We start from the raw sequence: 72089 nt of genomic DNA, 5'->3' as shown, positions 1-72089 counted from the left end.
AACTACAAATAATATTTAAGCTATGTTTTCATAAATCAAAATAATCATTTTATATAATAAATCCTTATATAATATTATATTATTATAATAATTACTTATTAATGATTATCGAGTTGTTGTAATCAATCTTAAATCTTACTTAAGTGTATTAGTTACTCTCGTTTTCTCATAGGCTTTAACGTTCGTGTGTGATTCCATTCCTCATTCTCGTTATCTTAAATCACCCTTGTTCGTCTATCGGGGTGAGTATCACATTCCCCTATTTTACTTGTTTTTCTCACGTTTTGTGGAAATATGCGTAAATTGTATTTCTCATATATACTTATACTCAAAACTGCAACTTTGTCTTATGTGTTAACAACTTATACCTCTCCGTATTCGGAGAGTTCCAACATAATCTCAGTCTAGTATGATCATACGCCAGTCTTGATAGCTTTGTGCTTCTCGACATCTCAGTTATACTTGCTCATTTGGTTAATTTGTTATATTCATATGACTTGTTCTAAATACTTATTTTCTATATGAACATTTAAAATGGTGTGTTGCTCACTCAACCTTGTGTTGACAAAATCATTCTATTTTCAACGCATATGCAGGTTATCGTTTGATATTCAAGCTGGTTTGGAAGAAAAAACTTATGTTTGCACGCTAGAGAGAATAAACAAGATTATAGACTGTAATATATTTGTATTGTCTTAGTTATTTGAAACATGGAATTTGTATTTGATGTTTTTGATTATTTAATTAACTTAATAGATATTGTCACATTTATTATTGCATAATAGTAACATTTGAAAAGCTGTGAGCAATCAGTTCGCCCTGGCATTTCCGCCGTAGGTTGGGGTGTGATAACCTGCGTGCATATTTAAAGTCAGCTACGCTGAATATGTTCTAGTTAATCAAGCAACATACAATACATTCAGATACTTATACGTATCCGAAGATACATATTACTTATTTAAGTTGTTCGTCTTTCTTTTGGACATACATAAGTATATACCTTCTTTCTTTCTTTCTTTCGTACTTTCATATTTTAATCTTACTTTACATACATACTTATACGTTTTAAATAGCCTTTCGCCCTATAACCTCACAGATATTATTAGGGTATGCCACCCTTAAAGAGCCTTTTGCCCTATAACCTCACAGATATTATTAGGGTCTGCCACCCTCCTTCACAGATATTATTAGGGGCTGCCACCCTTTTACCATCAGTTCATACGTACATTCATTTTCTTTTATATTATTATTATTATATACTTTCATACATACTCTTAATCTTTTCTACATCATACATACATCATTCGTATACATTCATAAATCATACATAAACATTCACATAGCATACACTTACCACTTAAGGTAAGTGTATTAACTAATCATATCGAGTATGCACACAACTTCGAAAACATAACAAGGAAATGATGATAGAAATTCACATGGGTCTTGTTTCTTTCTGAGTTTATAGTAATACCCCTTTTTAGATGTGCACGACTAACTGTATAATAATTACAAGTATCAGTTAACTAACCCTATCTATATCATTTTTCTAGATTAATAAAACCCTCAAAGAACGGGGGTCCGGGGGCAGTGCCCTTGGTAACGGGATCTAGGGGAAGCAGCCCCTAGCAGGGTCCAAGGGGCAAAGCCCCCTGGTTAGGGTCGAGCTGCCAGGTCAGCTTGGAAAACTGAAGTTATTTTCATTAACCGTTCTTTACTAAGACGTTAACCAGAAAACTGAAGTTTAAACTAATCGAATGTAATTTTAATCGAATGAAATTCTAATAGAATGACAATTTTAATCGAATGACAGTTCTAATCGAATGACAGTTCTGATCAAATGGCAGTTCTAATCGAATGGAAATTCTAATCGAATGAAAATTCTAATCGAATGGAAATTCTAGTCGAATCAAATCGAATCACCCATTGGATTCGATCACTTTTTATTTACATTCTATTCGGTTACATTTCTCATGCGATTTGATTACTTTTTCTGGCCATTCGATTCGATTATTTTTTCTGGCCATTCGATTCGATTACTTTTTCTGATCATTCGATTCAATTACATTTACTGGCCATTCGATTCGATTACATTTTCTGGCCATTCGGTTCGATTACATTTCTGTCCATTCAATTCGATTACATTTTCCTTGAATCAGGTTTCATAAGGACCCGATTGAAATAAGGGTTACATTTTCATCACTTTCCAGCCTTTCCTTTTGACTCTTTTTGCTCATTTTGCATAAGGAATGAGCCTTGGTCAATACGAAATCATTTCCTTGCGTTAACATGGTCCAAACGTCACCCGTTTGTCCCGTTTCATTCCAAAACACCTCATTTACGTCAAAGTTTATAACTTTCCTACTTAATAAGGCCCGATTTGCCTTTGTATCGAATCTTAGGGAAAACCGTCTTCAAAAACTAAACCTTTATAAAAAAGGTACCTTTTTGGCATATTTTTTCTACGGGTTAGCTTCAACGTGAGACCATGGACGTTTTACTTGTTTGTGTGATGAAGATTGTGATACCCGACAGAATAAAAAGTATTATTATATTCCATAAACGAGATTGAGACATATTTAAGCCGGATTAAGTGAAGATTAAGACCCATAAGTTAAATATAGTATTTTAAGTTAAGAATGAAGGGAATATATACAATAAAACATTTGAGAAGTGAGACGGAATAAAGAAATTCTGGTGATAAATGACATAGAAACAAACGTTTTTGGTTAAATGTGTGAGAATTCAACCTGTCATTCGAGAAAGTGTCCAGGGGTGAATACATTTGAATATTTTAGAGGATCGAAAACCGAGAACGCAGGCGAAAACGTGGCTCAATTCTGAGTTACAACGAAGCGGGAAAATGCAAATTAATAGTTTTGAACACGATCCTTAAAGCACAAGTACCGATGAGCTTGTAAAAGTTGATATTATCTCCGTATTTGAGGTTTATTATTTAGATAAAGTAAGTCAAATAGACACCATAAGTTTGGATGAGTTGTTTTTGGGAAAAACAACACTAGTTTTATTAAGTTCAGAATAATACGAAACCAACATTAGGTAACAATCGTCAATAACTTATTAACGGAAATAATAAGTTAACGAGACAAATTTAAGTCAAGAACGGAATAAGAATAAGTATTTTTGACGAAATGTATTTGGAAAATACAACGTCACTCGAAGTAGCTGGTTCGTTGGAGCGAGAAACCGAAACGCGATCGAAAAACTCGTTTAAAACCGGCACCTATATAAGGAGGGTTACCCCCACTTTCCACTCATAATTAACACATATTTCTGCATTTTAGAGAGACAAAGTTAGAGAGAAGCTAGAGGATTCCGGCAAGGTGGTCGGCGGCCGATGGTGGTCCGGCGGTGGTTCGCGGTGGCTGGTGGTGGTCCGACGCGGTGGTCCGATGGCGGCCGAAGCCCGTCTTCTACCCGGAACCATTTTTCAACGTCCCGAACGCGACGGTAAGCTGCGTTTGTCCTAAATCTGAGTTTAAGTTCGTTTAAAACTCGTTTTAAAATCTGGACAGATTGTAATAATTTTGCATGTCCGCAAAGAGCGGTCTATAACTAAAGATCTAATGGTTCGATCATCTTGATATTTTTTCATAGGGTTTATAACCCATATATATTCATTTTGAACGGTGGAGATGAAGATCTGAGTTGCTTAAGCTGGGTTTCTAAACCCGTTTTTAGTATTCAGCTCGCTGGGAGGATTCTGATAACATAGCTCTGAAGAAATGTAGATCCCCGGAGATCTGACAATCGGATCGAGTTGAAACTTTTGGTGAACTTTCCTAACATATAGATCTTGGATTTCACTGAAGGGATCGATGATCAGATGGTTAGATGGTGAGTTATAAGCTTCGTAAGTTACTGGTCAGATTATAGAACAAAAATAGTTTCTTAAAACGAGTTGCATGTAGGTTTTGAGGTGTCGTATGGACGATCCGAGACTGGAGAAACGTTCGTGACGCAAAAACGAACGCGTTGACATATCCGGATCGCATTGCATGCGGGTTTTGGGCAGATTTATAGACTCGAACCGGACGCGAGGAGGTATATCTTTAAGTGTTGAAAAAGATAGATAACAAGAGATTAATATAAATATTTTTATCGAAAATAACTTGGACAAAATGTTGTTAATAATTATTTGGACAATCTCTTGATAATATCGAGTGATAAAAATGGTACAACTGAGACTTGGACGATTTCGTGCATTTGTATATATTTATACACACGATATTTGGACTGAAATAGTTTATCTGGATGGTGACCACAATTAATATTAAAAATAAATATATACTTTTAAAAAATGTAAACTTTTATATAAAATATGATAACAAAGTTTTAATATTAAGAATATTAATATAACACGTTTCGGCATAAATAATAATAATAAGGATTATATTAATTTTTTTTAAAATAGAGGTATATAATATATTTGTAAGAATTCAAACACACGTATATTAATAAAAGAATATTATATATTAAAATAAATATATATACTTTTATTAAATAACGTCCAAGTGTAGTTTCGAAATCATATATTAGTTTTACAACGATTATTTGAAACTATGGTGTTCCAATATATTTATAAGATATTTTAAAACATTCGATTTAGTTACGATTTTTCCTAAACAATAAAAGTTTGTAATTTAGTTATTAAAATTATAATAAATAAGACACGTGAGGATGAATAAATTAAATTATGATAGGATTCCATTTGTATCTATGTTTATGTGTTAATATACTTGGTATTAAACATAGCAATCCGGTTATCATTTGGATGACTATTAATAAGATCTTGACGTTGACTGGCATATTATCACACATAAATGTTATTTGAGCTGAGGCAAATGTGAGTTTTGTCGTGAATCCTCACTTTTAAATGTTTTAATGATTTATAAATGTTTTTGGGGGAAAAGTATGTAAAGAAAGGGCTATATATTTTACAAATCGTGTTAAATGGGATGAGTCATTATGAAAGGAAAAATCGTTAACCTAGAGAGAAAGGGCCTAAAAATATTGGTCGATCTATCGGGGCGACGCCCCCCAATCTTCCAGTCGCTCTGGTTGAAAAGGTGGGAATATTTTGATTTTGGTATGTATCAGGTTTATCATATTGATAGTCAGTCATACATGTGTTGTACTCTTTGCTCGTTTACAACTAACACGTTTTGTTTAAGAAATATATAGCTATGTTTGGAAAAGTGGAAAATTAAATTCCCATTGTTAAGAATGGTGAATAATGAAAATTATCATTGAAAAGAATGATTAATAAATGGGTGTAAAAGTCGAGAACTGTTACACCCCGGTTTTAAATTGAGAAACTCACCAACATTCGTGTTGATAAAATTATTTTAACATACTTTTCAGGTAAATGAGAAAGATGAAAGCATCGCGAGGGCTGAATGGGATGGAACCGAGAACGTGTGTGTTTTGATGATGTGGAACTGTAGGCTTGTAATAATAATAAATTATGTAAAATATGACACGTGCACTCTGATGAATAAACAAGCCTTTTTATATATTTAAGCGTTCTGTTTCGTGATTTGGCTATCGACATCTGTCATAACCCGAAATTAACTTAGTTAAGTCTTCCGCTGCTAAGATAAGATTTTCGGGGTGTGACACCGCGCTTCCGCCGAGTTGCGAAAACTTCGTGGTAGGGCGGAGCGCACTGAGCAGGAAAGGCAATACTTCCTCAATCGTGGCCTTGACTCCGTAAGTTTTTCTCGTATACTGTTCATTTGTTGTGTTTTTAATTCCATGATGTTGACGAATCTTGTTCATAGGTCATCCGTCATATCAAGAGGAGCACGGAGCTTACTGATTGCTTCGTTAACTTGATAACGGCTTCGGAAGGCGTTGGCCGGTTGAAGGGTTTCAATGAAGGGTTGGCGTTTGCTCAATCCGGACAGTCTATTGAGAGCCACCCGCTTCATGGCCTTGAAGCGAAGCAAGAGTTAGACATGCGGGTCCAAGAGTATGATGACCTTGTCTTTCCGCTGCAGAATATGCTTTCGGAGTTCGCCTCTTCTGAAGATGGCGTGAAGCAGTTGCGGGTCTACAGAGATGATGAATCAGAGGATGATGATGATACTCACCATTGGTCTAACATGGTCACCACATGCGTATTGACATCGCCATTCGGATGGACAACTAGCCTATTTCCAGTACATACAATATAAAATCCCGATTAGATCGGGTAAACCAGGCACCCGTGAGTGCACCTCGTAAATCCTTTCTAGGTTGTTCCAATTGGGTGCTCTAAGATAACATAGAACATATAGCTTTATTATTCTATATTAAATAAATAGTATAAAAAATTTAAAAAAATAAATGATATAAATTTTTAAAGAAATAAAGTATACCGTAGAAAAAAATGCTCCAAGGTGTTTCGAGTTGTCTTTTTCGTCCATCTTTAGGTACTCTTCGACGTCTTTGTTGATGTCTGTTGTGTTTCTGTAGGCAAGCATGCATATCGCTAAAGTAAAATTTTGAATTGCAACGAATCCTAGCGTCCCTCAAACTTCCAGTTTTGATTAAAGTATTCAAACTCACGTTCCAAGTCTTCAGTAATGCACAAAAATAATCGTTTAGAAATCCGAAAGCGATGCCTAAAAGCAGGGCTGGCCAAAGAGGTGTGTGAGCCGCACCCTTGGCGGGGCACCTTTTCTTTAAGGGCACAAATTTTTTTATATATGTATATTTTAAAAAATAAATCTTATGTAATATAATTGATTTTGATCATTAAAAACTATGAGCCCAAAAGTTTTTTTAATTCATGGTCCATTTGGTAAATTTTAGGATATAAGGTCCAAACTATTGATCCAAAATCAATAATTAACAGAATAATAAACACTTAAAAAAAGGCCAATTAGATGTCCAGTGGCTTCTACGCTTAGTCTGGTCATCACCCCTTCAAATTCCAACCATGCAAGTAGGAATCCTTCTTGGCTTCTTTAGTCCACCGACCACCAAGCACTTAAACAATAGTCCACCACCGACCACACAAAGGTATTGGATATTTAAGTTTAACTATTGGATATCAAATTATTAATTGAGTTAATAGTTACATTAGTATAACTATTAGTCATTTAGTCTATTTTTCTTGCAGTGATATCCCGATACATATTCTTTATCAGTATTAAGGATTTAGGTTAATGTAAGGCACCGTTCCCGGTGCCCTACTTTGGATGTTGGATTTACTCATAAAAACAGTTCTAAATATCAGAGTTAATTAAAACTTTACGCGGAATATAAAAACTTCAAACCAACATATTACATAACCATCATTTCTTGTCTTTAACGAGCATTCAAATCATTAAACATAAAATATTGTCTTTTAAATAACATAACATTTCCTTGAGATGGCAGTGTATTCAATTCCATGCCATGCGTTTCCCCTCAAGCGAGCTGCCTCTTTCTACTCACCTGTATGCATACTAAAAGTCAGCTACGCTGAGTGAGTTCTAGTTAATCATACAACATACAATCAGTTCACATACTTGCACACATGGCCGAAGGTGTGTTTACTTTACATGCATAACTATCCATACTATTTAAAGAGCCTTCCGCCCTATAACCTCACATATTATAAGGGTCTGGTCCCCAACATCACAGATATTATTAGGGTCTGGTCCCTATCCTCACAGATATTATTAGGGTCTGGTCCCTATCCTCACAGATATTATTAGGGTCTGGTCCCTATCCTCACAGATATTATTAAGGTCTGGTCCCTATCCTCAGAGATATTATTAGGGTCTGGTCCCTTTGTTTCGTGCAGTTGTATGATACCTATCTTTACGTGCAATATCTGAAGATCGTTCACGCACTATCAACATAACATACATACATCATTCATATATCATATATATCAATTATATCTTTAACTACCACCTGGAGGTACATGCAATATCCGAAGATCATTCACGCACCGTTAAGCAATCATCATACATAAATTATACAAGGCATACACTTACCACTTAAGGTAAGTGTATTAACTATCACATCGAGTATGTACACAGCCCCGAAAACATAACAAGGAAGTGGGGCTAGAAACTCACCTGAACTCGGTTACGTTCACCGTTAATTGTTATTCCTTTCTTGAGCTGTGCACGACTAACTGTATAATCATTACATATATTAAATACGGTTCTAGCTCTTCTTATCATATACTTAATTAATATTAAGCGTCTAAGCCGGTTTTACTTCATTGACCCGTTACCGGTTAGTTAATCGTTACTCGTTAACCTTTAAAGGTATCTTTCATAAATTATCAAAGTCCAAGGGCTATTATGTAACTATATCATACTTTTCTAAGTCCAGGGACTATTCTGTCATTTTGTTAAACTTCTAGTTCGTCACTGGGTTCTTAACGAATGGGTTCATAACGAATGACCCATTCGTTACTTTATAACGAATTGACTATAATAACGAACTGGTCCTTTGACGAATTGGACTTCATAACGAACTGGTCCTTTTGACGAAGTGAACTTCATAGCGAATGACCCCTCAGTAACGAATTGAACCCTCTAGTTCGTTATCTCTATTTTAATGAATGGGCATAACGAATCGGGGTTAATTCGTTATCTTTTCCTTAACGAATTTGGATACGAACTAAGGTTAGTTCGTTAAGCTTCTGTTAACGAATCACTTGAGAATTACCTCTAGTTCGTTAACTCTCCGTTAACGAATTAGGGTTAAGTCAGAGAATGTCAGAAACATTCTCTGACACCTTAACCTCGTACCTGCCTTTTCCGGCGCTGTCATCGCCGGAAAACCTGGATCTCGCCGGAAAAACGAGATCTCAGTTATTTTCCACCGTTCTTCAACGTTTTTCATCCTATTCGATCCTTAAGCTCATATTTTGATCGGTTTATACCCGATTCTATTCGGATCTCATGACTTTAACAGCTTAAGGTGTCGGCTCGTCGTTTCGCGACTAGATTTCACGGGTTTGGATCTCTATAATATCATACTATCATTACCTTGGGTCGGAAATCGATTCTTCTTCTTGGTTTCGGCTAGAGAGAGAGAATTATGAGAGAGAGCTTAGGTGTGTGTTTTGGGTGGTGTATGGATATGTGAAAATGAAAGGATCAATGGGTGGATTATTGTTTATATATAATGGGTAATGGGCTTGAGCCTATGGTCCATCTTCCTTCCTTTCTAATCCAAGTCCATTACCCATATTACTTAACCCAACACAAACTCGACTCATGATAACTCCTACTTTATTTTATTATTTCTTCACTAGCCCGAGTAAACTTTCCCACCAATATTAAATAATATAATTAATATTATTTTTAGAAATTTTAGGATGTTACAGTTAATTGTGAAAAAAAATGTTAGTCTATTATATGGATATATTGACATATTGTATTTGATTTTTAGGCTTTTAGCAATCGATTCATCAATTATGCATCATAAACAACTATCCGGTGCTCAACAACGTAAATAGAGAAAACGAGATGATGCAATGAAAAAATCTTAATCTGGTGCTCTGTATAAGTGTACGCATAAACCGTTAGACATTATTGTATTTTGTTTTATTATTATATTTTCACTACTTTTTTTCTTATAACATTTACTAAATATAGATTATATGTTATATTTAGTCAGGTCCTTTTTTTTCCGGCTCGGCCGAGGCATATAAATTCTCGGAGAAAGCCTTGCCTAAAAGTCATTGGGTTCTTGCACCTCGTAGGGTCATTGAAGTAATCTGCTATCTAACAAGCGTTCACGCGCAAAACAGTCTCGTTTAATATATTCTCTTTACAAGACAACGCGTGGAGGAGAAGAAAAACATTTAATATAATTTTCCGCGAGCACAGACGCACTAGAGACGACCGCGTCGTCTTCGGCCATTGCATCGAACCTAAAAAATGGTTGTTGTCACACCCCAACCTAAGACGAAAATGTTGAGGCGTGAGCTTTGGTTCACAGCTCACAAGGTACTCTCATGCAATTTAAATGTGACAATATATAATCAATTAATTTAAAATACAAGTACAACAATTCAAGGAAACTATAAGAAATCAAATAATCTCGTATAAGTTTTAATCCTAAAGGTCATCTCTACGTGAGCTTCATCTTGATAAAACAATCCAATTAATAACCTGTAAATGATTACAAAATAGATATTTTTGTTAACAACACATGTCGAGTGAGTAGATCACCAGTTTTTTGATTTACAATATAATAATATATAAACAAAGAGCAAAACTGTTATCTGTGAGCATAAACAATCAAATCATTGAGCAAATAATGAGTGTCGGTAAAACCATTATCATGCGAATCGGACGTTGCATAATACGACATGATTAAATGAGGGTGTCGGTGTAACATGGGGTTTTTGAGATTAAGATATTGCGTGTGATGTTTTCAATAATATTTTCGGGTTTTATGATGTGTTTTGGTTAATTAAAACATCCCAAATCATTTATTAGGTAATTGCTTGTTTAAGGAAACCGAATAAGCTTATTATAACAAAACCGAACCAATTAATAGTCAAAATTCGTTTTTAATATTAGAGGTAAGAATATGGACATGTTATAATATAATTTAACATATATTGGGACATAAGTTTAGGGATTTGGTTCAAAAACAGTCTCTGTACTTTTATAAATGCGATTTTTAGCCGTTTTAAGTGATTTTAAGATTTTATAAGACGAGTTTGAAAGTTAAGAAAATATAAATTATGTTTTACCAAGTTAAATACTAATAAATAAATAATTTAAATAATCCGAAAGATCCGAATTACATTCCGAGTTGGGTTAAACATAAACGAAATCAAATACGAAAAACCATAGATGTTACACTCTCCCCTACTTTTGTGAATTTCGTCCCAATATTAAAGAAAAATAAAAACAAAAAAATAATGTTAATAAAATAATTGAATTTCAAGGAATAACTTTTTAAATAAAATTTAAAATTTAATCACAACATGGAACTTCGAGTAGTCGGAGTAATTCTCCAAACGAAAATTGGATAAGGGCACTTATATATAGGATGTACCAACGGCGTATCCGCCATGTCGTTATCATCTCCACTTTTATACTGTTACAAAAACCACTTTTAGTTCTAGTTTATGACACACAACTGTGTGTATTACGATTTTCATGCGAGAACTTGGATAATTACGTATGCATCCATAGTTACTTAGATCGTTAGATAGTCCACATCATTTGTTACATCGGTTACAAAAACATTTTATAGATATAACTTTGTGAGAAAAGTTTTAATACATTTTGATTGTAAACCAGTATATCATAGTTGTATAAAATATTGCTAAAAATGAATTGAACTCTTAAGTTGTTTTAATAAAATATTAAAGTTTCTAAAACATCTTTTAATAATAAGACATAAATCTTGAAATTTGAAAAGGAAAAGATTTCTTATAGTTGATATTGAGATGGGTTAGGATGAACGAGAATAAACGAATTAAACGAGAAGTACGGTATCGTAAACGATTGTCTTTGGAAAAGTAAGATTAATTTTATTGTATGAGATAAAACACTGAAAATTGATAGGTTATTTAAATTGTAAATGTTCCAAAACCAAAATCAAATAAAGGGTTGCTATAGTGTATGATTCAAAAAGACAAAATATGTTTGGATGAAAATGACGAAAACAATAAAAAAATCTTCTTTGAGAAACTTAATTACGATTGATTTGATTCATCTGATTTAAAGCACCTTGATTAATTGAATTTATAAAAACTTGAATAATTGAGGTTAATTGATTTGAGATTGCTTGACAAGGTTGAACTTGAACGGGTTACAAAAACAAAGTCTAATTGGAGTAGGTTTGGTAAACTTGAGCTTGTGAATATGGGATTTGATAAATTCGAGTTGAGTGAGATTGATCTAGACTAACTTAAAGTAGCTTGAAATATATAAGGTTGGTAGGTTTGAATCTCAATGAGCATGAATGTGTGATAAGGTGCAGGTGTAACAACTCGAATTTTTCATATTTATATCCTTTACATTTACCCGACCCGTTTTTAGGTCCGGAAAATTTTATCAATAAAATATCGAGTTAATTAGTTATTTTAATATTATTATTTAATCAAAAACCGACACCGTAACTAGTTTCTTTTCAAACCTTGGTTAAACCATATACATGTGTATACTTATACATGTGTGTGTGTGTGTGTGTGTGTGATTATTAAATTTGATCAAGGGTTTTAAATTAAAATATAGATTTAATACTTATTGTTAATAAATATAGTCAAATATAGTTCAAGTATTTTATAAATTGATAAAGATCTAAATAATAAGACTTTGAAACAAATAAAAGTATTTATAAACACACTAAATTTATTTTATTTAAAATAAAATAAATGGTTGAAACAATCTCTTTATATATTCTATCAAAAATTAGAAGTATTTATTTAATAATGTTACATAATTAAAATATATTTTAACATATAATTTATAAACAAATGTCTTTTTATATATTATTATTACTCACTCACAATTTTTAATTAAAGATAATCATTCTAAACAAATAATAATACTTAATTAAGTTGTTATTTCAAATACCCGTTCATATTTTAAATTTCTATTAGTTCATCTATTGATTCTTTGTGTTCTCCGATTATTATTATTACTTAGGATTCGTTCATTGATACATCTCGATGAGCGCAATGTTTATTCTCTTACCATTCTTAAAGCATTTATTCATTTGTTTATTGTAAGTTGAGTAATCACTCCCATTCTTTTAGTTGTTTTCAATGTTTAGGGACATATGCGTATTTACAATACTTTATTATTATTATTATTATTATTATTATTATTATTATTATTATTATTATTATTATCGACATTAACAACTGTTATCCTTGTGTGTATATCAGTCTATGCCTAACTTGCTATTTGCTTACTTGCTTTATTTTTACCGCATTCGGAGAGGTCCATCATAATAGTATGATCATACGACCGTCGTAGTGGCCGACGTCCAATTGCATGAAAATGGTTTCACCAACAACTCATTTTTTGTTAACCGAGAATCACATGGCAACGCTTTAGCCCTTTCTTTATATATGTTTGAATTGTATACATGGTATGGCTTAAATATTATCTCACAGGAACAGTTTGCGTTTTCCTTTAAATATTATATTGTATCTCAATTAACTAGTGTTTTACTCACTCAACCTTGTGTTGACAAAATTGTTTTTATTTTGTAGGCATATGCAGGTTACCGTTTGAACTGATTTATCAAGATTTATTGAAGAACATAGGAATTGATATGCTAGAGAAAGATTATCAAGACTTAAATTTAATTTGGACTATTTTTTTTTCTTGTTTGTTTTATTTATGAATGACGTACTTGCTTTATTTGGATTTTGTTGAATATATAAATTAAACAAATAGATATTGACATTTTAAATATTCCATGATAGTACCTTGAGAGCTATGAGCAATCAGCTCACGCCTCGACATTTTCGCCTTAGGTTGGGGTGTGACAGATTGGTATCATGTGACATCCCACATCGGTTGGGAATGAGAACTAAGCCTTCTTTATAAGGAGGTGGATACCTTCCCTATCATAACGCGTTTTGGGCGCTTAATGGTAGCGGATGAGAGGAGAATTCCACAGTTAAATGTGCTTAGGTGGGAGTCGTATGAGGATGGGTGACCACCAGGGCAACCAAAAGCAAATCTGTGAGGCGATGGTGGTACGTCCCGGCCAAAGCGGACAATATTATGGTGCCGTGGTAGATGAGCTGTTACAGATGATATCAGAGCCAGGGACGGACCGGTGGTACCAGGTCTCGCGAGGACGCTGGACTCCTATGGGGGGGGGGGTGGATTGTGACATCCCACATCGGTTGGGAAAGAGAACTAAGCCTTCTTTATAAGGAGGTGGATACCTTCCCCATCATAACGCGTTTCAGGCGCTTAATGGTAGTGGATGAGATGAGAATCCTACAGTTAAGCGTGCTCAGGTGGGAGTAGTATGGGGATGGGTGACCACCTGGGCAACCAAAAGCAAATCCATGAGGCGATAGTGGTACGTCCCGGCCAAAACGGACAATATTATGGTGCGGTGGTAGCTGGGCTGTTACATATCAGAGCCGAAGGTTTAAGATATGTCGTTTAAATTAATTGATAGATATTGTCACATTTAAATTGCATGATAGTACCTTGTGAGCTGTGAACCTAAGCTCACGCCCCAACATTTCTGTCTTAGGTTGGGGTGCGACGCATAAGGTAAACAAATAAGCAATTATGAGGCCCTAACCATGCTTCTACCACCACGTCATCTTCGGCCATTGCATCGACCCTAAAAAAATGGTTGTTGTCACACCCTAACCTAAGGCTGAAATGCCGGGGTGTGAGCTTTGGTTCATAACTCACAAGGTACTATCATGCAATTTAAATGTGACAATATCTAATCAATTAATTTACAATTCAAGTACAACAATTCATGGAAATTATATAACAAAATCAAATAATCTAGTATAGGTTTTAATCCGAAATGTCATCTCTATATGTTCTTCATCTTGATAAATAATCCAATTAATAACTTGTACATGCGTAAAAAATAAATATTTTTGTTAACAACACATGTCGAGTGAGTAGATCACCAGTTTTTTGATTACAATATAATATTATCTAAATAAAGAGCAAAACTGTTATCTGTGAGCATAAACAATCAAATAATTGAGAAAATAATGAGTGTCGATAAAACCATTGTCATGTGAACCGAACGTTGCCTATTACGACATGATGTGATAGATGAGGGTGTCTGTATAACCATTGGCATGTGAATCTGGCTTTGGCCATTACGACAATCGTATGATCATACTATAATTAATGTGATTATGATGGACCTCTCCGAATGCGATAAAATAAACAAATAAACATGTTAACAAATAGCAAATAGTCATTCAATTGATACATACACAAAGATCACATTTTGCTAATGAGTATATGGTAAAGTATGTAAGTGATTAACATGTACGCATAAGTCCCTAAAACGTTTGAAAATAAGTAAAATAGGGGAGTGATTACTCACCTTAATATTCAGGCAAGTTAAACGATAAAATAAAGATATTAAACGAGTCCCGAGCCTTAAGCAAGCTGGCTGATTGGACACGAATATACCTAGAACCGGAAAGATTACGGAACAATGAGAATACACGAGTCAAACGGTCTTGAAGTTTGAAAGTCAATCCGTACAATAAAGATTTTTGGTTAATACACCATGAAAACAATATGCACGATTTTTTTAAGAGATAGGGGCTGATTATGCAGAGGTATTTAGGGTTTCTTGATAGGTTGGTTATAATAATGAGACTCATAATTGATTTAATCGGTAAACGAGCTCGAATAGGAAATGATATAATCAATAAATGACAAAATCAGGTAAAATAACATGAGGATTTCGAGATTAAGAGATGGTGGCTGATGTTTTCAATAATGTTTTAGGGTTTTATGATGTGTTTGGTTAATTAAAACATCCAAAAATCGTTTATTAGATAATTGTTTGTTTAAGGAAACCGAATAAGCTTATTATAACAAAATCGAACCAAATAATAGTCAAAATTCGTTTTTAATATTAGAGGTAAGAATATGGACATGTTATAATATTATTTAACTTATCTTGGGGCCTAAGTTTAGGGATTTGGGTTAAAAATAGTCCTTGTAGATTTATAAATGCAATTTTTAGCTGTTTTAAGCGATTTTAAGGGTTTTTAAGAGTTGTTTGACGAGTTTGAAAGTTAAAAAAATATAAATTAAGTTTAACAAAGTTGAATACTAATAAATACCCAATTTAAAAAACTCAAAAGATCCGAATTATTTTCCGAGTCAGGTTAAACATAAACGAATTCAAATACGAAAAACCCAAGATGTTAAAGTTGTATATAGACTTGAGAGAATCCATTTATAATTTTTATAGAGTGTAGGTTGTATATATATTTAGAGTAGATTTTTATAAAAGTATTTGTTTAATTTGGGAGTGAATGAGTTGTATAGAAAAAATTGAGTTTTTTTTTAAATACAGTAGCCGTTGTAACGGCTAGATTGACCAAAATAGCTGATTTCCAATCTTGTGTATACAAATTTATGCTCAAAATGCCGCCAAAAGTGCGCTGGGATGGGGGGGGGTTTCGACATTTTGGCTTCAAACGCAACACAACATTACCCGTTACCGACAGTCTAAGGCTTTACTATAAGTAGGGATGAAACAATCACCACTAGGCACTGATTAATCATTGATTAATCCTAATAAATTGTTGATTAATCCTGATTAATCCCGATTAGTCCATATAAATTCCGATTAATCCTTGATCAATCGCTAGTTCTCACCCCACCGCCAGACTAGCGACTACCGATTTTTACAATACTTACTATAAGAGTGAGAGGGGGGGGGGCATGGTCGAAGTCATAGTAAAGTATAAGTTTCAAAATGTATCCCTAACAACCTTAAGCAGTAAGGTAAGTGGTGTCGGACACACATGAACTAGTAGTTAATTTTAGGGACGACAGTGGAGAATGAAACCAAGCAACAACTTTAGGCCCATACTTAATTTAGACATTCAAATAAATAAAACATTAAATACAGATATATTATAATTGGCAAAGTAAACTAAAAAACTATCTATTGGTTTGGTTGTAAACTTTTGTGTTGCTTACCTGTAGGCCATGAGTTCAAAACCAATTCTAAGTAGGGTTTCTTTATTCACAGTTATCATGAAAGGGCCAGGAAATCTCATTTTAGTTTAGTCCTTCAAATTCGTTAGGCCGACCCTGGTTAATATTGCAAGTTTTATTAGTTTGTTAAAAAACACATATGAACTTATGAAGCTTGCTGTGATTTTACTTTGTTTGAATACAATGGTTGTTTGATATAAACAATTAATAAAAAGGATCGTTCCTTCGGTTTTAGATTTGGATATTAGTTGTATAATTAAATGACATAATTATAGAACTTGTTCATTACGTGTGTAGCAAATATCATTGCTTGTCCATTGTCTTTTAAATTGATCTATTATATCCTTTATGTTTATAAACCCAACAAAGTTTGTGTAACATCCCGTTTTCTGTTTCGGTTAATTGAATAATAATATTAAATGTTATGAGATGGCCTTGTGTTGGGTTAAGTAAATATGGGTAATGGGCTTCGGTTAATAAGGAAGGAAGAAAGACTATGGGCTTAAGCCCATGACCCATAATATATAAACCATAATTATTCATTAATCCATCCATTTCCACTCATTCCTTACACCACCCAAAACACACACTTAATCTCTCTCTCATCTTTCTTTCTCTCCCTAACCGAAACCAAGAAGAAAGACCGATCCTGATATGAGGTAATGATAGTATGATATTATATGGATCCAAACCCGCTAGATCTAGTCGCGAAACGACGAGCCGAAACCCTCAACCGTTAAAGTAACAAGATCCGGATGGAATCGGATATAAACCGATCAAAATACGAGCTTAGGGGTTACCCGGATCGATCTGGGCGAAAAACGGTGAAAACGGTGTAAAAACACGTTTTTTCGGCCACCGCCGTTTTTCCGGCACGGCGGCGCTGGAAAGGCGGCGTACTAGGTTAAGGATGCCAGAGAATGTTTATGACATTCTCTAACCTAACCCGAAAAAGAATGACGAATTGTAATGCAATTCGTTATGGATGGATGACGAATTAACCCTATTCATTATGCCATTCGTTATAGAGAATTGACGAATGAGCTCTCATTCATTAGGCTGGTTCGTTATGCCAATTTGTTAAGGAGAAAGTAACGAATGAGCTACATTCGTTAGCCCATTCGTTACGGGGAAATGACGAATGAACCCTCAATTCGTTATAAGGGTCAAATCGTTATAAAAGGTCAACTCGTCATACAGGTTAATTCGTTATGAAGGTCAATTCATTATAAAGGTCCATTCATTACGAGCCCCCATTCATTAAAGAACTGAATAACAAATTAGACTTTGAAAGAATGACAGAAAGGTCCCTGGACTTAGAATAAAATGGATTAATTACAAAGAAGCCCTCGAACTTTTGAGTTAGCAAATAAAATAATAATTAACAATTCTAATGCAAAATGTGTTAAGACAATTAATGGAAATAAAATATTTCCAAGCTGACCTAGCAGCTCGACCCCAGCCAGGGGCTGCCGCCCCTGGAACCTTGCTGCCAGGGCGCTGCCCCCAGACCCCCGTTCGTTAAGGGTTATAATTAAACTAGAAACAGGATATGGGTAGTGATAGTTAATTGATACGTATAATTGTTATACAGTTAGTCGTGCACATCTAAAGAAAGGAATAACCATTAACGGTGAATGTAACATGACTCAGGTGAGTTTTTAGCCCCACTTCCTTGTTATGTTTTCGGGGCTGTGTGCATACTCAATGTGAATGTTAATACACTTACCTTAAATGTGAATGTTAATACACTTACCTTAAATGTTAATTCACTTACCTTAAATGGTAATTGTATGCTATAATGATTTATGTGATAGTATGTATGAATGAAAGCTCGTCGCTGCATGAATGGTCTTCGTATATTGCACGTATCGACATGGAAAGTAATATTTAGTATGCCTTGTATGAAATATGTATGTATGAAAGTACGTCATGAAGTGAGTATGTACGAAAGCATGATTATGTAAAGAAAGGTATGTATGATTATAGCACGAATGGAAGGTATGGCTTAAGTAGGGAACAATCCCTGATAATATTTGCGAATGTAGGGAACAACCCCTAATAATATCTGCGAATGTAGGGAACATACCCTAATAATATTCGCGAATGCGGGGAACAGACCCTAACAATATATCCGAAGGTTATAGGGCAGAATGCTCTTTAAAACGTATATGTATGAATGAAAGAATGTATGTATGTAAGTATGAAAGAAAGAATGAATGTATGTATCTTCGGATACGTATTTACGTAAGTATTTTAATGCAATGTATGTTGTCTGATTAACTAGAACTCACTTAGCGTAGCTGACTTTTAGTATGCATGCATGTTAATAAGCCAAGACAACTGGTTTGAGAGGGACACATGATAAGATTGAAGAGGCTGGCATATGAAGATTTGTCATGATGTTTTGAATGCTATAATTTATGTTATGTTTCAAAAGACAAGTTATGGATGTTTATACTGAATGGTTGACTTTTATATTATTCCGTGAAGGTTTTAATTAACTCTGATATTTAGAACTGTGTTTATGAGTAAGTCCAATGCCAATGTAGGGCACCAGGATCGGGGCCTTACAAGTTGGTATCGGAGCATAAGTTCGAGAGAATTAATCATCCTACATGCTTAGACTCGAACAAAGAATGGGACATAAGTAAGAAAATAAAGAAGATGTCAGTTCAAGAAAGCCATGTGTCGCTCAAGAAAAGTATAGGTAAAGTGTGTGATTAATTTCACATGTAGTGTAAGAATGTGTGAGGAAGTTAGCTTAAATGCTAGGGATAAAAGTATATGATTATATGAACTATTTGAATGCCTAACTGTTAAAAGTAGAATTAGCACAAGTGGACTCACAAAGGGAAGTGTATAGGACACGGAGAGTAACATGAGAAGCTAATCACAGTTGGCCACTGTTATTACTTGTTAGCCTTTCTATCCATGTACTAAATAGTTCCTTAAGTGATGACATTTGTGTTTCCTTACAGAATACGAATGGCTGGGGCAAGAAAGGTCGTCGGATCAGGAGGTCGCACGGGACGTCGTAGTAGGCCACGTATGGTCCGAGAACCTTCTGAAGAATCAGCTATTAACACAAGAGAAGAAGGAAGTGCAGCTGGACAGAATCCGAGCAACAATGAAGGGTATCAGTTTGACCCTGCAGTTCAGGCCGCCATTGCTCAAGCTATAGCTGCTGTAGTGAAGAAATTCCAACCTGAAAAATCTACTGGATGCCATGTGAGGATCGCTGAGACGGTAGAAGCCTTATGGAAAGATGCAACCATGGGAGATGCCAGAATGGAAATGGGAACACATCACCACGGATCATAACTAAGATACCTCGTACAACTAAGCATCATGATACCATCTGGGTGATTGTGGACCGTTTGACCAAAAGTGCTCACTTTCTGCCCATACGAGAGGCTATCTCGTCAGAAACGTTAGCAAGTTTGTTCATCAAAGAGGTTGTATCTAAGCATGGGGTACCGTTATCGATCTTGTCTGATAGAGATACTCGGTTTATTTCGAGATTCTGGAAGGAGTTTCATGAAGCTAGGGGAACGAGGATTGAACATCAGTACAGCGTATCATCCTCAAACAGATGGACAGTCTGAAAGGACGATCCAAACCCTTGAGGATATGTTACGTGCTTGTGTTTAAGACTTTGCAGGAAGTTGGGATGATCATCTACATCTGGCAGAGTTCTCTTATAACAACAGCTACCATTCAAGTATTGTTATGCCACCGTTCGAGATGCTTTACGGTAGACGGTGTAGAACCCCGGTATGTTGGGGAGAGATTGGTCAGAAAAGAGATGGGAAGTTTAGAAGTTGTGCAAGAAACTTCTTCAAAGTTTGATCAAATTAAAGCAAGGATGAAGGCTGCTCAAGACCGACAGAAGTCGTATGCTGATAAGCGGCGACGAGCGATTGAGTTTAACAATGGTGACAATGTGATCCTCAAGGTCTCACCTTGGAAGGGAATTATTCGTTTTAGGAAGAGAGGAAAGCTGAGTCTGAGGTACATTGGACCGTTTGAGATTTTAGATCGAGTAGGTGAAGTGGCTTAAATGCTAGACTTGCCAGAGGAGTTGGAAGGAATTCATTCTACTTTTCATGTCTCTCATCTGAGGAAATGTCTAGCTGATGACACGTCTCATGTGCCGTTAATGGACATTGAGGTTGATGAACAGTTGAACTACATTGAGCAACCAATCGAGAAAGTTGACCGTAAGGAAAAGCAACTTCATCGTAAAGTTATCCCATTAGTGAAAGTGATATGGAAGCATCGCAAAGGATCGGACGCTACATGGGAAGCTGAGGATGAGATGCGCAAATTTTATCCAAAATTGTTTATGTAATAGTTAGGTTTCGTGGACGAAACCTCTTTAAGGAGGGAAGACTTGTAACATCCCGTTTTTCGAGTTTTGGTATATAAATGAAATACGAGTTATTATGAGTCGGGCTAGTGTTGGGTTAAATGGATATGAGTTAAGGACTTGGGTTATGAAGGAAGGAAAGACCATGGGCTTAAGCCCATGATCCATAATTATATAAGCATTAATTACCAAGTAATTCTCATTATACACACATTCCATACACCTCCCAAAACACACACTTAGCTCTCTCTAATATTGCTCTCTCTCTCTCTAGCTGAAATCACCAAGTAAAACCGATCCCGATCCAAGGTAATGATAGTATGATGTTGTTTGAGCTTAAACCCGTTAGATATGGTCACGAAATGACGAGCCAACACTGTTAAACCGTTTAAGTCGTGAGATCCGGGTGGAATCGGGTAGAAACCGAGCCTAAGATGAGCTTAGGGATAACCCTAGTTCATATCTGGATTGAACAGGGCGAAAAACGGTGAAAAACGAGTCAGAACTCGTTTTTCCGGCGAAGCCGCGTTTTTCCGGCGACGGCGCCGGAAAGGCGGCGCTGGAAGTATGTACGAGGTAAAAGGGAATGTCAGAGAATGTTCCTGACATTCTCTGACCTAACCCTAATTCTTTAACGAGGAGTTAACGAATTAGGGGTGATTCCCCAAGCAGTTCGTTAAAGTTAACCTAATGAACTAGACTCAGTTCGTGTTCAAGTTCGCTAAGCATGAGATAACGAACTAGCTTCTGATTCGCTATGACCATTCGTTAAAGGAGATAACGAATTAGAAGATCCAATTCGTTACGCGGACTGATTCGTTATATGAACTAATTTGTCAAAAAGACTGGTTCGTTAAAAGATCCAATTCGTCTAATAACCAGTTCGTTAAAGGGTTCAATTCGTTACAAGAACTAGTTCGTTATGGTAACCCAATTCGTTAAGGATAAGTAACGAAATAGGAGTTTAACATAATGACAGAACAATACTGGACTTAGAAAAGAATGAGATAATTACACAATAACCCTTGGACTTTGATAATTTATTAAAGATACCTTTAAAGTTTAACGAGCAACGATTAACTAATCGGTAATGATCCAATGAAGTAAAACCGACTTAGATACGTGAGACTAATTAAGTAGATAATAAGAAGAGCTAGAGCTGTATTTAATATATGTATGATTATACAGTTAGTCGTGCTCAGCTCAGGAAAGGATTAACTATAACCAATGAACGTAATCGCGTTGAGGTGAGTTTCTAGCCCCACTTCCTTGTTATGTTTTCGAGGCTATGTTCAGCCCCACTTCCGATTCGCTATGACAGTTCGTTAAAGGAGATAACGAATTAGAAGATCCAATTCTTTACGCGGACTGATTCGTTATATGAACTAATTCGTCAAAAGGACCGGTTCGTTAAAAGGTCCAATTCGTCTGATAACCAGTTCGTTAAAGGGTCCAATTCGTTACAAGAACCAGTTCGTTATGGTAACCCAATTCGTTAAGGATAAGTAACGAACTAGGAGTTTAACATAATGACAGTGCAGTCGCTGGACTTAGAAAAGAATGAGATAATTACACAATAACCCTTGGACTTTGATAATTTATGAAAGATATCTTTAAAGGTTAACGAGTAACGATTAACTAATGGGTAATGATCCAATGAAGTAAAACCGACTAAGATACGTGAGACTAATTAGGTAGATAATAAGAAGAGCTAGAGCCGTATTTAATATATTTATGATTATACAGTTAGTCGTGCTCAACTCTGGAAAGGATTAACTATAACTGGTGAACGTAATCGCGTTGAGGTGAGTTTCTAGCCCCACTACCCTGTTATGTTTTCGGGGTTGTGTGCACACTCGATGTGATAGTTAATACACTTACCTTAAGTGGTAAGTGTATGCCTTGTATGATTATGTATGATGATTGTTTGACGATGCATGAACGATCTTGGGATATTGCATGTACCGTCAAGTTATAGTTAAAGGCATGGTTGATGTGTGTATATGATAAGTGAAAGATGTATGTATGTTATGATGGTAGTGCATGAACGATCTTCGGATATTGCATGTGCTGCCAGGTGATAGTCAAAGATTTGACTATAGATATATATGATATATATATATGATGTATGTATGTTATGATGATGGTACGTGAATGATCTTCGGATATCGCACGTAATATTAGGAAATGTATGTAAAGACAGGTATGGTACAATGTACTAAATATAGGGAACCGACCCTAAGGATGTCGACGAATGTAGGGAACCGACCCTAATAATGTTGGTGAATGTAGGGAACCGACCCTAATAATGTCGGCGAATGTAGGGAACCGACCCTAATAATGTCGGCGAATTCAGGGAACCGAATCTAATAATATCGGCGAAGGTTATAGGGCGAAATGCTCTTCAAACGTATGTGTATGAATGAAAGTATGTATGTAAGTATGAAAGAGAGAATGAAAGTATGTGTGTATGTAAGTATGTAAGTAAATATGGCGGTATGTACCTTCGAGTGCATATGTAAGTATGTGAACGTATCGTATGTCGTCTGATTAACTACAACTCACTCAGCGTAGCTGACTTTTAGTATGCACGTAGGTTAACAAATTGAGACAGCTGGTTTGAGCAGGACACATGGCAAGATTTAAGAGACTGGCATCTGAATATTTGTCATGATGTTTGATACTATGTTTTAATTATGTTTTAAAAAGGCAAGTTACGAATATTTGTAATGAATGGTTGACTTTTATATTATTTTGCGAAAGTTTTAATTAACTCTGATATTTAGAACTTTGTTTATGAGTAAATCCGACGTCCAATGTAGGGCACCGGGATCGGGTCTTTACAGAAAAGGAGCATTTATCAGATCACTCAAATCAACCTTTGTCCATGAACCAAAGTCTTTCATCTTCTTACAATGCTCTGTGTTTCCTGACTTCCTCTTGACCCACCACATTTCTTTATCAATATCATAACCCCACGAGACAACCCCCGAGCGATCACCATACTTATCAGAGAAAATGGATGATCGGAAGACACGACATTCTGATTGGAGTTCTTTATTATCAGCATCTTTCTTTGTATCCTTTCTATTTGCTCAGCTGTCTTTGGAGGAGCGGCCAACTATTGTTCCAGTGGCACAGAGATATCAATGTTTGAAGCAGGGCTCATACTTGAACCGCTATATGTAGTAGTACCTTCATTATCACCAACTATCTTCTCACCACTGTCATCACCACTTTTAAATCCATCCCCAAACCATTTAATAACATTTTGTTGGAGGTCCAAGTATAATGTAGTAAGGTCACCCATGTTTGCCTGAAGCTCCTGAATCTTTGTCAGTATTACTAGCTTCAAGTTCTTGAATTCGTACATCCTTCACCACTAAGTCTTGTTCGAGCTCAAAAACTTTGTGTTGTAAGGCTTGTACGTCAACTGGTTCAGCTTCTAGAGCAATCCCATTCCTCTTATCTTGTAAGAATTTTTCTTGCATGGCAAGGATATGAGCAATCTTGTCAGCTGTACTTGAACTCTCGTTACCAATCAGGTCAGACGATCCAGATCGTTCAGTGATGGACTGAATATAGCCTTGAACTCAAACTCTTGTGTAATCTCATCAAAAATCTGATCTTGTGTTTGTTGATCGGAAACAGACGGGCCTTGATCTGTTTGAGTTTCAACGGTAACAGGCTCAGTAATTGTTGGTTGATTGGTTGGTGTAAGATCACTAGCCAGCACACCCGGTCTTGGATCTTTTTTTCTTCGTTTACGAGGAATAAGATCGGTGGCTGGCTCTTCTTTAGTATCATCTTCATTATGTGTCACAGCGACTGATTGAGGAGGCTTCAATGCAGTCGACTGGAGCTTCTCTTTCAAAGTTTCAAAATCTTTAACTTGTTTAGCGTTAGGTACAGATTGTTGTACCAGGTGTCTAGTCTCCATATGTTGTGGTGGAGAACTATCAGACTCATCATCATCAGATGTTGTTTCAAAAGCAGTTACGGGCATTTGAACTGGAACCGCATGTTCCTCAGCAACAGAAGCACTAGCAGCAGTAACAATAGCCTCTGTTTCAGCAAATCTTCCAAACTTAACCAGTTGATGAAGTCCCTGATAAACTACTTTGGCCCCTTTTCTCAATTGTTTCATCAACCCAAAAGTATTGGGACCCATAGCCTTCAACTCGAGCGTCTCTACAGATTTAATCAAGCCAGGGTATTGAGAGTAGAAAATCATCTGTAGAAACCTCAGGTACATTAAGAACATCTACTTCTTCCATTTGAGATTGCTTATCATTTCATCGAACACGAACTTGGAATATTTGTAGTTCCAATCCATGATCAAAGCAACTACTGCAGACATTTGAGTATGGCTAATCTCATCAGAACCTCCTTTTCGTCCTGAGATACACCTGAAGAAAGTGTGAATCAAGAACCTCTAGTAAGGATAAAACAGCATCTTAATGGCTGGAGGGTAGGTTCTCTCTTATCCCATTCTTTGCACAATCCCTGCTACGGCTTCAGTAGAATACTCTATAGAGTAATCAGGTTGATCACTAAACAACAACACCTCACGAATGATAGCCTCAGAGATAATAATAGGTTTCTTTTGGACCTTTGAGTCAATAGTAACAGCTCCTCCAGCACGTCTTTGATTAATCGAAGCATGATTCTAGAAATCAGTCACCATCTTCTTACATATAACAGGAGTTTCTTGTAAAGTGTGAGAAATCCTGCACGTGTTTAGCCCAACTATCATTTATTTGAACTCCTTGTGAGCTAGAGGATGATCAAAGAGGCATTTAGCAATATTATGAGCGTCTACAAACTTTATAGGTGCTTGATCAGCCATGACTACAACAAACGAGTCAAGTTAGTGACATATTCACTTAAATATATAATCAATTAACTTTGACATTTATGTCTTGTAGAATGAATAACATAATTATAGTGTAGGGAGCAAATACATAAATATTGAAAGTATAAACCCCTTTTTGTAAATTAGTCCAAATAATATTATTGATAATCTGACTAAAAGACGATTTCGGTCCAAGAATTGAGTTTCTATCCAGATATGGGAGTTTTTGGTCCACATAAAGAGTTTTCGGTCAATTCTAAACAATTTTGGTCAACAATTATAGTTTTGGTCAAAGACTGTTCATAAATGACCCTTGACAACCGAGAATACGAGTTCTCGGGTAATCACATGGGTTCTCGGTCAAAGTTTGACCGAGAACCCTTGAGATCTCTGTTGATCACAAAGGTTCTCGGGTTGACCAAGGGTATTCGGTCAACCAGCACCAAAAACCCTTGGGCTCCTTCTAGAATTCCGTGTCATCTTCCCGATCAAGCCAAACCACCATGGATAAACCTATAACTTCAATAAAGGTCATAATATGATTCAACAATCTAAAATCATTCACCACAATCACATATTACAATGTTCAAACACAATTCAAGCTCAAAACATTCATCTATTCCATAGATTGTCTCAACAGTGACCCGAGAACAATATACCTTTAGCGATTTTTAAAGATCAACCTAGATGATTAGATGTAATTGGTGAAGGTGATATGAACTTTGGAAGGTAAAAGGAAGTTTAACTAGCATATTAGAATTTGGAAAATCAATAATTCACATAGTGAGTTAAACATTGCCTTTTAAACTTCAAAAAAATGGGCCGAGAACCTTGATGGGCCGAAAACCATATCATTACAAAGAGTTTGGGCCAAGCTGACTGGGCCGAAAACACATATTGAGACACACAAGGCTTTATGGGCTAAGAACATGAGAGAATATAGGCCTGATCCATGATAAAAACGATTTCTGAACACATTTGTTTCAAAGAGAGTAAACATGAGGTAAACTTAAAAAAATTAATGAAAATAAAATGAAATCACAGCACAAAATATATATATATATATATATATATACCACCCGGCCTTCAGTAGTTCTAACATATTGTGGGATCAAATTTTAGTTTTGTTAGACTAGCAAACTTTTATGAAAAGATCCGAACATGGAATCATATTGATTAAGATGCTTTCACAATGATTCATTTTCAGCATTATTATGACATAGAGAACATGTTGATAACAAGTATTTAGATACTTAGCATGATTTTCATTGTATCAGTTATATGCTTAGGTTCAATTAGGAATAAAGCTTAGATGGACATCACATATGGACCTATGATGTCTCTTATCTCTTCTCAAAGCGTATTTGGCTTTCCCCAGATCACCCCAATTTGACTCAAACCCCCTAGTTCTTGATCAAAAGATTTTCTCTATACAAATAAAATTTTTAAGCTTTAAGGTTGAACGTTGGACTTACATGCCTTTCGGACTTACAGGCCTTGCATTCAGGGTGTTTAGGACTTATTTGAATGCCCCACCTTGTAGTTCTAGTTTGACCCTTTAAGCTTTAAAAACGAATTTTTATGACACAATATTATATAATATATAATATTTTAAAAAAAATAATAATAGCAATAACTAAGAAACATAATATTTTTGGTGATCAAGACAAGACACTAGCGGGCTCGTGTATGACTGGGTAATTGATTTTTTGCCTATCATTCGGAAAGATGTATCTAGAGACACGCATAGATATTCAAAATGACTCTCCACAGTAAGTTTAGAAGATTTAGTTTATATCACTTCAAACTTTTAAGCATCATGGAAAGCTACTATACAAATCAATGACTGATCAAAAGCCATTTTAGCCTAGTAACTTCACATGTTAGGCACACAAAAACAATTTATCTATCATTTTCCAAAGGTTTGACCAATTTTTCATTTGAAAACATTTTGAGCTTCTATAAAGCTTGTAACTGAATAATCATATCACTCCCCATGCAGAAAAGGAATCGAAGGCCAAAAACAATATTTTTTAATTTTTTTAATTTTATAAAAACATACGCACACTCTTTTTGTATTTATTTAATTTTTTCCCCCTAAATTCGTGCAAAAATTTTAACAGAAAGAAAAACTTTTATATACAAATTTAACCACAAAAAGACTCAATCATCGAAATGTAGCATTTTAAGAAATCCTACAAGCACAATAAATCTGGTTGTTCCGAACTGTTTTGCAAATAAGTCCGCCACATTATTATCAGTGTGAACTTGTTCAAAATGAATCAATTTTCAGTCGTAACAGTCACGAATAAAATGAATTTTGATGTCAATGTGCTTGGTTTTAGAGTGTTGAACTGGATTTTTAATAATAGCACTAACAGCATTATTATCACAAAAGATTGGAGTGTTTAGAAATTCCAAACTGTAATCCAGCAATTGGTGTTGCATCTAGATAACATGCGAATAGCAGGCAGAAGCAGCAATGTACTTAGCCTTAGTAGTGGATGTGGACACCGTTTGTTGTTTCTTGCATTGCCATGAAATGAGTCGATCACCCAAGAATTGACATCCAGAAGACATGGATTTCCTTTCAATATCATCACCTCCATAATTGTTGTCAGCAAAAGCATATAAATCAAATTCTTAGTTTTTGGGTTACCAAAGACCTTGCTCCGGTTGCCCTTTCAGATATCTAAAAATACATTTAACAGCAATTAACTGAGAAAGTTTAGGATTAGCCTAGAAACGCGCGCATTGACAGACTGCGAACATGATGTCAGGGCAAATGGCGGTGAGATACATCAGGGATCCGATCATTGATCGATATTATGTTTGATCTACGGATTTCCCTTCAGGATCAGATGAAAGAAATGGTCTTTTCGCCATAGGATTCGACGCACTCTTAGAATATTGGAATTCAAATTTTACCATTATGTCCTCGACGCATTTCAGTTGATGTAGCAAAATTTGTGTCGAACTCTGACGAACCTGTAATCCCAGAAATGTCGTCATCTCCCCCAATGAACTCATCTTGAATCTCTTCTTCATTACTTCTTCAAATTCAGAACATAGATCAGCACTGGTGGAGCCAAATATGATATCATCCATATAAATTTGAACCAAGATTAACTCTTTCCCAATAGTTTTAAGGAACAAGGTCTGATCGATGGTCCCTCTCTTGTATCCATGCCCAGTAGATGAGTCGTCAAAGTTGCATACCATGCCCGATGAGCTTGATGAAGACCATAGAGAGCTTTGTCTAACTTGTATACATGGGTAGGATGCTTTGAATCAACAAAACCCGGTGGCTGGTCCACATAAATCTCCCCCTTTACTTCTCCATACGGAAACATTGTCTTAACATCCATTTGATAAACCGTGAACCCCATGTAAGAAGCATATGCCAAGAAAATCAGAATGGCCTCAAGACCAGCCACTGGAGCATACAATTCTGTGTAATCTAAACCTTTAACCTAACGAAAACCACGAACCACAAGCCGCACTTTGTTTTGAACAATAATCCCAGTGTCATCTTGTTTGTTACGAAAAACCCATCTTGTATCTAAAGCCTTCTTCCTGACAGGAAACTCAACTAATCTCTAAACCTTGAGTTTCTCGAACTGATTCAATTCCTCATTCATGGCATCTACCCAGCTTGGTTCTTGCAAAGCCATTTCAACGAACTTAGGCTCAATCTGAGAGATGAAACAGAAAATAAACAACTGTTGACGTGTCATGTCTAACTTCTGGTTGAGACATCGGTTTCGAGGAGACCTATGACGTTCTCGATTGGATGATCCCGTTGAATTCTTGTCAGAATAGAATGATCGGGAACGGAACTTTGGAGTCTATTCGAGATTTAGTAGAGTACACAAACATCCAAAGCTCGAAAGTGTGCTACAATAGGCTTGTGACCATAAACATTTACATAGGAGTCTTCATCTATGAATTGTTGATCAACACCCAATTTTGAACGTAACAAGCGTTATTGACCGCTTCTGCCCAGAAGAACAGAGGTAGCTTCGAATCACACAACATAGTTCTTGCTGCTTTGATTAGAGTGATGTTCCTTCTCTCAGCAACACCATTTTGTTGTGGTGCGTGAGCTGAGCTGTATTTTCCCTTTTCGGCACAAAATTAATTCAACGTTAAGTTCTTGAACTCCGTGCCTTTGTCACAGCGAATTCCTTTTAGGCTATGCGTAGTGGAGGGGCTATAAATTGGGCGAATTGCGACACGTGGCGACCAGTCAGCAAAGGGTATGAATTTTTTTTGGGGTGTAATGGTGTTGTAGCCCCTCCGGTGCCATGTCACCATTTTAATTATTTTCTTTTAATAATTAGACTAAACAAATAAAAACCCATTAAATTAAATAATTAAATAAAAATACATTAAAATTAAAAAAGAAACATTAAAAAATCCATAAAAAAAACTAATATCCATAATATTCGCGCATTCTTTCAATTAGTCGTCGTTGTAATAATGCGGCTTCTTCGTGTAACCCGACCGCTTTGAGGGATTCGTATTCTTTACTCATTTCCCGCAATTTCAACATTGCGGCAATCTTTTCGTGTTGTTTGTTGGTTTCTCTCATGGTAGCGGTGAGTTCCACGGTAATGTTTTCGTGTTGTTTGATGGTTTCTCTCATGGTAGCGGTGAGTTCAACGGCATGGGTTTTGAAAGGAGGGAATGGGTGTTTCGGTTGGTTCTGGTTGTTTCTAGGATATATTTTGGCTCTATATTTGAAGAATTTGGTTATGTGAAGTGTATGAAATGGATATGGGTTTGGAGAAGAAGGGTATATGTATATATATATATATATATATATATATATTGTTAAAATTAACTTTTTTTTACATTTGACCGTTCCCAACGGTCATATTGTTATTTTATTATTGTTTTCATACAACAAACGGAGACAAAAGGTTCTCCCCCCCCCCCCATTTCACCCCAAATTTCGCCGGGGGCGGTGTTCTTGCCCAATTCGCCGCCTTCTCGCCACATTCTATCGCCCACTACAGGTAGTCTTAGCTTCTGATTGAGTTGATTCTCCATAAGCACCACAAAGCGCTTTATCAATTCTGCAATTTCACTTGTATTTGACAAGAAAAACACCCAAGTAAAACGTGAGTAATCATGAGTATTAACCAGACAATAAGAACTGCGAGAAAGACTCAATACATGAACCGGACCAAACAAATTCATATGAAGCAATTGAAAAACCGAGGAAATAGTATTGACTAGTTTTGGTTTGTGAGATTTACAGTGATGTTTTCCTAATGCACAAGCTACACATTTTTCAATTGTTACAAAATCTTTAACAGGCAAACCACGGACTATGTCATTTTTAGCAAGACGGTTTAAAGTTTTGACATTAGCATGACCAAGACGACGATGCCATAGCATGGCATTATGTTCCAACACTTTTGAAAATTGACAGGTAATTTCATCGGGAACATTTTTGATCATGTCGATCACGTAGGCATTATCTTTTCTTTGTGATCGAACAAGAACCCAATCTTTTGGTATGATAATACCAGGTTTAAAGATAAGACGCTCTTTGTTAGTGAAATGAGTTGAAAAACCTTTATCACATTTCTGCGAGACACTGAGCAGACTGTGTTTCAATTCCGGAACAAAATTAGCATTCTCAAATTTAAGAACACCATTACTTACGGTACCCTCCTGTGTGATCTTTCCCTTTTCTCCTCCCACAAAGGAAACATACCCTCCATTAAATATTTGAATTTCGTGAAGTTGAGAGATGTCTCCTATCATGTGCCTGGAACAGCCACTATCAACATACCAAGGTCTGATGATATTCCGCCATAGTTGTTTCTGCACGATGTTCGAGATTAATTAGTTTTTGGTACCCAGTCTATACTAGTGTCGGGTAAGCCTGATTCATCTAAGCGTGTTACGGGTCGTCATGGCATGTCTTCTTGATTATCTAAGATCGAGCAGGAAGATTTTGATGACTTGGACACCGAAGATTTGGGCAACCATTTATACTCGGGTTTTAAAATTTTGTTATTAACATAAATGGTTGACTTTTTCTCTGGTTTGTAGACGGAAGACACATTGGACTTTGACTTCCAGAACGATCCAGATACCGACTTGTGTCTCGGGACCGAAACCGAGTTTCCATCACGTTTTTGAAACATGGTAGGCTTGGTTTGATGGGAGTTTAACCTGTCAGCCTTGTTTCTTTTCCAATCATTGTCAGAGGGATTTACCTTGTAATATCTTGATTCATTAGAATTAAATTTATGGATGGTATCCCGAGGCATATTCCTCTGATGATATCCATAGTATAGGACATAAGGACGGTGTGGACAATTTCTAGCAATGTGACCAGGAATGACACAATTAAAACACGTTTGCCTTTTAATATAAAACTTATTGTGAGCAACTCTTGGTCTTGATCTGTTGTGTGAGCCCGTTTGTCCGGCTTTGGACTTAACACTTGATTTATCACAATTATGAATACACGAACTTCCTTCTTTAACAAACTTAGGTGATAAAGGTTTATGCAAACTTTTATTTTTATCAAATTTATTTGAAACCACACCATCAGTTTAAGAAGTTTTAGAAAAATAAACCCCACAATTGTCTTTGCTCTTAAAAACAGAGCCCACACAAACATTTGTAGCAACTCCTCATCAAAACAGACAAATTTAACGAAACGTTAGAATTAATGTCTTTATTATTCAAAACATATAAAGCAACCTCCTCATCAGTCCAATCCTTAACAATTACTTCATCTGCACGTGAAGCAAACTCATTAGTATCATTCACCCTTGAGGTTGATTCAGTAGCATTGACAGAACCAAGAGCACTTTTACCATTAGCAGTCGGCTTACCATACTGAATGAACTTTTCCATTTCTTCCTCTTCTTTGGTAAGAGGAAGTCCAGTGTAGTTTCATTATATGGAGGCGGAACCACACTGTACCCAATACCCTCACCCTTTTTTTCATTCCAATTTAATTGCTTTTCAATTATTCACTCAACAACAACACTAGAGACATCGAATTTTTTAAAAATAAATTCAACATTTTCAAATTTATTAGTTAACTTAGCAATCTCCAACTTAGAGGCTTCTAACTCAGTTGTTAGCTCGGCAATGTCCTGTTTAGCATCTAAGTGGTGACAGCATTTTATGCTAAAATCAGATTAAAGTTTTGAGAAATCCTTTTGGTGTGCCTCTAGTTATTCTTTTAATGCTTTTTCGAGTTTCTTAATGGTGAAATTTTCATGTTTTACTCCCTCCATTTCTCTTATCAGATTACTATTGTGAGATTTATATAAACCTACCTTATTAATGCAAGATTGAAAACATAATTTAGAACTTACCTCGGGTGAGCTAGAAGAGGTGAAGGCAATGAAGGCAAACTGAAGATCCTTAACTTGTTCCTCTGCATCGTTTCTTCTTCAGTGACATCCATCTGGTCAAAACTAGCAGTATGATTACTGATGTTGAGAGCTGTCATCTGGTCATTCCAAGAAAACCTGTTGAGCCACCAATCCCCGCTCACCTTCATTTGAACCAGTTGCATCCTCTCCTCTTGCACTACTCACCGAAACTAATACCCTTTCCCTATTTCCCTCCTTGGCTGGATTCGTGCATTCACGAGTGAAGTGACCCGGCTCGTGACAGTTATAGCACCTCAGAGTGTATTTGTTATATCCCACCTTCTAGTTAGCTGGCACTATTCTAGTTGTTTCTTCCTGTTCTCTTGGTAAATTTCTTCGCTGTAAACACTGTCATGGCTATTTGTCAACAGATATCCATTTCCTCCACATCATCAGGATGAGTTTGATCTAGCTCAGCAACTAGAACTGGTTGAACCAGATTTCCAGCAAGAAAGGCATTATAGAAGTTCATGAAACCTGCCATCAAGGCAATGTTTTCTTGAGTCTCCTTTGACATAGTAGGAACCTGATTGGGAGACAGACTGGAAGATCCAACAGTTGATTGAGGTTTAGTTGCAGGAGCAGGTTGTTGAAAGAACACAAAAGTAGGCTGTGGTGGTGGCTGAGTGAATTGACCTTGAGAAGACTTAAACATTGAGAGGTTGTTCTAAAATTGTTGTGGCTGAGCATACTGACCCTGAGAGGATTTGAACATAGAGAAGTTATCTTGTGAAATAAGGGCATTATTAGAAGCGACAATGTAGCCAACCGCATTGGAGGAATTAGGATAATTTATGGCACGCTGCTTATCATCCATGTCAAAGGATTTAATGATATTCATCACCTCCGACAAAGTTAGTTTGGCCAGATCCTTTGTTTTCTTGATCACTGCAAAATTCATGTCCCAGTTTTGTGGCAGCAAGTTGACCAGCTTGTTATTTGTTTCAACAGAGGTCAGATTTATGTTTGCAGATCACATTTCAGTGACCAAAGTTATAAATATTTGAAGTTGTGTCTCCAAAGAGTCTCCCAGCACATGATTGAACATGTTAAACTTTTGTCGTAACAAATCGTGTCGACTTCTTCTCATATCCTTATTTCTTTCATACACCTCAATAAGGGCTTCCTATAATGCCTTTGCAGACTGTAGATCTCCAAAATCTAAGGCAATTTCAAGTGAAAGTGTCATTGTTAAGGTAGCAAGATCCTTCTCATCCTCCTCAATATTTTCAAAAGTTGCGTCGACGTATATTTCGACAGGCTTTATGGCCACCTCATCAGTATTCTCTCTTTGATAAGTGATAATTTGAGGACCCTGAGTGATGCTTCTCCAAATCTTTGCATCTTTCATCGTCACATACTTCTCGAATCTAAGCTTTCACTCGGCAAACCCCTCATGAGACAGTAAACGAGGTACACGAGTAGCAGTTCCCATTATGGAATCCAACTCTTGATGTAAAGCAGCATTTGATGATATATTAGTTAGTTGGTCCATTTTAATCTATAGTCCAAGTAAACAGTCCAAAGATGATCTGGCCCAAAAACCAGGCACAATAACAGAAAACTTAACAGAGAACCCAAGAGCCCTAAACTATCCAGTAGAGAACTCTATGGCCCAACAAGATTAGTCCCAATAGCAATCACAACCCGAGAACCCTGAGTACTGGCCGAGAACACTTGAATAGAGACCGAGAACACCTAAATCTTCTCGAGAACAAGGAATGTTGATTGAGAACTTATAATAGTTGCCCGAGAACACACAAAACTCACTGAGAATAATCAAAACTGTCCGACAACACACAAAAGTTACCGAGAACGATCAAAACCGCCCGAGAACCCACAAAAGTCACCAAGAACGATCAAGAATGCTTGAGAACACACAAAACTGGCTGGAAACGATCAAAGATGCCCGAGAACTCACAATGCTGGCCATAAACAATCAAAGATGCCTGAGAACACACAAACCTTGACTTTGTAAGCTTGGTGATTAAGTTAAATCCCGAGAATGTTGGGATTTGAATTTAAACCAAAGATCAAGTTAAAACTTTTCCAAAATTATCTCAACTACCCGATGAACACGTTGAATGGCTGGTCTTTATTTCTAGAAATCTTCAAATGATCATCAACGAAAATCACCCTTGAATCAATTATATCACTAACAACGAGCCTAGAATAGGTCTATAGGCTCTGATACCAAATGTAAATCTCGTATAAGGATCTTTTAATGCGATATTTAGTAAATCCGTTATTAAGCAGAATCTAACAGTGGATTGATTCAAATTAAAACAAATAAACACAATAAACACACAGTAATGCTTCAAATATTCAACGTCGGGTGCTTAAGCCCTTTGACAATTATTACAATACTATAACCTTCTATCTCTCTCTCTCTCTCTCTCTCTCTCTCTCTCTCTCGTCTCTCACACTTTTTTTGTCTCACCAACACCAAAACAACCTATATATATATAGGGTGAGGTTAGAATAAGAAGTGAGTTATTTGTAAGAAGTTTGAGAAGTAATATCCGGCGTTGGATTTGATCATCTGATGGTGGATATTGTTAGTGTGTCTTTTGTTCGGTGTGTTTTATTTTGTTAGTTCGGCGTGTTTTTTGTTTGGTGTGTTTTATTTTTTTAAGGGTAAAAACCACTTCTTACACTTCTTAGGATAGTTTTACTTCTTATTTTAACCTTGCTCTATATATATATATATATATATATATATATATATATATATATATATATAGCATATGCTAACCCTAAGCCCAAGCATACACTAAGCCCACCGAAATCTTTGATTTCGGTTTACATTGAATAACCCAAACTAAGCCCATATACATAAACATAAACCATTAAATATAGTCCAACACTTCTTGATAGGTGTGTAATTAACTTCAGCTTCTTGCAGTGCTCTGCTGATGAAGTAGATTGGAATTTGAGCTTTGTCGTGTTCTACTATAAGCACTGAGATGATAGCTTCCCTTTCTGCAAAAAGGTAAACTGTGATTATTTCTCCTGCTTGAGGAGCTGCCGGAGCAGTTAAGGAAGCTAGATGTTGCTTCAAGGCAAGCAAGGCAGCTTCTGCCTCACTAGTCCATTGAAAATATTTCTTGTCATTGCAATTCTTTTAAGTTTTAAAGAAGGGTAAAAACCTTTCTGCTGATTTTGAAAGAAATCGTTTGAGTGCAGCAATCTTACCATTTAGACTTTGAACCTCCTTCTTTGTTTTTGGAGAATGTAAATTAAGGACAACTTGTATCTTACTTGAGTTTGCTTTTTAGGCTTTGTTTATCCATTAACTGACCCAAGAATTTACCTTCTTTGAATCTAAATGAACATTTGACTGGATTGAGCTTCATGTTGATACTTCTAAGATTTTGGAATGTTTCTTCAATGTCATTAAGCATGTCTTTCTCACTTTTGCTTTTTATGACTAAGTCCTCTACATAAGCTTCCATGTTCTTCCTACTTTTGTTTAAAAAGGTGTTATCGATCAAACGTTGGTATGTAGCTCCAGCATTCTTCAATCCAAAGGGAATCTTCTTGTAACAGAAGATTCCCTTATCAGTGTGGAATGCGGTCTTTTCCACATCTTCAACCTTCATCAAGATCTGGTGGTAGTCCTTCTAAGCATCCAAGAAACACTTGTGTTGTAAGCTTGTAAAGGATTCTACCTTCCAATCAATCTCTGGTAAGGGGTAGCTATCTTTGGGACAAGTTTTGTAAATATCCTTGAAATCAACACACATTCACCAAGATCTATCAAATTTGTTAACCATAACGGGGTTAGCAATCCAAGAATGATATCTTACCTCTCGGAGTATATTGACTTTGATAAGCTTGTCCACCTCGTTCCAGGCAGCTAAGCTTCTTTTGAGAAAATGGTTTATGTGTGGGTGAGATGTAAGGAATGTTTAGCATATTCCCTGGGAACCCCTGTCATGTCATTTGGACACCATGCAAAAACATCTTTACATTTTTGTAATAAAGTTATTAGGTAACTCATAGTCTGAGTGGAAAGTTTATTGTTGACTTTGATGGTTTGTTCAGGATAAGCTAGACTGATGCTTATTTTCTGAACAAGGTCATCTTCCATGTCTTCATTGAGCTCCACTGATTCTTTTGCGGCAGCTTTGAGTAAAGCTTCTTGTGTTGGTACCATCGTGGCTATTCCTCCCGTGGTGGGGAATTTTCATTATGCCATGGGTTGTGGATACTACTGCATCAAAAGTTGCGATTCCAGTTCTTCCAATGAGTATATTACAGTTGGATGGGTACCTCACCACTATGAAGGTAAGCTTCTCAACTTGAGAGAGGCTTTCGTCTCTCAATCGAACATTCAAGGTGAGTTTCCCCAAGGGAACTACCTTCTCTCTAGTAAAACTTTTAAGAGAGTTGTTGGTTTGTTGGAGTTGATTCTTGATTTATTGCGTGAGCTTTAGGAAACATCCTTCATACATAACCCTGTTTCCGCCCCCACAGTCCATGTAAGCTCGGTCAATGGGGAAGCCATTAAGCTCAGCTTCTACAATGACTGGAGTTGTGACTTTGTTGTGGAGATTTGTCGGAGGGAAGCATATGCTCTGTTGGTTCCATGAGAGCGTTCGTTGCCTTTTGAAAATATGAATCATTTTTACCCCGAACACCTTCTTTTCGCCCCTTTACCTTCTTTTGGATCCTTGAGTTGGTGAGCTAACTCACCATTTTGAACAGCATCTTCAATTCGCTTCTTTAATTGGAAACAATCATTGGTGTGGTGACCAATGTCATTGTGAAAGGCACAAAACTTTCCCGCATCGTGTTTGCTTGTTGGTTTAGACAACATACGGGGAGGGCGAAAGTTGTGTTTTATCTCCTCGGAAGCCAATATTTCTTGTGGAGTTTTAGTTAGCATGGAAAAGATCAACCTGTCCTTCTCTTGTGGCTTTTGGTTTCGAGAAGGATGGCTTCTGTCATTTGACCTTCTATGCTCATGGTACTTCTGAGGATGCTTCTCAACGAAGGACTGGAAACGAGACTTCTTCCTTTCTAATGGATAGATTCTCCAGTTTCTTTGGTCACGTTTCCTAGTTTCTTGGTTGTCTAAGCCCCCCCCCCCCCCCCCCCTGAATGTAAGCTTATGTCCTTTCAAAAGCTTCTTTCATGGTTTGAGGAATGTTCTCGTGGAACCTTCTTACCAGCTTCTTGGCCTTTATGGCGTTCATGTAGCCAGACAAACACACCTTTTCTGAAGCACCACTATAATTCAAGCATTACTTATTGTATCTATCCATGAAGACTCTGAGATCTTCATGTTCTTTTTGTCTGATTTAGCGTAGGACAGTTGCGTCTTTGGTGCACCTTATTTGTTTAGTAAAGTTGACCAGAGCTTTGATATAGGTCATCAAAGGAAGCTACGCTTCTTGGCAGAAGGTTGTAAAACAAAAGTCTAGAAGGTCCCATCAATGTTTGCATGAACATAGGACAACACTTCGCGTTGTTCCATCTTTCTACGGTAGCTTCTCCCGTGAATATCTGAAGATGATATTCGGGATCTTTCGCTCCATCATAGGTCCTAACATTATCTGGCATCTTGATTTTCGTTTGGAACACAAAGTTTGCTATTTGTTCCAAGAAGCACGAAAAGGTTGATGGCTTGTAAGGTTGGTGAGGTTCCAAGTGTGTCAAGTCGCATGTATTAGTGGAGATGATGTTTGGATCTTGGGTTACCATGGGATGGCTTATGGCTGGGAAGCCTTGAGAAGCTTGTCATTGTAAGCTTCCGGACCATGGTTGTCCATATTGGGACATCATCAAGGCGGCCATCTGAGCGTATGCCATACCAGGAAACATAAGGCCTGGTGGTAGGTAAGCTTGAGGCATGTAGCTTCTACCATAGGTGTTTTTATCATGCTTCTTGCCAGAGGTAATGACATTAAAGCTTCTGCCAGGGAGCTGTTTGTTGGGGGAGATACCACAGCATGTGAGCTTTGAAAAAACTGTTTCATGGTGAATTCTCCCATTCCATTAGGGGTTATGTGTGACGATGTGAGGCTTACCATTTATCTAGGAGAGCTTGTATTTTCATATTCTCATATCTGCGAGTTGCTAGGTCCTTGAGCGTTTCTTCTTTATGGAGAAGGTATGTTTCTATTTAAGGAACGAGGCATGGGGGAGAGTGTGTACTTAAGTTATTCACTATAATCTAACCTTATCCCTTAGCTCGCTCTTCCTGAACATAATTGTTCATCAGCTTCCTGAGCTAAAGGAAGTTCCGTTTAACACCCTCCAACGTCATATCTATTCTTTCCACCGGAAGGAGAAAATCACTCCTTGGGGAGAAAGTTACACTTCTAGACTAGGGTGGTGTTTGGAACTCAAAAGGATTGTGATGACATGACCAAGGGTCTGCTCATTTCCGGCGAACTACGGCCAAAGTTTTCCTCCGGCGAGGAGTCGTTTTCCGGCCGATCATTGTTCGTAGGAATGCTTTGATTAAGATCATTCTTTTCAACCATAGAAAGATAATACTTGAGAACAATGGAGCTAAGACTCCGGAATTGTTGTTCTAAGAAGCGCTAGACCCACGGTGGGCGCCACTTGTTCCTACGACGGGTATAGCACACAAAGAGAGTATGGCGGTTCGAGAGTATAATCCTATGAAAGCTTCATAACCTGCTAAGAATCAAAGAAAACACAACCGGTTAGTCTCACCGTAGGAGGGGGCCTCCTATGATCAACTTTCGATGTGAGAATCAGTGATATGATACAAGAGATATATTAGGAGTATGTAGAGAGAGTTTATTGAGAATAGGGTGAATGAGAATGAGAAAATACCTTTGGTGAAATGTCTTATTTATAGATAGTTTAGAAGCGAGCTGAAGCTTCTTAACTAGAAAAGGTCAGCTCCCCTTTCAGCTGGTGCAGAATGGGAGATGCCTTTTCCGTGTAACCTGCACTCAGCTTTTGTTTTGTCTTGTAGTTACTTTTCACTTTATGGCAGGTGACAGCTTTTGAAAAGTGATGGCTTTTTCTGAAGTTACTGTAGCATAAGCTTCCTTATCTTGCAGCTTCCCTATCTTGCAGCAAGTGTAAACTTGGGAGACTTGTTGCGCAAGTTTCAAGCTTCCCTATCTTGCAGCTTCTGCTTGCTGCTCTTTAGTTCATAAGTTTCCCTACTTGTGAGCTGCTTTTCTATTATTAAGCTTGTAGGTGGGTGAGGGTACCCACATCTTCAGCTACTAAAGTCTGAAACTAATACATCTCCCCACTCCAACAAAAAATGCTACATTTAATTGGAATCCATGTGTTGTGTTCCATTTCATACAAAAATGATTGCGGGAATCCTCCATGAAATTTAACTTTGTGATAAATCTAACCAAAACTGGAATGAGGCATGAGCTATCTCCCAATCACGACCGACTGTCTTTTTCACCTAATACTTGCATGTGCTTGAGAATATTGCTACATTGCTGCAATTTAGTGGTCCCGTTCAACGACTATGGGATTTGCTACCATCTCTACTTCCAAACTATATTCTGATCTTGCAATGTATAACATTCATTTGCTCTATGTTTTTATTACATTCCAAGGAGAAGAAGCTCGGGATACATCTTTGAAAGGATCATTTGAAGCGCAAGGGTGGTCAATCCAGATATATACGCTATCTTCGTTTCCCATACGACCCCTAATCAATTTTTTATTATTTTTTATTTAATTTTTTTTTAGTAATTTCAACCTTACAATGTTTTTCCAAACCCTACGCCTTTCAATTTTGACGAAGCATCAATCAACTTTTATTGTTACAATATCTAGAAATCCATAATCATATCCTTCAAAGAGTTGTCCTAAGGGGGGTGGTTCATTGTGATGGTATTTCCATCACTTTGACCACCCAATGGTATGGTGACACCTGACCCCAACCAAATCCATCACTAGTAATGGAATTTAGTGGGGGTTGTGGTGTGGTGTGGTGTGGTGTGAAGGTTTAATTTTATCTTTTTACAACTTAAAAAATAAAAATAATATTTTAATAGAACATATTACAACTTAAAAATTATAATTAAAAAAAGAAAGTTACAATAAACAATCTACTCCTCGTCTCAATCCGGAAATTCCAAACCTAAAGAACATATAACTTCAACTAGATCATATCTCCACCGATGGTGAATATCCTCATCCCGCAAGTCTAATTGCACATTCTCAGGAACGGGAACTTGAGTAGGAGGATCGGCACCCAATCTGGAAAATTGCACGTCCATCTTCTTTTATTAACATATTGCGTAATATGATGCATGTATATACTAAGCTAGAGATCGTGGGTTTTTTCATTGCATGAACCGGTCGACTAAGTATGCACCATCTACCCTTTAAGACACCGAAAGCTCTCTCGACATCTTTTCTTGCCGATTCTTGCAACTTCTTGAACGCCTTTTCATTGGTCTAGACGGGAAACGAAAAGGCTTTCACAAAAACAGACCATTGCGGGTAGATACCATCGACAAGATAGTAGCCACGTTTGTAATATCTCCCGTTGACAAAATACGGACAGAAAGGTGCGGTACCATCTGTTACGCTTTGAAACAACGGTTTTTTTGGATAATAATCTACTAAGGATAATGTATCCAAATCCGTAAAAGTGAGGTATAGTGTTATGCTAATAATAACAATTATATGAATGAAAATGGAATGAACACAGTGATTTGTTGAGAGGAAAAACCTTTTGACCTTGTTCAGATCAAAAGAAAAAAACCCCGGGTGATGACAACTCGTCGATCACCACTTTATTAATATAGAAAAAGGTTACAATGGTTTAGAGATTGTGATCGATATTACAAAGTAAGCTAGTCTGTAGAGAGAATTATTGAATCTGCTCTAGTGTGTGAGAGAGTACAAATGTTTCTTAACCGAACATATCTCGATGTTTATATAAAAACAATACATTCAACAAACTAACTATCCGCCACTATTCCACTATTCCTCCAACGTTCATTGACCACGTGCTGGTAGCTTCAAGTAGCGAAATTTAAGGTAGACCAAGTCACAAAGCCGTTACTTCTGTTGAACAATAACCTGCACACGTGAAACAATTGTTAACAATACCAACCTGTGAGGATCCTCAATCCTTAACACGGCTCTGGAACTCTTTAGAAGGATAATTGATCCAGACGCATCTTCAAAGATAATATATCCTCAGCAGAGAAAATATCAGTCCTAACAATTGCCCCCAAAATGGTGGGTGATAGTGGAACACGGCTGTCATTTTGAAATTCAAACCTTCTGCGAAAACTGGATGATGGGACGGTTTGCCAGAAATATTTACCATTTAGCCCTCGAGATAATCATAACCGCCTATATATGTCATCCTATAGTTCTTTTATTATCACATATTCAGGCGACGTAGCAGGTATCCTTCTTCCCTTTATTCTTATTCTTTGATAATTATGTCCATTACTTCATCTTCTTTACATCCTTCTAATCCTTCCGAACAATCCTCCGATGACTCTGACTTATCGGAGATGGAGCCACAAAACCTCATAGCAAACCCTTCTATCGAGATCTGCAAACTCACGGACCCAGAAGTTGAAGAGTTTCGTTCTTTTTTTTCCGCCAAAAACCCTTTTTCGACCATACGATTCCAGCATCCGTTGCGACGTATTCTCAAAAACATGGGTGTGTTTTCCGGCTTGCCCTTTCCTTATCGGCTACAGTTACCCATTTCCTCCCTTCACACAAAGCTTCTTCGATTCCACAGGCATGTCTTATATCCAGGCTATGCCAATGCTTTGGAGAGTGTTGGGAACTATCGAATGGATTATAGAAGATGAAAAGATTGAATTCGGCCTTCCCGAGCTATCTTATCTGTACACCCTTACTACCCACGGTCCAGCCCGATTCCTTTTTAAATCCAAGCCTCGACAACCTCATCTTCTGCTAAAGGTTACTTTGAATGACTCCTTTTGGAGAAATCAGTTTTTCTTTGTGAGACGAGACTCCATACCCGGTGGGACAGATCTTCCTTCAAAGTGGGTTAGAAAGGGTAGGATCCTGGATCCTTAGTAACGATAGGATCCTTGATGATTAATCTAAATTTTTGTCTTCTTTTGCAGTTGAGAACTTTGCTTCATTGGCTAAGTTACTTGCTACAGAAGAGAAAACAAAGCGGTTCCTTGCACTGGATACCTAAGTCAGAACTTTTCAAGCCCGATTCATCGAAGCTTTTTGTGAGATTTCCTCATATTCCGACATGTCAAGTAAGTTTCAATTTAACAATTTTAAAAGTAAGTAAAATTAGAGGAAATACTTATCCGTTTACTTAACCTTTGTAGGCGCCAAGAAGTCTCAGAAGTCTGCTAGCAAGTTTTCCTTGGAAGACATTGACAGCATGATCACTCCCCAAGATATCAAGAAAGAAGCGTTGAAGGTAGCCACTAGTTCCGAGCCCAAGACTGCAACTACTAGAGCTAAATCCTCGGCTTCTAAAATAAAGAGGTCCTCCGATCCCGAAACCCATTATGACACAGTCCTCTATGTAAGTATCCTGTATCCTGCTGTGTTGAATTTAAGGATCCAATATCCTTCTAATCCTGAATAAATGGTTAATTACAGGTAATGAATGCTTTCAATGAGCATTATGAAAAGATTGTAGGCCATATGAGTGGCAACCTATCTGGGTTAGGGAACGTGGTGGTCAACAAGGACAAAGCTTTAGCCCAGCTCAAGAGACAGCTTGAGGATCAGGTATCCACAGTAGATGCCCAGCGTCAAGAGGAGGTCAAGCAAGCAACGGAGGAGGCCAAGATGTGGGCGGCTAAGTCAGTTCTGCAAGCGACGATCAAGATGGCGATGGAGGCCGGTGATCCCGCTTTTGATAAGGCAACCTGGAACGTGCAGAAATGGAAGACTACCTTGGCAGCTCTCGGTGGTGAGGAAGATGTGGAGATGTCTGAGGGGAATGTAGCTGGTACGAGCGGAGCTAAGGATGTGGCTGAAGCTGGTGAAGGAGCAGGTGCTGCGGAGGGTGAGGATGCAGCTTAAGTGGGCGATGAGGGATAAAGAAGAAAAGGCGCGAGCCCACTTTTTTTTATGTTGATGTTTTTATGGATAATTTGGTTTGTAATAAACAATAGTAAGTAGGGTTTAAGGATCATTGATCCTCTAGACAATTTTCAGGGGTATAGAAGGTGGATGGATCCTCTGTTTGTGGGGATGAAACCTTTGGTGCCACTGTTCTTTATTTTCCTGCACTTATGAACAATTAGTACTACTCACTTAACCCAGGTGGATGGTCCATCTTTTGCATGGTGAAATCCGGGTTAAGGATTTTGGATAAGTCTAAGCGACTTATATTAATGATAATCTAAATCATTGACAATTTGATTTCTAATTTGCTATTTTGAAAAATTATTAGATATAATCTTAGTCTTATTAAGAATTTTAAGGAATAATACTGAGTAAAAATTTTAGGATAGAATCTCCTTAAGAAAAAGTGATTATGGAAATTTCTAGATATAATATCCTTAGAAAAATAATTAAAATTATTAGGATAGAATATCCTAATTGAAATAATTCAAAGATGTTAAATCTTTAAACCAAAAGATTTATAAGGATTCTAGCCAAACCAATATTAATGTTAAATCATACCATAAGGTCTAAGTAGACCCAAGTTACTGTAAGTATTGAACCTTCTGTGATCCTTGTAGGAGCAATTTAAGGATTTTGAATCCATAACTTTTGATCCTCACAATGAACTTAGAAAATCTGTTGCAAACAACTCAAAATGTTAACTGGGATTAAACCCATTAAGATGGTGACAAGCCCATAAATAAACTGGGGACAAGCCCGTTGACTGGGGACAAGCCCAAACTGGTGTTAAACTAGGGACAAGCCCAAATACTGAGGACAAGCCCAAACTAGGGACTGGCCCAATATACGGATGTTAACTGGGGACTCGCCCAAACCGGGATTTAACCCAAACGTGAGTGACGTGAAAACGCCAAAACCTTAGTGTTTTGGATAAAAATCTGAAAATGATCAAGTATCCAAATCTGTTAAGTGAGGTAAGGTGCTAACTCGATAATGACAAGTGTGTAATCGTAATATTGGTGAACACAAAGGTTTGATTACGAGGGAAAAAGCCCTTAACCAAGATAGTCTTACTTCGGTCAAAAATTATCAAGGCAATCCTTGGTAAAATAACTTCGGTCAAGGATTAATAAGATAATCTTTGGTCGAATTACTTTAGTCAATGATCAACAAGGTAACCTTTGGTCGATGAGTATATGATTATCGTGATCTCCGTCACAAAAAACCCCCGGACGGTGAAAACTATCACCGTTGATTCTATTAATAAACAAAAGGTGGTTACAAATGTGGTGGAGTCTATGATCGAGATTACAAAGTATGCTAGTGTAGAGAGAATGTTTGTTTCAGCTCTAGTGTGTGTGATATTACATGTGTTTTTTCTACTGGATCATAGCTCGTTTAATTAAGATAATAACATTAACAATATCTCCTAATTATCCGGAAGTCTACCACTTAGCTGCTCCACGACCTTTGACCATGTGCCAATAGCCATCCAGCAGCGATATAAGCGGTAGACCAAGTCTAAATACCGTTGTTGTTATATAAGCATCATTCTTCTAGAGAATTCATCCATAATCAGCTATGTTGGGGTAGGATCCTGGAACCATGCTCCAGCTAGAGGTTACCCTATGAAGATAGTTGATACAAATACGTCTTAAAGCTGCCACACCTGTCTAACACATCACCATACTAAACGCAATCATTAGTAAAGAAGTAATACCGATGATCGTCGATCCTTTATATCCTGATACATATTTCAAGGATAACCTATCCATAAGACAGTTAAGGATAAAGGATCCTCAGTATAAAATTCATGGCCTTACAATTTCCCCCAAAATGGCGGGTGACAGTGGAACACAGCTGTCATTTTGAAATTCAAAATCCTGCAAAACGAAAGGTGATTAGATGTGTCATGCGGTTTAATATCCACAAACCATAATTACGCGCCGCCTATATATATATATGATAACTATAATATTCTTATAATCCCATATCCAAGCGTCTTTCAGGCATCTTTCTTTCTTTTTGTCAATCTTCCTTCAACATGTCAACTGCTTCTACATCTTCCTCCTCTTCTCTTTTCCATCCTGATGACCTTTATTCACAAAATCTCCTTCAATCACCCTCTTCCGAAACCTGTAAATTCACAGATTCAGATATCGATGAAATCCGATCATATTTTCCAGCCGACACAGTTTTTCGACCCTTCGATCCTGCAGCTCGTAATGACAGCATTTCGAAAAACTGGGTTTGCTTTCCGACCCAACCGTTTCTCATTGGTTATAAGTATCCTTTCACCAGTTTCACTCAAAGGTTCTTCAATTTAGCGGGAATTTTTTATATCCAGGCCACGCCAATGTTGTGGAGAGTCCTTCATACCATAGAAAGGATAATCGTAGAGGAAGGAATCGAGTTCGGCTTAGCAGAATTAGCATATCAATACAATCTTGTTACCCACGGTTCCCAACGCTTTATTTTTAAATTGAAACCTCACCAAGAAAATCCAATTTCTAAAGTCACCCTTAATAGTACCCTTTGGAAAAACCAATTTTTCTTTGTAAGACGAGATTCTATTCAGGGTGGAACTAATCTTCCCAAAAAGTGGATACCAAAGGGTAGGATCCAGGATCCTTATTTTACCAAGACAGGATATTCTATTCTTCTGCTAATAACTTTTATCACTTGTGCAGTTAAAATTTTTGAATTGTTGGCTGATCTTCCGGGAGTTGAAGATAGAGTGAAGAGGTTTCTGTTACTGGATCCTACAATTAGGACCTTTCAGGCAAAGTTTGTTGAAGCTTTTCAAAGACCAAACTTAGAATCAATCATGTCAAGTAAAAATAATAACTCTTAGTACAAAAAATATTAATAATTTGAAAACTTATCTGTTAATTGCTGTTTATAGGTACTCCGAAATCAGGAAAATCTGCTTCCAAATTTTCCCTCAAGGATATTGATTGCATGCTTACCAAGAAAAAGACCCCGAAATCAACCCCTGCGTCCGAGCCTCGCCTGATCACAACTCGAACAAAGTCCGGATCCAAGAGGAAGAGGAGTTCAGATACGGAGAACCCCTTTGATGCCGAAAAGCGGATTCTGGACTTGCTTTCTACTGTAAGGATCCTTTATCTTTGTCAATTCCTATTATTCCAAGCATCTTCCTAAGCTTATTCCGCTTTCTCCAATAGGCCATTAATTCTGCCCAACACCACTATGAGAAGACTGTCGCAGAACATGAAAGACCCTCGCTGTGCTGAGATCAACGGCTGCTGCTAAGGAAAAAGCCCTCTCGAAGATGACCAAATAAAAAAGAGAGATAGAGGCACATGCTGCTGCCTTGGCCGACCAGACGCAGGATGAGATCAACCGAGTTGCCGAAGAAGCGAAATTATGGGCAGCCAAGTCGGTCCTCGAGGCCAAAATCAAAATGTTTACCGAAGCCAATGATCCATCTTTCGATAAGTCTTCCTCGGAAATCAAAGAACGGAAGCAAGCCTTGAACGACTTGGATAGAGGCGAGGATGAGACTGAAGCTACAATGGTTGAAGCGAGCGAAGCAGGAACAAGCGGTGTGAAGGATCTGGATGAAGCTGAGGGTGTAACCGAGGCACCGGTGGGGGTGAAGACAATCTTATGAACGGGCGATGAAGGATACGAAAGATAAGGCCCAAGCCCGTTCTATTTTGCTTTTATGGTGTTTTTAGAGAAAAATTCCATGGTTTGTAATAAATAATAGTATTTAGGATAAAGGATCCATGATCCTTAAGACAATCGGCGGGGGTAGAGGTGCACAAACCGGTTTTTTTAAAAAACCGGTTCGGTTATTAACCGGACCGGTTTTTTTTTGCCCGGAAAAAAACCGGTTCGGTTAATAACCGGACCGGTTAATAACCGGTTTTTTTCTGTCAAAACCCTAACCGGTCTAACCGGTTAGGACCGGTTTAGAAACCGGTTAGAACCGGTTAATAAACCGGTTTTTTTATTAACCGGTTTTTTAATAACCGGTTTTTAGGTTAACCGGTTTTTTTTTTTTTTTTTTTTTAAATTTCGCGGTTTCAAATACGAATATTTGTTTTTTATATTTTGTACTTAATGAAGACCATTATTTTTTCACTGTATAAACAAACTAAAGATTAAAAACACATAACTTTCATTTATAGTTTTTACATTAAAAATACAAACATTAAATCGTTATCGCATATTCGTAACTCAAAAATACAAACATAAAATCATTAACACTGAAGAAATCTCTGCCAAGAACTGTTGTTCATGATTTAACTCAAAAATACAAACATTAAATCGTGAACTAGCAGATGCTCCTGTTGTTCCCAATCGCAGTTTGTTCATGATTTGCCTCCATGTTTGCTGTTTCTTTAACTAAATTAGAAAAATCCAAATCAACAAGTAAATAAGAGCACATATTAGGAAAAAGAATGCTTAGACACGATTACATGAACAACTTGCTGTTTCTTACTCATGATTTGCCTCCATGTTTGCTGTTTCTTTAACTAATTTTCTTCGCTACCCGATCCCGAGCTATTTCTTAGGTAATCGTCGTACGCGGCTTCTTCATCGGTCATTGGTTGAGTGTGTCCTTCATTGACCTCGTCTTCATACAAGCCCGCTTCATACTCCATTTCCCCCTCGAGTGAGCGTTGATGTTGTGCCCTATCTAAAGAGTCCAAGTAATCCTTGTAGCAAATCGACATCTCTATAGCTGGTGCAGTGAGTCGAGTCCTCCTAATCGATATAACCCTGCCAGAAACAGAAAAAGCAGACTCCGAAGCTACCGTGGAAGCTTGGACCGTTAGTAAATCTTTGGCCATGGCGGCGAGGATCGGAAACTCATCCTCCTTACCTCTCCACCAAGCCAGCAAATCAAGACTTCTAAATTCATCCGGAGTCATGTGTTTCACAAAGTTGGTACCACCATACCTTCCAAGTTCACTGCTTGGGGTGTTTACCTTTTGACGTTTACCGGCGTCTTCCCAAATCATGTAGTACATCCCCATTTCAAGGTCGGTTTGGGATTGGGATTGGGCAACAGCTCTTAACGAGTCATGAATTTGGGAAGACGACCCGTATTTTGTAAGGTAGACATCATACATGTTTGACAAGGTGGTGTTGAAAGCATTCTTTAAAGTTTGGCTATAATAGGGGTTTTGATCGTCGTTTAACCCTAGCTCATCACAAATTTTTTCTATTAAAGCTTCAACACCACCAACATTGATGCAAGGGTTTAACGCAGCAGCACATGTCAAAACAGCGGGTAGTTCTTGAAAATATTTTATAAATTTTTCTTTCATTTTTACACCCATATCAAAATAAGGTGCACCCCTACAATGAAGTTCACTCAACTTTGTGCACATGACAGCAATTTTTGGTAAAGCAATGGGGCTTGTTGGATAGTAAACCCCGGATAAACTAGTTGTGCAAGATTTAAAAATTTGAAGGACCTCCGTAACGATCTCAATCAATAACCAGTTTCTAGGATCGTACGGTGCACATTTACCCCTACTTGACAAAATTTGATGAAACGCAATTAATGATTCTTTTTGTTGGATGGCTTTCTCAAACATATTACAAGTCGAGTTCCATCTTGTTGGACAATCCCAATTTGGCCCCAACCATTGACAATTAGCTTCTACACAAAATTTTTTGTATCTTGAAAATGTTTTATTGTTGCTAAAAACATCTCGTAACATTCTTTTAAAATTGTTTCTTTGCGTTTCGATCACGTTTAACCCATCTTGCACGGCCAAGTTGATAATATGTGCAATGCATCGGCTATGAAAAAACGCTCCATCACAAATAGGTTTATACTTTAATTTTAAATGGTCAACCGCGGCCGTATTGTTGGACGCGTTATCAAACGAAATTGAAAAGATTTTATGTTCAATCTTGTATTGTCGAATGACTTTATCCAAGATTTGAAAAATATTTCTACCCGTGTGCGGGTAATCAAACAATTGAAACGCAACGGTTCGTTTCATCATTTGCCACGACTCGGGGTCAACCCAATGAGCCGTCACACAAATGTATGAGTCGGGCGAACCATGAGGTACCGACCACACATCCGTTGTTAAGTTTACACCAGTTTGTAAGTTTGAAAAGTATGAAATTAGTTCGGATTTAGCGTTTTTCCATGCTTTAAGACAATCTCTTCTAAGGGTCGAACGACTTACGTGTTGGTAGCGTGGTTAAACATAGTTTTGCATCATCTCCGTGAATTGAGGGTTGTCGAAGTGGTTGAAAGGAAGTGTTTGTTGAATCACAAAGTTTGAAAACTGTTGACGTACCGCTTCAATGTCGTACGTAAACACCGCTCCTTGATTCGTCATCTCCGGCTGCGAACTACTTCCCGATTCGTCCTTCAAGGCCTTGCAAAAGGGCCTTTGTACATGCGCTTTTAAAGTGGAGTTTGCATCTTTGCCATAAAACTTCAAACAATGTTTGCATCGAGCTTTTTGGCTACCGTTAGACATTTCGCATAGGTCGAAATGTTGCCAAACATCATGGTTTCGTTTCGTGGGGATGACCCGAACGACCGTTTCTCCCGTGTTCGAGGCACCCATGTTGACGGATGAAGCAGCACTTTGGGAGGCCATGATAATCGACTACGAAATAAGAGTGGTATACTCGAGTATGAAATAAACGACTACGAAATAAGAGCGTATGGAGTGGTAATGTGGTATAATTGAGCGTGAGATAACAAAATAATCGCGTATGAAATAAACGTTTAGAGCGTTTGGAGTTGTATAATCGAGTGTGATCTAACCAATACCCAACCTAAACTATATATAGATGTTTGTGGGGGTAAAATGGTAAAAAAAAAAAAAACGGTCAAAAAACAAAAAAAACGGGCATATAGCCGTTATACAACGTTCAAAAACCGGTTTTTAACCGGTTAACCGGTTATGGAGAAACCGGTTAACCGGTTTTTCCACAACGGTCAAAAACCGGTTTTTTTATAAACCGGTTAACCAGTTTTTCCATAACCGGTTAATAAAAAAAACCGGTTTTTCCATTAACCGGTTCGTTAACCGGTTTTGGATCTAGAACTTGTAACCGAAAGACGAACAGGCGGTTTGTAAACCGGTCAAACCGGTTTTTAAAAAACCGGTTTTCGTAAAAACCGGTTTCCGGTTTAAACCGGTAAACCGGTCCCCCAACCGGTTTTTTTGGCCATCTCTAGGCGGGGGTGACAAAGGTGGAGGGATCCTCTGTTTGTGGGGATGAAGCCTTTGTTGCCCCTGTTTTTTAATTTTCCTGCACTTTATGAACAATTAGTAACTTTCACTTAACCCGGATGGATGGTCCAACTTTTTGTTTGGTGAAGTCCGAGTTAGGAAGTTTGGATTAGTCCTGGGGGCTTATTTTAATTAATATATAAATCCTTTGACTTTTTACTTGTTATTTCTTTTCAAAAATTTTATTAGATATAATCTTAACATTGTTGATTGTTTTGCAAAGTAATCTTAAGTAAAGGATTTTTAGGATAAAATATCCTTATTACGATTGCGTAGGATAGAATATCCTTAAAAGTTGATAAAAGTTTTTTTCTTTTTTTTAGCATATAGTATCCCGAAAATAGAGTAAAATATCTTTAGCAATAAAACAACTTTAAGGGAATAATCTTCTAAACTGAAATATTCAAAATTATTGCAACAAATATGATACAAAAACTGATAGAGATCATGCCAGAGGGTCTAGATAGACCTAAATTACCAGAAGATCCTTGAAAGAAGAGCTTTTGGATTCGGGATCCTTAGATTTTTGATCTTCACAAAGAACTTAAGTCTGTTGCAAATAATTCATAAGGTTAACTGGGATCAAACCCATTAAGCTGGGGACAAGCCCGTGTAATCTGGGGACAAGCCCAAACTGGGGACAAGCCCGTGTAATCTGGGGACAAGCCCAAACTGGGGACAAGCCCAAATACGGATGTTAACTGGGGACTCGCCCAAACCGGGATTTAGCCCAAACGTAAGATAACGTGAAAACGTTATAAACCGGTGGTATGGTACGTCTACCATAAATCGTAGGATCCTCCATATAGCCGGAAACAACGAAATTGTCAGCCACTAAAAGTGTACTGGTCCCGCTGCCCCGGACTATACATCGGATAGCGTGCGCAACTGGCGATCGTGAGAAAGCTGAAAACCTTTAAACCGTAGGGAATATGACCATCGGGGGTCTTATCCAATCGTGGGCAAGGCCAAGGGAAATAGTAAACTACCTTATATGTAAAGGAGAGGTGGCCAACCCCTTAGACTTTGAACCTCTTATCGAAATCTGCATTGTTACTTGAAAACTTGGAAAAGATAAATGTTAAGAATATATTATCCTTAGAATAATAAGAATAAAAAGTAGATAAGTAATTAGATAGATATTACCGATTTTAGGATACTTGATCCTTTGAGGATAATATATCCTCTCAGGATACTGGATCCTAATTAGAAAAAATTCTTCTTTAGGTGGATAGCATTCCATGCTCTCGGTATTCTATTGCCTTCCATTGTGAGCAAATGATATGCCCCCTTTCCTGCTTCCAACTCAATCTAATAAGGTCCTTCCCATTTGGGCGCAAGTTTCCCATCAGCCGGATTTGTTGTGTTTTGGATGGCTTTCCTGAACACTAGATCTCCTTCTTGAAATCTTCTGATTCTGATATTTTTGTTGTATGCCCCAACTACCCTTTGTTGATATGTTGTCATCCTGATCTTGGCTAGGTCTCTGAGTTCTTCTATAGTATCCAAATCTTCAAGAAAGATTTCTTTATTGGCTTCAGGATCACGGATGCTCGTTCTTGCCGTGGGAACCACCATTTCTGTAGGGATCACAGCTTCTGAACCAAACACCAATGAGAAGGGTGTTTGGCCTGTTGCAGTTTTAGGCGTAGTCCTGTCAGCCCAAAGAACATAAGGAAGTTCTTCAGCCCATTTTCCCTTCTTGGATCCTAGTTTCTTCTTTAGATTGTTGATGATGATCTTGTTGCTAGACTCTGCTTGGCCATTGGCTTGAGGATGAACCAGAGTGGAAGTAATCATTTTGATGCCCCAACTGTCAAAAAAGTTAGTAGTTCTACTCCCGATAAATTGGGAGCCATTGTCACAAACAATTTCGGCAGGAACACCAAATCTAGTTATAATATTTCGTTTAATTAAAGATATCACTTCCCTTTCTCGGACTTGTACGAATGCTTCTGCCTCAATCCATTTGGAGAAGTAGTAAGTCATAGCAAGCATAAAGACCTTTACACCAGGTGCTTTTGGTAGCTTGCCCACAATATCCATACCCCATTTCATGAAAGGCCATGAGGAGGATATAGGATATAAAGGCTCCGCCGGCTGATGAAGGATGTTTGCGTGTCTTTGACAAGCATCACATTTTCTTGAATATTGCACTGCATCCTTCTTCATTGTTGGCCAGAAGTATCCAGTTCTGAGAATCCTGGAAAATAATGCTCTTCCACCTGTGTGGTTGCCGCAATCTCCTTCGTGAAAGTCTTTAAGTACTTCCTGAATTTCAGGATCCTCGATGCACCTCAAGTATGGACCTGCGAGAGATTTTCTGTATAGCATATCATCTAATAAAATATATTGCGATACCTTGAGTCTGAAGGATCTTGAATTCTCCGTAGTTGGGAACTCTCCAGTCTAAATGTATTTTTTGATCGGGAGGATCCAGGATCCTTGATAATCCGAGGATAATGGATCCCAAACTACAATTTTCTTATCACTTGTTATTTCCCCAACTTCTTGGTCTCCTATTGTTGGCGATAGTATGTGAATAATTGGGATCTTCATATTTTCTGGCATTTTTAGGGATGAGGCTAAATTTTCTAAGGCGTCTGCCCCAGCATTTTCCTCTCTTGGTACCTGTACTATACTAAACACTTCGAAGGATTTTGCTAATTCCTTCACAATTTCTAAATATTTGATCATATTTTCACCTTTTACGGTATAAGAACAGTTAAAGTGGTTAGTAATGAGTAGAGAATCCATATAAACTTGAAGATACCTGATCCTCATACTTTTGGCTAAAAGTAAACCTGCTAGGAGTGCTTCGTATTCTGCTTCATTGTTGGTAGCTTGGAATGCACATGCAATGGACTGTGGTACTATGTCCCCCTGTGGCGATTTCAGTAGGATCCCCAATCCGGTTCCTCTTATATTGGAAGCACCATCGGTGAAGAGTATCCTAGGATCCTTGGTCTTCTCTAGTTGCTGAACTTCCAAGTCAGCTTCTTTTTGTAGATCACTAGTGAAATCAGCCACAAAGTCCGCTAGTGCTTGAGACTTGATTGTTGTTCTTGGCTCATATTGGATATCATATGCACTTAATTTTACAGCCCACTTGGCCATTCTACCTGATAACTCTGGTTTTCTAAGAATATTCTTCACAGGATAATTAGTTCTCAAAATAATAGGATGGGTTTCAAAATAATGTCTTAATTTAGTAGAAGTCATAATAAGTGCAAGAATTAATTTTTATAAATGAGAATACCTGGCTTCCGCATCTAGAAGAATTTTACTTACATAGTAAACGGGATGCTGTTCACCTTCATGATCCTTCACCAAGACGGCACTTACTGCATTACCTGAGACGGCTAAATACAGGTATAAGGATTCTCCATCCACAGGTTTCATTAGGGCTGGAGCTGAGGATAAGTAATCCTTCAAGGCTGTAAGCGCAGCCTCATGCCTTTCCGTCCATTCAAATTTTTATTCTTCCTAAGAATGTCGTAGAAGTCCTTGCACTTCTCGGAGGATCTTGATATGAATCTATTGAGGGCAGCTATTCTTCCTGTGAGCATTTGGACATCCTTTGTATTTGTAGAAGATTTCAAATTGAGGATGAATTCAATCTGCTCGGGGCTTGTTTCAATTCCTCTCTTCGTCACCATATATCCCAGAAATTTTCCAGCCTTAACACCAAAGTGGCATTTTGACGGATTCAATTTCATGTTATATTGGTCGAGGATGTTGAATGCTTCCTCGGGGTCTCTAAGGTGATCCTCAGCTTTCTTTGATTTTACCACCATATCATCTATGTAGACCTCTATAGTCTTACCCAACTGATCCTTGAACATCATGTTGACTAATCTTTGGTATGTTGCCCCTGCATTTCTTAGTCCAAAGGGCATAGCAGTATAACAGTATATGCCGGTTGGAGTCATGAATGTTGTATCCTCTTGATCAGATGGTTCCATCTGAATTTGTTGAAATCCAGAGGAAGCATCCTTAAAGGTAAGCATTTCATGTCATGCCGTTGCATCCACCATGGAATCTATATGTGGTAATGGGAAGGGATCCTTGGGTCATGCCTTGTTTAAATCAGTAAAATCAACACACACCCTCCATTTCCATTCTCTTTTGAAACAACGACCACATTAGCTAGCCATCGAGGATACTGAACCTCTCTGATCATACCGGCCTTTAGAAGTTTTTCAACTTCTTCTTGTACGATCTTGTTCCTCTCAGGAGCGAATTTCCTTCGCTTCTGATAGACGTGTTTAAAAGATAAATTAAGGCCGAGTTTGTGAGTGATTACCTCTTTTGAAATACCTGTCATGTCCGAGTGTTTGAAGGCAAAAGTAGATCTCCTTCGCCCTAAGAAGGATATTATATCCTCCTCAATCTTACTGGGGATATTGGATCCTAAGAACACCTTTATTTCTGGATCCTCGGGATCCAATGATACGTCTTTAAGGTCTTTCTCCCGAGCTTCCATCACGTCCCTAGGATGTTGTTATAGTTGCTATGCTATGGTTGGCTTGGCTGTTGGCTTCATTGAAGATGAATAATAGTTCTTGGCCTCCGCTTGGTCACCTACTATCTTTACAACTCCCCAAGGAGTAGGCAGCTTGATGCACTGGTGATAAGTTGAGGCTACAGCCTTCATTCCATGGAGCCACGGCCTTCCTAAAATAACATTGCAACAAGAAAGGTTATCTATAACACAAAATTTTTGGTATGAATTTAACCCTTCGATATAAATTGGGAGGCTGATGTCCCCCAGTGTCTTCTTGGTTTCACCACTGAACCCAACCAGCACTGAAGTTCTAGGAATGATTTCTGAATCCGGGATGTTCATTTTCTTAAGAACATCATGTTGGATAATGTTGACCGAGCTGCCTCCGTCTACTATGATCCTGTGTACATAATAATTAGAGATAAATAAAGTAATAATCAAACAGTTGTGATGAGGATCTTGTATGCTCATTTTGTCTTCTTCATCGAAGAAGATTTATTTGTCTGTTGTTAGGGTGGTGGACAGTATTGGTTGATCTCCGTTATCCATCTGTATCTCTTTAGCGAGTCTTTTTGCTGCAGAGAAAGAAGTTCCACATATGTCTGAACCACCTGAAATAAAATTGACCGTTCGTACATCCAGCTTTTCCTGGTGAGGATCCCGGATCCTTGAATTAAAGAAGATTCTCTGATCAGTCACGTGAGTAGTGGAGATGAACGGTCTTCTCTCGTCGTCCAGTTCGAATTCTACAACGGGATCTTCTCTTATGGCACAAGAATCTTGAAATAATTTGTATTTTATGGAGACAAAGTATCTCCCACTTAGACTTGTCCTTGAAGCCGACAACCTTCTCATTTTTTCGGGGCCACCTTGATTTTTCTCCCAGATCCTTAATGGCACAGATCAAGCCATGAGTATCCACAGAGAAACAATAATCGGAGATGCAAGGATAGTCTTCATCGTAATCTCCTTCTTCAACTGCCCGCACGTTGTGATTATTGGGCTTGGAGTACGGCTTTGAATTGTTGTTCCTATTCTAGGATCCTTTGTTCTTCTCAGAAGTTTCTTGTTTCGTTTGTCCTCCAAGACGATCATGGATCCTTTTATCTTCTTCTAATCGGATGTATCTTAATGCCATGTTTCTGACTTCATCTAATGTCCTGCATGGAGTCATCACTAAATCATCATAAAAGGGGGAGCTCTTTTGAATTCCCATCTTGAATGCTTCAACGGCAGTAGTCATGTCAAGATTTGTTATTTCTAGAGCTTCCTTGCCAAATCCGGTGACGAAATCCCTAAGAGATTCATAACTAGGTTGGACAACACGATATAAATCACTGGTTAACCTCTCAAATTTCCGACTACAGGAAAATTGAGGGTTAAACAAGTTAACTAAGTGAGAAAAAGAAGTAATTGAAAAGGGAGGAAGACTTAGCAGCCATTTCAGAGCGGCTCCCGTTAGGGTGGATCCAAAGCCCTTGCATAGGCAAGCTTCTTTGAGTCTCTCCGGAATAGGATTGATCTCCATCCTTTCCCTATAACGTGCTACATGTTCTTCACGATCGGTGGTCCGGTCATAAGTCTTCATATTCGGAGTCTGGAACCGCTTCGGGATTTCAGCATCACAGATAGGCGGAGTGAATCTGGATACTCTGTGGCTTCCCTCAGGTATCTCGGGAATTGGTCTTATGACCCGGGAACACTGGATATCATATCCTTGAGCTTCTGCAGCTCCTTGGCCATAGCTTGGTTGATACTTGCATCCTGCATGGAACCACGGTTAGCATCTAAGGATAAAGGATCGTACAAGTTATCTCTTTGCTGAGCGAAGGTTGGCATCTCGGATGAGTAGATGGGATAGGAGGAGTCTGCAATAAGAGTTGGTCCTCCAAAGGCTATAGTCTGCATGGGGATTATGTCTCCTTCATGGACTTCAGAGGATCGTTGATGTTGGACGCCTGAGGATCCTTGATTCGGAAAGAAGGATCATTGATTCGGGATAAAGGATCCTTGATGTTGGGTACCATAGGATCCTTGTGGAAGGATGACGGATCCTTGCCGATAATATGAGGATCCTTGATTCTGCTGACCCATGGACCCCTGTTGAAGGATAGATGATCCTGGCTAAAATAGCGAGGATCCTTGAGTCTGTTGACCCATGGACCCCTGTTGAATGATAGATGATCCTTTCTGAAATAGCGAGGATCCTTGAGTCTGTTAACCCATGGACCTCTGTTGAAGGATAGATGATCCTGGCTGAAATAGCGAGGATCCTTGAGTCTGTTGACCCATGGAACCATGTTGAAGGATAGATTATCCATGCTGAAATAGCGAGGATCCTTGAGTCTGTTGACCCATGGACCCCTGTTGAAGGATAAATGATCCTTGTGAGAACTGAGCCATGGATTCTGGACTGGTGAAATCCAGCATCCTTGGCATCAGGGCGGTGAGATCCTCTGCTGGCCTCTTGTTCTTCTTGAGATCTTCTATCTCACGGAGGATCCTCTGGTTGGTCTTGTTCTGTTGCTCCATATATGCTTTAACTTGCGAAAACATAGATGAAACATCACTGTTAGTATTAACCCCCGGGGTAGCAGCAGCGGTTTTTGAGCTCTAGAAGACTGGTAGTTGCGTCTTGCTCCCAGCAGCAGTAGGCCGAGGTGCTCCCGTGATTGGTGGAGGCATCGCCGGCAACGTCCTTGATGAGAGAGGAACCGTTGATGGCATGGTTGACGAAGCAGAGGTTGGTTGAGAGCCATTGATAGTGATATGGGTATGAAGAAGTTGAGAATGATAAGGATAATATGGATTATAGCACCAATTGCCCCACGGTGGGCGTCAAATTGTTTTGGATAAATATCTAAAAAGGATCAAGTATCCAAATCTGTTAAGTGAGGTAAGGTGCTAAATCGATAATGACAAGTGTGTAATCGTAATATTGGTGAACACAAAGGTTTGATTACGAGGGAAAAAGCCCTTAACCAAGATAGTCTTACTTCAGTCAAAACTTATCAAGGCAATCCTTGGTAAAATAACTTCGGTCAAGGATTAATAATATAATCTTTGGTCGAATTACTTTAGTCAATGATCAACAAGGTAACCTTTCGTCGATGAGTATATGATTATCGTGATCTCCGGCACAAAAAACCCCGGACGGTGAAAACTATCACCGTTGATTCTATTAATAAACAAAAGGTGGTTACAAATGTGGTGGAGTCTATGATCGAGATTACAAAGTATGCTAGTGTAGAGAGAATGTTTGTTTCAGCTCCAGTGTGTGTGATATTACATGTGTTTTTTTCTACTGGATCATAGCTCGTTTAAATAAGATAATAACATTAACAATATCTCCTAATTATCCGGAAGTCTTCCACTTAGCCGCTCCACGACCTTTGACCACGTGCCAATAGCCATCCAGCAGCGATATAAGCGATAGACCAAGTCTAAATACCGTTTCTGTTAACTAAACATCATTCTTCTAGAGAATTCATCCATAATCAGCTATGTTGGGGTAGGATCCTGGATCCATGCTCCAGCTAGAGGTTGCCCTATGAAGATAGTTGATACAAATACGTCTTAAAGCAGCCACACCTGTCTGACACATCACCATACTAAACGCAATCATTAGTAAAGAAGTAATACCGAGGATCGCCGATCCTTTATATCCTGATACATATTTCAAGGATAACCTATCCATAAGACAGTTAAGGATAAAGGATCCTCAGTATAAAATTCATGGCCTAACACTTAGTTAACATGAAAATGTTAGAAACCTTTGTCTTGAGATAACGTGGAAACGTTATAAACCGGTGGTATGGTACGTCTATCATAAATCCTAGGATCCTCCATATAGCCGAAGACAACGAAATTGTCAGCCACTAAACGTGCACTGATTCCACTGCCCCGGACTATACGTTGGATAGCGTGCGCCCCGGGCGAGAGTGTAGAAACTCTAATTTATAAGAAAGGTGAAAACCTTTAAACCTTAGGGGATATGACCATCAGGGTCATATCCAATCATGGGCTAGGCCAAGGAAAATAGTAAAGTACCTTAAATATAAAGGAGATGTGGCCAACCTCTTGATCATTGAATATCTTACCAATCATCCTGCATTGTTACTTAAAACTTGGAAAACACAAGTATTAAGAATACGTTATCCTTAAATAAGCAAAGATAAAAATGAATAAATGATCAGATAGATATTACCAATTTTAGGATCCTTGATCCTTTAAGGATACTAGATCCTCAAATGATACTTGATCCTGATCAGAAAAAGTATTTCTTGAGGTGGATAGCATTCCATGCACTTGGTAACCTATTGCCTTCCATAGTGAGCAAATGATATGCCCCTTTCCCAGCTTCTGATTCAATCAAATAGGGACCTTCCCATTTAGGAGCTAACTTTCCATCGGCTGGGTTCGTTGTATTCTAGAAGGCTTTTCTCAATACTAGATCTCCTTCTTGAAATCTTCTAATCCTTATATATGCCCCAGCTACCCTTTGTTGATATGCCGCCATTCTGATTTTGGCTAGATCTCTGAGTTCTTCAACAGTGTCTAAGTCGTCAGGAAGGATTTCTTCATTGGCCTCAGGATCACGGATGCTTGTTATGGTTGTAGGAATCACCATTTCTGTAGGGATAACTGCTTCTGATCCAAACACCAATGAGAAGGGTGTTTGGCCTGTTGCATTCTTGGGTGTTGTCCTGTCAGCCCAAAGAACATAAGGTAGCTCTTCAGCCTACTTTCCTTTTTTGGATCCTAGCTTCTTTTTCAAATTGTTGATGATGATCTTGTTGCTTGACTCTGCTTGGCTATTAGCTTGAGGATTCACTGGATTAAAGGTAATCATCTTGATGCCCCAGCTGTCACAAAAGTTAGTGGTTCTTTTCCCGATAAACTGGGAACCATTGTAACAAATAATTTCTGAAGGGATACCAAATCTGGTAATAATATTTCTTTTAATGAAAGATATCACCTCTTTTTCGCGTACTTGAACAAAAGCTTCTGCTTCTATCCATTTTGAAAAGTAATCAGTCATTGCAAGCATGAAAACTTTTCCTCCTGGTGCCATGGGCAGTTTACCCACGATATCCATGCCCCACTTCATGAAAGGCCATGATGAGGATATAGGATACATAGGTTCTGCTGGTTGATGAAGGATGTTTGTATGCCTTTGACAAGCATCACACTTCTTTGAATACTCCATGGCGTCTCTCTTCATTGTTGGCCAGAATATCCTGTTCTCGGAATTCTAGAAAACAAAGCTCTACCTCCAGTGTGATTACCACAATCACCTTCATGAAAGTCTTTGAGCACCTCTTGGATTTCAGGATCCTCGATGCACCTCAAGTATGGACCTGCAAGAGATTTTCTGTATAGCATATCATCTAATAAAATATATTGTGATATCTTGAGTTTGAAAGATTTGGGATTCTCCGTAGCTGGAATTTCTCCTATTTGAATATACTTCTTAATTGGAAGGATCCAGGATCCTTGCCTAGCTGAGGATAATGGATCCCAAAGTACAATTTGTTTGTCATTTGTTATCTCCTCGACTTCCTGCTCTCCAATCGCTGGCGAGAGTATATGGATGATTGGGATCTTCGTATCTTCTGGAACTTTCAAGGATGAGGCAAAATTTGCTAAAGCATCTGCCCCAGCATTTTCTTCCCTTGGTACCTATACTATATTAAACAATTCGAAGGATTTTGCTAATTCCTTCACAATTTCTAAATATTTGATCATATTCTCACCTTTTACGGTATATGAGCCGTTAAAGTGGTTAGTTATAAGTAAAGAATCCATATAAACTTGAAGATACCTGATCCTCATTTGTTTGGCTAAAAGTAAACCTGCGATGAGTGCTTCATACCCTGCCTCATTGTTGGTGGCTTGAAATGCACATGCAATGGACTAGGGTATTATGTCCCCCTGTGGCGATTTCAGTAGTATGCCCAATCCTGTTCCTCTTACGTTGGATGCTCCATCTGTGAAGAGGATCCAAGGATCCTTGGTTTCTTCTAATTGCTATACTTCTAAATCAGCTTTCTTTTGCATGTCACTGCTGAAATCAGCCACAAAGTCTGCTAGTGCCTGCGATTTGATAGTTGTTCTAGGCTCATATTGAATGTCATATGAACTCAGCTTCACAGCCCGCTTAGCCATCCTACCTGACAATTCTGGCTTTCTAAGAACATTCTTAACAGGATAGTTAGTTCTCAAAATAATAGTATGAGTCTCAAAATAATGTCTTAATCGTAGAAGCCATAAAGAGTGCAAGAATTAACTTTTCTAAATGAGAATACCTGTCTTCTGCGTCTAAAAGACTCTTACTTACATAATAAACGGGGTGTTGTTCACCTTCATGATCCTTGACGAGGACGGCACTTACTGCATTACCCGAAACTGCTAGATATAAATATAAGGATTCTTCATCCACAGGCTTCATCGGAGCTGCTAGGCCATGAATTTTATACTGAGGATCCTTTATCCTTAACTGTCTTATGGATAGGTTATCCTTGAAATATGTATCAGGATATAAAGGATCGATGATCCTCGGTACTACTTGTTTACTAATGATTGCGTTTAGTATGGTGATGTGTTAGACAGGTGTGGCAACTTTAAGACGTATTTGTATCAACTATCTTCATAGAGCGACCTCTAGCTGGAGCATGGATCCAGGATCCTACTTCAACATAGCTGATTATTGATGAATACTCAAGAAGGTTGATGTTTAAATAACAACAACGGTATTTAGACTTGGTCTACCGCTTATATCGCTGCTGGATGGCTATTGGCACGTGGTCAAAGATCGTGGAGCGGCTAAATGGAAGACTTCCGGATAATTAGGAGATATTGTTATTGTTATTATCTTATTTAAATGAGCTATGATCGAGTATAAAAACACATGTAATATCACACACACGATGGCTGAAACAAGCATTCTCTCTACACTAGCGTACTTTGTAATCTCGATCATAAACTCCGCCGCATCTGTAACCACCTTTTGTTTATCAATATAATCGACGGTGATAGTTTTCACCGTCCGGGGTTTTTTGTGCTGGAGATCACGATAATCATATACTCATCGACGAAATGTTACCTTGTTGATCATGAAATAAAGTAATTCGACCAAAGATTATCTTATTAATCCTTGACCGAAATTATTTTACCTAGGATTGCCTTGATAAGTTTTGACCGAAGTAAGACTATCTTGATTAAGGGCTTTTTCCGTCGAGATCAAACCTTTGTGTTCACTAATATTTCGATTACACACTTGTCATTATCAAGTTAGCACCTTACCTCACTTAACAGATTTGGATACTTGATCCTTAGCAGATTTTTATCCAAAACAATTTGGCGCCCACCGTGGGGCAATTGGTGCTATAATCCATATTATTCTTATCATTCTCAACTTTTTCATACCCATATCACTATCAATGGCCTCTCAATCAACCTCTGCTTCATCAACCATGCCGGCTACGGTTCCTCTCTCATCAAGGACTTTGCCACCGATGCCTCCACCAATCAAGGGAACGTAACGGCCTACTGCTGCTGGGAGCAAGACGCAACTACCAGTCTTCCACAGCTCAAAGACCGCTGCTGCTGCCCTGGTGGTTAATACTAACAGTGATGTTTCATCTATGTTTTCGCATGTTAAAGCATACATGGAGCAGCAGAACCAGACTAATCAGAGGATCCTCCGTGAGATAGAGGATCTCAAGAAGAACAAGAGGCCAGCAGAGGATCTCACCCCCCACCCCTGATGCCAAGGGTGCTGGATTTCACCAGTCCAGAATCCATGGCTCAGTTCTCTCAAGGATCATCTATCCTTCAACATGGGTCCATGGGTCACCAGACTCAAGGATCCTCGCTATTTCAGCATGGATCATTTATCCTTCAACAGGGGTCCATGGGTCAACAGACTCAAGGATCCTCGCTATTTCAGCCAGGATCATCTATCCTTCAACAGGGATCCATGGGTCAGCAGAATCAAGGATCCTCATATTATCGGTAAGGATCGGTCATCCTTCCACAAAGATCCTATGGTACCCAACCTCAAGGATCCTTCATCCCGAATCAAGGATCCTTCTTTCTGAATCAAGGATCCTCAGACGTCCAACATCAACGATCCTCTGAAGTCCATGAAGGGGACATAATACCCATGCAGACTATAGCCTCTGGAGGACCAACTCTTATTGCAGACTCCTCCTATCCCATCTACTCATCCGAGATGCCAACCTTCATTCAGCAAAGAGGTAACTTGTACGATCCTTTATCCTTAGATGCTAACCGTGGTTCCATGCAGGATGCAGGTATCAACCAAGCTATGGCCAAGGAGCTGCAGAAGCTCAAGGGTCATAATTCCAATTCCTGAGATACCTGAGGGAAGCCATAGAGTATCCAGATTCGCTCCGCCTATCAGTGATGCTGAAATCTCGAAGCGGTTCCAAACTCCGAATATGAAGACTTACGACGGGAGCACTGATCCTGAAGAACATGTAGCACAGTATAGGGAAATGATGGAGATCAATCCTGTTCCGGAGAGACTCAAAGAAGCTTGCCTATGCAAGGGCTTTGGATCCACACTAACGGAAGCCGCTCTAAAATGGCTTCTAACTCTTCCTCCCTTTACAATTACTTCTTTCTCTCACTTAGTTAACTTGTTTAACACTCAATTCTCCTGTAGTCGGAAATTAGAGGGGTTAACCAGTGATTTATATTGTGTTGTCCAACCTAGTGATGAATCCCTTAGGGATTTCGTCACCAGATTCGGCAAGGAAGCTCTAGAAATCCCAAATCTTGACATGACTACTACTGTTGAAGCATTCAAGATGGGAATTCAGAAGAGCTCCCCCTTTTATGATGATTTAGTGATGACTCCATGCAGGACATTAGACGAAGTCAGAAACAGGGCGTTATGATACATCCGATTGGAAGAAGACAAAAGGATCCAGGATCGTCTTGGAGGACATATGAAACAAGAAACTTCCGAGAAGAATAAAGGATCCTGGAATAGGAACAACAATTCAAAGCCGTACGTTAAGCCCAATAATCAGAACGTGCGGGCAGTTGAAGAAGGAGATGACGATGAAGACTATCCTTGCATCTCCGATTATTGTTTCTCTGTGGATACTCATGGCTTGATCTGTGCCATGAAGGATCTGGGAGAAAAAGCAAGGTGGCCCCGAAAAAATGAGAAGGTTGTCGCTTCAAGGACAAGTCTAAGTGGTGCGCTTTCCACGAAGATTTTGGCCACGCAACAGACGAATACATCGTCTTAAGGAGGGAAATTGGTTACCTCCTGAGCAAGGGTCACTTTAAAGAACTCTTGGGAAGGAAGAAATCCAAGATCCAAGATCCAGAAGACCTTCCACAGAAAGCAACACCGCCACCGCCAGATGCTCATGTGATCAACTTTGTCTCCAGAGACTATGAATTATTTCAAGATTCTTGTGCCATAAGAGAAGATCCCGTAGTAGAATTTGAACTAGACGACGAGAGAAGGCCGCTCATTGCCACTACTCGAGTGACCGATCAGAGAATCTTCTTCAATTCAGGGATCCAGGATCCTCACCAGGACAAGCTGAACGTGCGAATGATAAATTTCATCTCAGGAGGTTCTGATATATGTGGAACTTCTTTCTCTACAGTAAAAAGACTCGCTAAAGAGATAAAGATGGATAACGGAGATCAACCAATAGTGTCAACCACCTTAACAACAGACAAGAGAATCTTCTTCGATGAGGAAGACAAAATGAACATTCAGGATCCTCATCACGACGGTTTGATTATTACTTTATTTATCTCTAACCAGTATGTACGCAGGATCCTAGTAGACGGCGGCAGCTCGGTCAACATTATCCAACTTGATGTCCTAAAGAAAATGAACATCCCGGATTCAGAAATCATTCCTAGAAATTCGGTGCTAGTTGGTTTCAGTGGCGAAACCAAGAAGACACTGGGGGACATCAACCTCCCAATTTATATCGAAGGTTTAAATTCATACCAAAAATTTTGTGTTATAGATAACCTTTCCTGTTGCAATGTTATTTTAGGTAGGTCGTGGCTCCATGGAATGAAGGCTGTAGCCTCAACTTATCACCAGTGCATCAAGTTACCTACTCCTTGGGGAGTTGTAAAGATAGTAGGTGACCAAGCAGAGGCCAAGAATTATTATTCATCATCAATGAAGCCAACAGCCAAGCCAACCATAGCATAGCAACTACAACAACATCCTAGGGACGTGCTGGAAGCGCGGGAGAAAGACCTTAAAGAAGTATCATTCGACCCCGAGGATCCAGAAATAAAGGTGTTCCTAGGATCCAGTATCCCCAGTAAGATTGAGGAGGATATAATATCCTTCTTAGGGAGAAGAAGATCTACCTTTGCCTTCAAGCACTCGGATATGACAGGTATTTCAAAAGAGGTAATCACTCATAAACTCGGCCTTGATCTATCTGTTAAACCCGTCCATCAGAAGCGAAGGAAATTCTCTCCCGAGAGGAACAAGATCATACAAGAAGAAGTTGAAAAATTTCTTAAGGCCGGTATGATCAGAGAAGTTCACTATCCTCGATGGCTAGCTTATGTGGTAGTTGTTTCAAAAAAGAATGGAAAGTGGAGGCTGTGTGTCGATTTTAATGATTTAAACAAGGCATGCCCCAAGGATCCTTTCCTATTACCACATATAGATTCCATGGTGGATGCAACGGCAGGACATGAAATGCTTACCTTTATGGATGCTTCCTTTGGATTTCAACAAATTCAGATGGAACCATCTGATCAAGAGGATACAGCATTCATGACTCCTACCGGCATATACTGTTACACTGCTATGCCGTTTGGACTAAGAAATGCAGGGGCGACATACCAAATATTAGTCAACATGATGTTCAAGGATCAATTCGGTAAGACTATGGAGGTCTATATAGATGATATGGTGGTAAAATCAAAGAAAGCAGAAGATCACCTTAGAGACCTCGAGGAAGCATTGAACATCCTCGACCAATATAACATGAAATTGAATCCGTCAAAATGCCACTTTGGTGTTAAGGCTGGAAAATTTCTGGGATATATGGTGACGAAGAGAGGAATTGAAGCAAGCCCCGAGCAGATTGAAGTCATCCTCAATTTGAAATCTCCTGCAAACACAAAGGATGTCCAAAGACTCACAGGAAGAATAGTTGCCCTCACTAGGTTCATCTCAAGATCCTCCGAGAAGTGCAAGGACTTCTACGACATTCTTAGGAAGAATAAAAAGTTTGAATGGACGGAAAGGCATGAGGCTGCGCCTACAGCCTTGAAGGATTACTTATCCTCAGCTCCAGCCCTAATGAAGCCTATGGATGGAGAATCCTTATACCTATATTTAGCCGTCTCAGGAAACGCAGTAAGTGTCGTCTTGGTGAAAGATCATGGAGGTGAACAGTATCTCGTTTACTATGTAAGTAAAAGTCTTCTAGATGCAGAAGCTAGGTATTCTCATTTAGAAAAGTTAATTCTTGCACTCATTATGACATCCACTAAATTAAGACATTATTTTGAAACCCATCCTATTATTTTGAGAACTAATTATCCTGTGAAGAATGTTCTTAGAAAACCAGAGTTATCAGGTAGAATGCCCAAATGGGCAGTGAAGTTAAGTGCATATCATATCCAGTATGAGCCAAGAACAGCAATCAAGTCTCAAGCACTAGCGGACTTTGTGGCTGATTTCACTAGCGATCTATAAAAAGAAGCTGACTTGGAAGTCCAACAACTGGAAAAGACCAAGGATCCTTGGATACTCTTCACAGATGGAGAATCCAACGTAAGAGGAACAGGATTAGAGATCCTACTGAAATCGCCACAGGGGGATAAATTACCCCAGTCTATAGCCTGTGAGTTTCAAGCAACAAACAACGAAGCCGAATATGAGGCTTTGATCGCAGGTTTGCAACTAGCTAAGTGAATGAGGATCAGGTATCTTCAAGTATATATAGATTCATTATTGATTGCTAACTACTTTAATGGCTCATATGTTGTTAAAGGAGAAAAACTAATCAGATACCTAGACGTTGTTAAGGAATTAGCAAAATCCTTCGAATTATTTAGCATTATACAGGTACCAAGAGAAGAAAATGTCGGGGCAGATGCTTTGGCAAATTTAGCCTCATCTTTAAAAATTCCAGAAGATACGAAGATCCCAATTATTCACATACTCTCACCAGCAATAGGAGAGCAAGAAGTTGGGGAAATAACAAGTGATAAGAAGATTGTACTTTGGGATCCATTATCCTCGGACAATCAAGGATCCTGGATCCTCCCGATCAAAAAGTACATCCAAAGAGGAAAAATTCCAACAACAGAGAATCCCAGATCCTTCAAACTCAAGGTATCACAGTACATTTTATTAGATGATATACTATCTAGAAAATCTCTTGCAGGTCCATACTTGAGGTGCATTGAGGATCCTGAGATCAAAGAAGTACTCAAGGATTTTCATGAAGGAGATTGCGGCAATCACACAGGTGGAAGGGCATTATTTTCTAGAATACTTAGAACTGGATACTTCTAGCCAACAATGAAGAAGGATGCAGTGGAGTATTCAAGGAAATGTGATGCTTGTCAAAGACATGCAAACATCCTTCATCAACCAGCGGAGCCTTTATATCCTATATCCTCCTCATGGCCTTTCATGAAATGGGATATGGATATTGTAGGCAAGCTACCAAAAGCACCCAGTGGAAAAGTCTTTATGCTTGCTATGACTGACTACTTCTCCAAATGGATTGAGGCAGAAGCATTTGCACAAGTCCGAGAAAGGGAAGTAATATCTTTTATTAAACGAAATATTATAACTAGATTTGGTATTCCTACTGAAATTGTTTGCGACAACGGTTCCCAGTTTATCGGGAATAGAACCACTAACTTTTGTGACAGTTGGGGCATCAAAATGATTACTTCCACTCTGGTTCATCCTCAAGCCAATGGTCAAGCAGAGTCTAGCAACAAGATCATCATCAACAATCTAAAGAAGAAGCTAAGATCCAAGAAGGGAAAATGGGCTGAAGAACTTCCTTATGTTCTTTGGGCAGATAGGACAACTCCAAAGAATGCAACAGGTCAAACACCCTTTTCATTGGTGTTTGGATCCGAAGCAGTAATTCCCATAGAAATGGTGGTTCCTACTGCAAGAACGAGCGTCCGTGATCCTCAAGCCAATGAGGAAATCCTTCTTGAAGACTTGGATACTATAGAAGAACTCAGAGACCTAGCAAAGATCAGAATGGCAGCTTATCAACAAAGGGTAGCTGGGGCATACAACAAAAATATCAGAATCAGAAGATTTCAAGAAGGAGATTTAGTGTTAAGGAAAGCCTTCCAAAACACAACAAATCCGGCTGATGGGAAGCTAGCGCCCAAATGGGAAGGAACTTATCAGATTGAGTCAGAAGCAGGAAAGGGGGCATACCATTTGCTCACAATTGAAGGCAATAGACTACCAAGAGCATGGAATGCTATCCGCCTAAAGAAGTATTTTTTCTAATCAGGATCCAATATCCTGAGAGGATATATTATCCTTAAAGGATCAAGGATCCTAAAATCGGTAATATCTATCTGATTACTTATCTATTTTTAATTCTTGTTATTCTAAGGATAACATATTCTTAACATTTATCTTTTCCAAGTTTTTAAGTAACAATGCAGATTTTAATAAGAGGTTCAAAGTCTAAGAGGTTGGCCACATCTCCTTTACATATAAGGTACTTTACTATTTCCCTTGGCCTTGACCACGATTGGATATGACCCCGATGGTCATATCCCCTAAGGTTTAAAGGTTTTCACCTTTCTCACGATCGCCAGTTGCGCACGGTATCCGACATATAGTTCGGGGTAGCGGGACCAGTACACGCTTAGTGGCTGCAATTTCGTTATCTCCGGCTATATGGAGGATCCTACGAATAATGGTAGACGTACCATATCCTAAGGTTTAAGGGGTTTTCACCTCTTCTCAAGGGCCATGTCGCCAGTTAACATCCGTATCTTTGGGCCAGTCCTCAGTTTGGGCTTGACCCCAGTTTAACACCAGTTGCACGGGCTTGTCCCCAGATTACACCGGGCTTGTCCCCAGATTACACGGGCTTGTCCCCAGATTACACGGGCTTGTCCCCAGTTGCACGGGCTTGTCCCCAGCTTAATGGGTTTGATCCCAGTTAATCTTATGAATTATTTGCAACAGACTTACTAAGTTCTTTGGGAAGATCAAAAATCTAAGGATCCTGGATCCTAAAGCTATTCCTTCAAGGATCTTCTGGTAACTTAGGTCTATCTAGACCCTCTGGTATAATCTCTATTAATTTATGTATCATATTTGTTGCAATAATTTTGAATATTTCAGTTTAGAAGGTTATTCCTTTAAAGTTGTTTTACTACTAAAGATATTTTACCTTATTTTAAGTATACTATATCCTAAATACTTTTACCCTATTTTAAGGATACTCTATCCTTAGATATTCTATCCTAAGCAATCGTAATAAGGATCTTTTATTCTAAAAATCTTTTACTTAAGATTATTTTGCAAAACTATCAACAATGTTTAGATTATATCTAATAAAATTATTGAACATAAATAACAAGTAAAAAGTCAGAAGATTTATATATTAATTAAAATAAGCCCCGAGGACTTATCCAAAATTCCTAACCCGGACTTCACCATACGAAAAGATGGACCATCCATCCGGGTTAAGTGAAAGTTACTAATAGTTCATAAAGTGTAGGGAAATTAAAAAACAGGGTCAACATGGGTTTCATCCCCACAAACAGAGGATCCATCCACCTTTGTCACCCCCGCCGATTGTCTTAAGGATCATGGATCCTTTATCCTAAATACTATTGTTTATTATAGACCATAGAAATTGTTCAGAAAATCATCAACACAAAATAAAAAATGGGCTCGGGCCTTGTCTTTAATATCCTTCATTGCCCACTTAAGCTGCATCTCCAACCGCAGCATCACCTCCCTCCTTGCCAGCTTCAACTGCATCTTTAACGCCACTAGTCCCAGCCTCGGTGTTCTCAACCATTTCCTCGTCATCCTCACCACCATGGTCATCAAGAGCAGCCTTCCATTTCTTCACATCCCATGCCGACTTGTCAAAAGAAGGATCACCGGCCTTAGTCGCCTTCTTGATCCGTTCCTGGAATATCGACCTAGCAGCCCACACCTTGGCTTCATCAGTTGCCTGCTCCACTGCCTCTTGACGTTGGGCTTCGGCTAAGGATAGCTGATCCTCCAATTGCTTCTTCTCCTTGGAAAGTTGGGTCATAGCTTTATCCTTAGCAACCATAACTTTTCCTAAGCCGGACATTTTCTCGCTCATCTAATGGATGATCTTTTCTTAATAATCCCTGATAGCGGTCACAGCCTATCATCAAGTTTCATATTAGAATCGGAACAATATTGGATCCTAAAATATTAGAAGGATACAGTATACTTACAGAACAGGCAATGTCACAATGGGTCTCAGGATCAGAGGATCTTTTCCTCTTGGAAGCTGCGGATTTGGCCCTGGTCGTGGCAAGTCTTGGGTTCAGAGCTAGTTCCAGCCTTGGAAGCTTCCTTCTTGACAGCAGGAGAGGTGACCATACAATCGATATCATCCAGGGGGGAACTTAAGAGCAAACTTTCCTAATTTCTTGGTTCCTATAGAAGAAAAATTGACAGATAAGCCTTCTACTTTATTCAAAATATTTTAAAATTATTAACTTACTTGACATGATTGAACTTGAGGAGATATCACAAAAATCTTCGACAAATCGAGCTTGAAAAGTTTCTAACTGCGGTATCCAGCTCCTGGAACCGTTTTGCTTTCTCTTCTGTTCTAGGTAACTTGCTCAATGAAGCGAAGTTTCTCAACTGCAGACAACAAAAACAGCATAAGAGTACAGATTGAAGAATAAAG

The sequence above is a fragment of the Bidens hawaiensis genome, unplaced genomic scaffold (assembly GCF_021521415.1).
Source record: "Bidens hawaiensis isolate Kalapana, Puna unplaced genomic scaffold, B.hawaiensis_p1.1 tig00009160_1, whole genome shotgun sequence".
NCBI classification, from domain to species: domain Eukaryota; kingdom Viridiplantae; phylum Streptophyta; class Magnoliopsida; order Asterales; family Asteraceae; genus Bidens; species Bidens hawaiensis.
The sequence above is the reverse complement of the archived record's forward strand: the minus strand, read 5'-3'. Positions refer to the sequence as shown.